This window comes from Papilio machaon, chromosome 10 (genome assembly GCF_912999745.1).
Source record: "Papilio machaon chromosome 10, ilPapMach1.1, whole genome shotgun sequence".
NCBI classification, from domain to species: Eukaryota; Metazoa; Arthropoda; class Insecta; order Lepidoptera; family Papilionidae; genus Papilio; species Papilio machaon.
The window spans coordinates 2368905-2429852 of record NC_059995.1 but is presented as its reverse complement, the minus strand read 5'-3'; the positions used below and the strand labels follow the sequence as shown (position 1 = coordinate 2429852).

The 60948-nt window shown below is 32.4% G+C and overlaps 5 protein-coding genes across 5 annotated transcripts; 2 read left to right on the top strand and 3 right to left on the bottom strand.

Moving 5' to 3' along the window:
* Nucleotides 1-3738: 3738 nt before the first annotated feature.
* LOC106717542 (small subunit processome component 20 homolog) lies at nt 3739-16391 on the bottom strand. The gene is made up of 14 exons (XM_045679600.1): nt 16245-16391; nt 15874-16160; nt 15077-15410; nt 13675-14904; nt 10180-13601; nt 9620-9784; nt 8390-9437; nt 7948-8174; nt 7297-7462; nt 6813-6995; nt 5654-6199; nt 5229-5414; nt 4527-4787; nt 3739-3932 (listed from the first exon to the last, which is right to left on the bottom strand). Exons 1-14 carry the CDS (start codon nt 16287-16289, stop codon nt 3750-3752), a joined length of 8283 nt encoding a protein of 2760 aa, XP_045535556.1. The 5' UTR covers nt 16290-16391; the 3' UTR covers nt 3739-3749.
* A 305-nt stretch (nt 16392-16696) lies between these two features.
* Nucleotides 16697-18572, top strand: LOC106717503 (hydroxyacylglutathione hydrolase, mitochondrial). Its single transcript, XM_014511375.2, has 5 exons — nt 16697-16870; nt 17089-17317; nt 17407-17633; nt 17891-18123; nt 18331-18572. Exons 1-5 carry the CDS (start codon nt 16801-16803, stop codon nt 18472-18474), a joined length of 903 nt encoding a protein of 300 aa, XP_014366861.2. The 5' UTR covers nt 16697-16800; the 3' UTR covers nt 18475-18572.
* A 117-nt stretch (nt 18573-18689) lies between these two features.
* On the bottom strand, nt 18690-19856 carry LOC106717514 (non-histone protein 10). Its single transcript, XM_014511386.2, has 4 exons — nt 19645-19856; nt 19333-19576; nt 19034-19213; nt 18690-18836 (listed from the first exon to the last, which is right to left on the bottom strand). The coding sequence occupies exons 1-4, from the start codon at nt 19794-19796 to the stop codon at nt 18759-18761; spliced, it is 654 nt and encodes a 217-aa protein (XP_014366872.1). The 5' UTR covers nt 19797-19856; the 3' UTR covers nt 18690-18758.
* Nucleotides 19857-20366: 510 nt separating this feature from the next.
* LOC106717481 (heparan sulfate glucosamine 3-O-sulfotransferase 3B1) lies at nt 20367-23231 on the top strand. The gene is made up of 6 exons (XM_014511350.2): nt 20367-20381; nt 20709-20926; nt 21134-21214; nt 21783-21956; nt 22262-22487; nt 22979-23231. Exons 1-6 carry the CDS (start codon nt 20367-20369, stop codon nt 23213-23215), a joined length of 951 nt encoding a protein of 316 aa, XP_014366836.2. The 3' UTR covers nt 23216-23231.
* Nucleotides 23232-25407: 2176 nt separating this feature from the next.
* On the bottom strand, nt 25408-29780 carry LOC106717482. Its single transcript, XM_045679691.1, has 6 exons — nt 29559-29780; nt 29321-29485; nt 28839-28986; nt 28225-28579; nt 25763-27449; nt 25408-25600 (listed from the first exon to the last, which is right to left on the bottom strand). The coding sequence occupies exons 1-6, from the start codon at nt 29579-29581 to the stop codon at nt 25438-25440; spliced, it is 2541 nt and encodes an 846-aa protein (XP_045535647.1). The 5' UTR covers nt 29582-29780; the 3' UTR covers nt 25408-25437.
* Nucleotides 29781-60948: the final 31168 nt, after the last annotated feature.

The following is a 60948-nucleotide window of genomic DNA, read 5'->3' as shown; positions in this document are numbered from 1 at the left end:
TGTTCATAAAACATGCGTCCATAGCAAAATCATTTTGATATCGAAAATGGCAATTTGGAAGGTAAATGTCGATATTAAAAACTATCAACATTTAATAAGCTTCAGCAAATCGAGATGATGTATTCCATCTTTCACTTCTTGATACATTTCTGGTAACAAGATGTAAGGAAACAATATGAAATAGTAGTTAGTTTACACATTTTCTTTACCGTAGGTTTCTATTGCCAAAAACTATCATTCCTTTAAAAAAATAAGTGTGATAATAATAATTTTTATGTTGGTTTTTACACAGTGATAACGAATTTTTGCTTAGATAACGATTAAGTACTATAATAATCTTTCTATCTGGATAGTGTTTATGTGATCTGACCTGGTTATTTCTCTTTTCAATAAAACGTTAATGTTTCCAATAAAACGTGTATGCAATTTACTCGCACGTTAAAGTTTATTACTTGCGATGTGCTAAAGAAATGTAGACCAACAGTCCAGGTGAAGGCTAAGTTTGCAATTTACGTTAATCAGGAAACATATCTATAATGGACTTTAGTACTCTTTAAGTACTTCAATATAACTCCCATAAACAGATGTAAAGAAAAATATTGTTAAAAAAAGAAAATGTTTGCTTTTATTTTTCTATACAAAGTTACTGGAGATAATGTGTATTACTGACTGTAAATCTTTAAAATTAATATTGGAGTGTCTGTATGTGTATATCGCAAACATAATGTGTTTGCGTTGCTTCCTACGGAATTTTATTCTAGTATTTAAAATTTTTGTTTATTTGTCGGTTCTGAGTTTGTTCCGGGTAATCTCTGAAACTGATGGACCGATTTTGACGGGACTTTTACTGGAGAATAACTTAAGTGTGTGGGAGTAACTTAAGCTATTTTAAAGTCTGCGCTTACAGCAGCAACAGCTAGTATAATTTTTTAAGTCTGCGCCATTGATTTTAGAGTCTAAACTAAATAGGAAACACTTAATGACAGAGTTTAAGCAAAATGAAATAATTACAAAAGCTGAAAATATTTCATTTATTCTCAATTTTACATTGAAATTTGTTTCGATGTTGGTGTCTTTTGTCGTAGTTATTTTACTTCATTAAATTTCAATTGAACATTCTATATAAGTGTGATTATTTCATAACATTCAAAGTATTTCCTTGCGAATTAACATAGCGGACATCGCGTTGAATTATGATTAGAGAGAGCACGCATAATAAATTCCCAGTTCACACGCGAAGAGCTTTTTTATTACACCACATAATACATTAGCTGTTGTTTTTTTATTCAATTAGTTGTAATTATTTAATTAAAAATTATGTATGAAACTAAAAAGTAGTTTTTAATGTTTTGAAAATATGTCTTCGGTATGTTACGGATTAAGGAATATTGTTTGGAAACAGTTATATTTGAAAGAACATTTGTAAGCATTTTATTTTTAATTAGAAATCGTCCGCGATTTGCCTCGGTTCAAAATTAAAAAAAGTAACCTTCTGCGTGCATCAGCTTCGTTTCCGTTTCCGCCAAAGTCCCTTCAAAATTGGTACAGCCGTAGCCGTTCCCGAGATTACCCGAAACAAACGCGGCCTTGCGAACAGACTGACAGACAGCAATGTAAATACATCATGAGTACAATATTAATATATTTTTTTCGATATTACATACATAATTGAAATTGTAATTGTCACACTCCAACTTTATTAAATGTATTGATTTTTTTTTTGATTGCTTACAGCTTGACATAATTTAAATGTTATTAAAAAAGTACAACATTTCAATAGTAACCAGATTAAAGGTAGACCTCGTTAGTTAAAATTATTCCACGACTGAAGCAAACCGACCTTGACCTAAAAGTACAACGATACACGTTTCTTTGAATAGATATCATCGACAAAAGGCTTGCTATACACCTGACACTTCCCACACTGTGAAAGGCTATCCAATTAATTTACAACGACATAACAAGTATAAAAAAAATAGACGCGCACTCAAATAATTAATGAGACATTCAATTCACCACAAAAGCATTAAAAGTATTGAATTAATTAAAAACAATTTTGAATTAAAAGTTGTTTGAGTTGTTGACGAGACCGAACTGTAATCTATCTGTCTGTCAAAATCGATTACCGCCATTTACGAAATGTGTTTTTTGAATTTCGAATTTCGTGTGTACATTTATCCGACCGTTCTTACGATGTTGCAACGTACACATATCTGCGAAGAAATTCAAAGATATGTATGAAGGCAACCAATCAGCAATAGGCTAGCGTAGTTGACTATATTCACCCCTAAATTAGGTAGGCTTTGAGCCCCTTCGAAGGCAAGTATAATCTACTGACGATGAATTATTAATATCTACTTAAAACTTTGTTATGTAGTGAAACATGGTGAAATAGAAACAAGACAATGCTCACCGACGCGTTGTTCTTTTATTTTATTTATAAAATGTGAGACTTCATTGACGAAACACCAATAGTTAGTTAATTGACCCTGTTTTCTTTTTATAAATGAAAAATAGGAATTCTTATTTTTAAGAATAGTAGTTTATTTTTCTTATTTGTTGACGAGTAGGTATCCAGTTAAAATCCGTTGCAACTAAAATCTTGAAAGATTATTTATTTACGATATTAACGAGTAAGAAATGGTTGGTATTCAAAAGTTTTGCTTTTATCGTAACGATGTCGTACGAAGAAAAGAAAATATTATTATTTGCATAGTAATTTCCATACAGCAATATTTTACGCTATTCACCTTGACATATTTTACTTTGCACGCAAGTTTCGCTTAAGCAAAATATAATGTAGTCACTTAATCAACGTTGAATTGCCTAATGATATTTATAAATAACCAACCTGAATATGCTACAAGAACCTTTACTTTGTTTCACTTTTTGAAATATATATTTTACCGTCATTATACACTTTTAATTTTTAGTACACTAAAAATAAATGAGAGGAACGACTCATATATACCGAGAAAAAAATCAACTGCCAACTTTTTCAGTTTTGATTCCATCTATTTTTCTATTATTACAAATTCAGAATAAAGCAAATTATTAATAAAACAAGCTTAAAATATAACAATTTTATTATAAAATAAAATAGAACTTCGCGAATCGATCGAAGTATATAAAAAGTAAAATAGATGGAAAGAAGTCGACCTAGTTGTCGATCCTAAGTGCTTTTACGTGTCGTACTAATTCGAATTACTCGTTCAGTTTTATTCATTTTATATTATAGAAATAAAGTGATTTCATATCAGGTTATAATAACAATAGCCTTTAGCTAGACTAAAATGAGGCTAGAAGGTATTGCTATGTATAAGTTTCTATGGGTTTCGACTGTGAAATAACGTTTACAAAAACATTACTTTTGAAGAAATAGCCAATAATTATGTCGTATACTTTTTTGGCAGTGAAAAGTTATGGTTATATTTTGTTAATATTATAAATACGAATGTTTAGATGTATGTTTGTTAGAAGGCATCTCTAGAACGGCTGCATGGATATCGCTGAAATTTGGCATAGATACAGAACAAAGTCTGAAAGAACTCTTGGCTACTAATTTAGTTTTTTTTTAATACCGTGCGGACAGAGTCGCTGGCGACAGTAAGTGTAGGCGCAGGAAGTTAAAGGAAACCAAATTTCTTAAGTATTTAATAATAAATTTAATTAATATGTTTTACAGAATGTAACTTAAATATAATATTTACATGTAATATATAAAAAAATAATAGGGTCTTGTAAAAATTCTAATCATCTTGTAATAATTTTTCTTCTATGTCTATGTCTTCCATCTTTCTCTTTCTCGCTTTTGGTCTCTTTCCATGTAACGTGTCCAGTTTAATTTTCTTAGCCTGTTTTTTCTTTTCCTTCAACTGCAACTTTCTCTTTGCCGCCTTTTCTGGATTGTGTACTTTTTCTTGTAGAATAACCTAATAAAAATATGTTTTTAATAGTGTCCTTATGATTATTTTTTAATCTGTATTATATTTATTTATTTCTCGCTGTTAAATTAAATATTCAAACTTTTTCATTACTTTTATTTTATACTGGCAACTTATAATCTAATTTATCATTGACAAATAAAAAATATAATTCCAAATTATTATGAAATAAAAAATAAAGTGTACATTTTTATTATTCACTGACAAAAGAGAGCTTTCTATCAATAAAAAATTGAACGAACAATCAAAAAATTTTTATCTATATATATAAAAATGAATCCCTATATCCCTTGGTCACGCCATCACGTGAACGGCTGGACCGATTTCACTATTTTTTTGTCGTGTGTGTTATTGTCAGGAGAAGATTAGAACAGAAAAAAAAATAGATGGATGGATGGATAATGATATTTGTTTGAAGGTATCTCCAGAAAGCCTGAATGGATCTTAATTAAATTTGGTATAAATATAAAACATAATCTGGAAGAAAATATAGGCTACATATTAAGATTTTTTTTTCAATTCCAAGCAGACGAAGTCGCGGACGACACCTAGTCTATAATAAATATTAGTATCAAAGTTTACCTTTTTCCTTTCAGCTCTTCTTATGTTGAGTCTAGTTTGTGCCTCAGCCACCAATTTACTGTATTCAATATCGCCGATCTTCCTCCTCAACTTTTTGCCCAATCTACCCGCCAGTTGCTTAGCAACGGTCGCGGGTGTGGACGCGTCGCCCGTAGATAGTTCTCGAACTATCGGCGGTAGTATTACATCAATAATACTGTTGATGTCATCAGTCTCTAAGAAACTTATCACGTGTAACCACATCGTAAATATTGCTGATCTCTGGAAATAAAATGTATTTATTTCATTTCGTGCATCATTTCAATTTATAAGTGAACAGAGAAACGTCAAATTTCATTCATGGCGGCCATTACGCTTTTTAATTTTGTGTGTTATTTTTTGAAAATCATAAATTGAAGTAAAGTAATATTTAAAAATAAGCATAGCTAATGTTATATAATTATGTGAAAAAAGAAACAATTTTACCAGAAATATTTCGGAATTTATGAGTTTTAAAGAAAAATATACAATTTTTTTAAGGTGCAAATATGTAACGTTTTTTTTTTAGGACGTAATACAGAAATATTTTTCTACATTAAAAAAATACAGCAAATAATTGTTAATAACGTTTGTAACCGTAAATAAACTCTAGGCTTGATACAAGATGTTTCCTTATTCATTATAGGCATTAACCTATTGGCACTTCTATACTGTAATACTTACAATATTCATAGAAGTGGCCGCTCTAGCTACTTCTGCGTTAATAGCTCTTCGTAACTTAAATAATATCCATCGAATGTTAACTTTGGCGTTGTCCGATTCCGTCTCCGTTGAGTCGACTTTCTTTGATAGTTTAAACGACGACATTGTATGAACAAGTTTTAAGATTAAAAACATTACATCTGTTACCTGAAAGAAAATATCTAATAAAACATTTCGACTTTAAGAAAAAAACATTTCTTTATGTTTAAAACTTGTTTTTTATTTCGTAAATTAATATTTGTAAGGGTAAGGTAAGGTTATAATATTTGATGTAATGATTTTTTTTTTAAATTTTTACATAGAATCGAGAACAAAATGTTAATCATATGACATAAAAAGGTGGGTTTTTGATTATATATTATATATGAAAAATTGTTTTCACTTACCGCATCCGCCATATCTTTACTAACATTAGGCGTGTATTGAGCGCACAAATCTAACACCAAACTCCTCAAACAAGCCTCTGTTTCGTAATATATAAAACCTCTATCACTATCCAACTTCTTTTTCACTATCAAATCCAATTCCTCAACATCAACTGACAAAAGTATCTTGCCCAGTATTCTAACAGATCTCAAACGAACCCACGCGTGAGGATACGCCAGTAATACTTTACATTGCTCCGCAATCTCATCAAATTCACTATAAAACTTTTCATTTTTCAAACTAGACAAGCAATGGATAGTGATTTTTTCTATAAAGTTCAACATTTGTATTAAACTGTGATCTCTTTCTTTTTGCTTTTCTTCATCGGATTTATCGCCTTGCTCGAGTTTGATCTTGACGAATTGTCCTTCGGTATTTTCGTTACTTAAAAGCATTATTTTGCCGCTAACCAGCGAAAGGATTGAACTCAAACGGTTTTTAAATTCATCTTCTTCGACGTTCACAAATCTTGTTGCTAATTGAGCCGCCAATTCAAAATGTACTGGCTGCAAAACAAGTATGAATATTAAATGTACCTATGAATTTGGAGTAAAATATAAAGTAAAACTGTTTTTTTATATATTACAAGGTGACAAACGAGCAAGCGGACACTTGAATTCGACTAAATGGCGAAGCGACCGCTGCCCATAGACATTCGCAATTGCAGATGCGTTGCCTACCCCTAATCGACGAAAGAGGAGACGCACAAAAAGAAAATATTTAACCTTCCTATGCATCTCCTCCTCTATCAAATCCAATTCCCCTTCGCATCCTTTCCTTATAAGAAAATGGTGGGAAGGGAAAGAGGACTAAAATTAGGCCTCCAGCACCACACTCATCAGACTGTACGCGGAATTACTTCCACTTGACGTCTGTCTTCTGTGTGGTCGTGGTATTTCACCAAGCGAGGCCAATTCGTGCAACTGATGTTGTTGATGACGTCTACCACTATTAAATAACATCAAATGTATTATTAAAATAGTGAAAATTAGAACTACTAGTTTCTCAATTTTATAAAATAATAGATTATTGAAGTCAGAATTCATAATTTTTACAATTACAAAAGATTAAAAGCTAATAATTTCAAACTCTAGATGCGAGATCCTAACGTGTCTGTACCTGGTTATCCTGTAAGAAAGCTAGCACCAGATCAAACAGTTTATTTCTCTGTATCGACGGGACTTTCTTCACCATAGCTTCAATACAAGCCGCGGCCGCCGCGCGACATTCCGGCGCTGGATCATTCACCATACAGGCACCCAATGCTAGGAATATATACTCACTGAACTTTGTTAGTTGTTCCTGAAACAAGTTATCTATATATATAAAAGAAAGTCGTGTTAGTTACACTATTTATAACTCAAGATCGGTCGAACTGATTTAGCTGAAAATTGATGGCGAGGTAGCTTAGAACTAGGAGACGGACATAGGAACTTTTTTATTTTGTGTGCATTTTTTTTTATTCCGCGCGTACGGAGTCGCGGGTAAAAGCTAGTTTTTAATAACTGTCGCCTTTTTATATATCGTTAACACGTCCAACGACTCGCCTGAGAGTTCACTGTAACAAAGTATCTTAGTGACGTAGAATATAAATGAATCTCACCGGGTTAAGTTTATTTACTATCATATCAATAAACTTGAGCGAGGACTCCCGGCCGTGTTGCAATTCGTAGTTCAACTGTGTCACAAAGAATTCTATGTACTTGTCCATGCGCTTGCCCGGCGTGTAGTTAGTTAAGTAATTTACGAATAGACCACGAGCTTCGTCTCTGTAAAAAAATAATACTACGTAAGTTTTATTAAATACAAGAAGATGGAAAAAATTGATAATGTTAAAGATAAGTACAACTGTTTTTTTTTTTAAAAAAAACAACGTAAGATATGATTGTTCATATTATGCTTTGGATACTACGAGTACATTTATGCTACGGTAATAAGGTTTAATTTTCCGTGACTGGATTTTTAATTCAATTTAGAAAACTTTATACAATTGTAGTGAATTCAATGTCTTAAATATTTAAGGTATTAGGTATTAGGCTGTCGTCTACGATTCCATTCGTGCGAAATTTAAAAAAAAACTTATGTAGCCTATGTGTTCTTCCAGACTATGTTCTAAATCTGTGCCAAATTTCAACCAGCTCTGTTACGCTGTTCCATAGATACTTTCTAACAAGCATCCATCCATCCATCCAAACTTTCGCATTCATGATATTAGTAAGATTTACATTTAGATTTTATTACATTTTATACGAACCTTGCTCTCGCAGATTCACTTAAAATGCAAATCTTGGATACTTTCTCCATAACTTCATGCAACTCTGGTGATACAAGTCTTCCTTCTAAAATGGCTTTTAATAAAGCGAAAGAATTCGCCTGTTTTTCGTCATTATGACAATCTTCTTCCGCGTAAAGTAATAAAGTCTTTAATTGATCAGCTTCTAATTTGTAATACTTTACATTACGTATTAACACTGTAACCGCCTGCAAGAAATTCATTATTTTAAGAAAAATGCTTACGTTAAGAAATTAATTTCCTAATTATAAAGAAATAAACATGATTTCTAATATAATTAACACGTTAACTGCCACTGTGAATTATTCGTATGATGATGCGATAAAGGCAACAGACGCGGCATTTAAAGTGTTAATGTATTAACTTCCTAAATTTAATATATTAAAATTTAATTAATTCTTACCTTAAAAGCATTTTTAACTAAATGATAATTATCATTCTGTTTGCTTATTTCAAACGTTGCATATTTATGTAATATCAAAAATATCGTCTTCACAATATCTTTTATCATCTCTTCCAATGTTGTTGTGCTTACCCTAATTGTCCATAAAGTCGTTATACATTTCATAGCGACCGTACATACTTTTATATGATCACTTTTTAATGAATCAACTAATAAAGGTATTAACGCATCTACAAATGCACGACATTCCATTCTAGGTACTTTTTCTCTTTTGAGAATAACATAAAGTATATTCAGACTGAATTCAACTAAAACATGAGCGTTTGTTTTACTCGATGTTTTAACAAGTCTCGCTTGTGATTCTTTATTTCTTTTCGGTATTTCGGGTATAATAAAACAATCGGGTTTTGCTTGTAGCATCTTTTCTTTTTGACTCTCAGTTATTCTCCTTTTAGGAGCACCTAAAACGAATTCTGGAATACTTTCTGAAGCTATTCCGTGTAAAAATATAAATAATGATTCAATATCTATAAATTTATTTGTTACCAAACCACTAGAAACGTGCATTAATGCATCTTGTACTTTCATAACGATTTTTTTAGAATGATGCTTTTGTAAAACCTCTTTAAATGGTAAAAGTAAGTTAATCAAACATTTCTGTGTAATATTTTGTGCAACAATCATTAATGTTACATAACTTTTTTTACTCGGTTTCGCTTCTGGTGTTTTGTAATGTAATTTTTCTACTTCTTTTTCTTCAGATAATGCACCGAATAAATCGTTAGTGCATACGTTTAGTATGTAATCCAAATTATCATCTAAATCACCGGGTTTGAATTCAGTTTTTAATGCGTCTAATACTGAATGTATAGTTGCAACTAATACGTGAACTTGGAAACCTCTGGTGAGTAATAAAGTGAGGTGTTCAAGGAATACACCAATGTATGCAGTACCAACAGTCACCATAATCTTTTTAACAATATCTCTGGCTACTATTCTAACTTGCTTTAGTGGAGACTTTAAGAATGAGCATAGTTTTGTGATAATTCTGAAAACAAAAGTAAAGATTATAAATACAGGTAAACCTGGATAAGCGAGAACTGTATACGCGTGAAACCTCTATAAAATCTTACAGAGAAACCACGCGAATGGCATGTAAATGGAATATACGTAAATAGTTTTTTTACATAACAATTAAAAAACAGCATGAGGTTCGTAAATGAAGTTTACCCTGGCAACTGATGCTTTAATACATCTCCCGGCAGCCGTTGCAGCAGTTTGACCAGAGCCAAAGCTATCGGCACCCTCACCATGTCTTCTTCTTGACGAGAGAATCCCATCCGGCGACGGTTTAACTTATGAGACTCTTCGTGTTCTGTCATCTTACCTATTGCACTGAAAAAATAAAAAAAATGTAACAAATAAATAAATAAAAAATTTGGCTCAATGAAAGACGCTGCTATTGCGCTTAATTCTATCAGAAAATCTACACGAGCATAGAAAATAACAAAAAAGAAAAAATAAAATGACAGCAACAGTACAAAGATCTTGTCCCATTTTTTTAAGTTGACAGGGGTGCGTTAGTAAGCTGTAATAATTTAGTTTGAATTATACCCACTGGTTGAGATAGCCTTGTCGATCTATTAAGTAAAACAAGATCCTCGTGACTCTTTTTTGATATTGACAGCTAGAGAGCTGTCATAATTTAGTTACTTATGCTCAACAAGTCAAATATCCTTGTTAGTTAGCACTGTTTGGGGTGTTAATAAATTATTATTTTTTTAACTTACCGATTTAATTGTGGTAATAATCCTGCAGTTAATGACTTAATAATTCTATTGCCAACTGAAGGTGACACAACCGTTATTCTTTCATAGGCTGGAACATTTGATACTTCTTTGTTTATTTCTTCTTCTGGTTCCTCATTTTTGTCTGCCAATTGTAAATCTGTTTCAATATCATTTGTCTCGTCATTTATTTCTTCATTATTATCGTCAGCATTATCATTAGCTGCATCAAGTACTTCAACTTTTTCTGCATTGTCTTTTTCTACTTTTTTAGTCATATTTGTAATCCATGTCTTAGGTAATTCAATATTTCTGACTTTAGAAAAGTCGAAATGAAAAGCATCGATTATTCCAACCAAAATACGAGTCAACTGTTTCTGATGTTCAGTCGAATGTCTCATTTTATTCAGATATAACTTGAGAATAACTTCGTAATGATACCATGGTAATAATCTGCAGCAAGTAGCAATTACTTCGATGCATGCATCGATTAAAGAATTTTTGTCTGTATATTTATCATCACATATGTATACTGAAGCTAGAGGTAAAATAAAGTTTGTTAATGTTCTTGGTGTAGGACATTTAATCATTTTTCTAGCTATTTTGCTGAATCTAAGAAGTGCTCTGACACGTCTGTGTAATTGCAGATGACAGATGTTTTCGAAAAAGTCTACTTCCAAGTCTTCTTTATTTATCAAATGACTTAAATCGGACAACACTACATCAGCCTCTGGACATTCTCTTGCTAATTCTCCTAGCAAAGAAATTGATTCAGTCCGTAAGTTTTCATTTTTATTATCTCTTATTCCAGTAGAAATAAGGGACAAAACAGTGTCTCGCACTAAAAATTGACCATCGGCCGCTGATCGATATTTAAGCAGCAATTTAGGAAGTATTTTCTTTAAACACAAGCCTGCACTATCACGAAGTCCAATATCTTTCTCTGTGCGTATAAAATAAAAACAATTGTTTATGATAAGTATTGCAAGGTCCACATTTATTTCATTGTTGTCTGCCATTTTGTATATTTCCTTGTAAGCATCTAATCTTCTATCAAAGTCCGGCTGTTCTATCCATCTTTTGTTAAATGCATTCATTTCTGTTATTACGTTAGCCATTTTAAGAAATAGATCTTTATTATCAGTTACATTTTCTGCTATAGAAAAGAGCAACTTTAGCAAAAGTTTCCTAACTTCAACAGGGCTAACTTTATTAAACAACACAGCTATATTTTTTATATATCGTTGGGGATTGGCACTATGCCCTAAAAGATTTATAATTATGCTCACAGCATATTCCATATTTTCTTCAGCCATATTCATACAAACTTTTTTAACCAAAATTGGTAGTAAGAGACTTAATAAATCATCACACATTTCTGGTGTGGTAACCATTTCAGTAACTCTTGAAAGGATTAACAGATCTCTTTTATTCACTGTATTCGATTTGGCACTATTCGCAACACGCCTTTTCATGACTTCTAAAATACTAGCCAGATGTGGCACCAAAATTTTACTTCCAAAATTCACTTCACTCGCAAAGTTATTACTAACATCTAATGACTTAAATGTTTCAATAGGCGGTATTTCATTTTCTTCGTCCTCTTCTGTTAGTGTTAGTAATTTTTCTATCATATCCAAAATTAAATTAACCACAACTGGATTAGTTTTAGGTGCTAAGAGTAGTTTAAATATGGCCGGCAAAACACTTAAATTTGTGTCATTTTCAGAACAAGTAACAAGAAGAATGTAATATCTTGGATTCTGACACCATGTATTAAATAATTTTAGCAAAGATGTAGGGCTATGAATGCCTTCTATATGAAGCTTTGGCGTCAATGGCCAAATAAGAGTTTCGTATAATACATATAGCTCTTCTTTACTCCAAGGATATTTATCGAATTGATCAAACAATTTCCCGAGTATACCAACAGCAATAGCTCTGAGGTTCTTCATAACTTTTATATAACCTACATGTACTTTGTCAACATGATTCAAGACACCGGCAATTTGAGAACAAACCGCAAAGTATACTTTAAACAGTTGACCAAGTAATGCATCATCCATTGATCCTCCAAAGTATTCACGCACTATGTCAAACAAATTAAGCACACTGTGAAGTTTACCAGGGTATGTAACTGATTTTAAATCTAAATTCTTCAAAACAGTTTTATAAATATCTTTAGGACTCATAGGAAAATATTCTTTAAAATATGAAAATGCCATTTCTATAAATATTTGCAATTCATTATCTTTGCATCCACTCAAATACCTCATAACTAAGGACCTCTTTGTTTGACCTCCACCTTTTTTGTCCGCGCCTAATTTCGAAGTCATTTTACCATACAATATTCTTAGTACAATTGGTATTACATGTTCTCTATCTTCAGGTTGAATATGTTTAGAATCTTCTGTTATTTTAAAAAGCGTTAGTTCATCTTTAAACTTTTTATCATCAACAAGATTGTATAAATTTTGTTTATATGGTAGAACATTCTTATTTTTATAATTTAAAACACAATCTAATGCAAACTTTTGAAGACCAGGATTTTTATGTTTTAAGAATTCCATATATAATTCCCAAAACACTGATTCTTTGTACAAGGCTCGAGGATTTTTAAACTGAGCTAAAACTTGCATTATATTAATTAACGTTTTGAATATAACTTTGCCTGATTCTGAATTTTTCGTTCTATCATCATTCAATTTTTCTAGACTAATTTCTAAATCTTCTGTTTCTTCGGTTTCGTCAACTTCCATAGCAGATTTATCATGAATTTCTATATCAACTTTAAGTGCATTAGTATTGTTAGTCTTCTTATAATCATCTTCAATGAATCTTAAGAAAAGTCCAACTACATCCCTATTTCTAGCTTCACAAGCTTGTATACAAAATGTCATTGTTTTTAAAATCAAGTTCCTATAATTATGTAGATCAGGATTTTCATGAATGTTGTTATAAGAAGTGTATAAATCTTTTAACGGTTCAAATGTCGTATCTATTTCATCTTCGAATTGAAAAATTGATAAATTACTTTTGGCGTTTGCGAAAGAAAATTCAAGAGATTCATAAAAAATAGGCCAAAATTCTTCTACTGTTAACGCATTCCCAAAACTGGCGATGAATTCAATAACCGGCTCCCAAAGTAATTTGAAATTATTAAACAAAACTCCGAGCATATATTTTAATGCAAAATAATGGAATTCAGTATCTTTTGCTAGGACATATTGTGTTGTGTTAAATGTCATTTTCTGCAATATATTTATTTGAGTCCTATATTCTTGTATAGACGGTGATATTGATTCAACTTCAAAACATTTACTAAAAATAGAGAATGTTTCTACTTTATCACCTACTTGTATAGACTTCTTGAATTCTTCAATGTTTTCAAACAACTTGTAAATATGTGTGGTTAATAAGCGAACCTGCAAAAAAGTAATACTAATTATTATGCAATAATAATTTATTTAATCATTTAATTACAAGAAATTTACTTACAATATGAAATGGAGAGGAAACATTGGGCCTAAGATAAGAATCGATTAAAGATAAAAATGCATATGTCAGTCCATTTTCTTGTTCATATGCTGTCAGATATAAATCAAGAATTTGCAAAGCTGCTAAATAATTAGGATCAGCTGCAAAAGGAACTATCACAGGCAAAAACCTATCAATGTCACAAATGTTCTTCAACATTTTACAACTAGATATGTGTATAACACTTTCAAATGCATTTGCTAATATAAACAACACTTTTCTAGACTGTTTTGCGGTAGTATTATTATCACACTGTATTTTATTCTTTTCTTTGTTTGCTTCCAGATTTTTATTATCCAGTATATCTAATAGACAGCAAATAACTTGACTTATTTTCTTAATGCACATTTCAACATTCAATTTTTCTATATGAGGTAAACAAAATAAAACACTCATTAATTTATCAGGATTTTCAATATGACTTTCGATGTTGTTTTCTAGAACTTTTTGTGCATGTTCCATAAATAATGGTAGTGCTTTCCCAAAATTTATAGGATATTTAACCCATTCAAATAATTTCAAACCATTCTTGGATAATGGTGATTTAGCTAAGCATATTTTTGATAAAGTACACATTGCTTCATTATTAAAATTTGATTGTACAACAAAGTTTAAGAAAGGTGGAAGTATGTGTAAATCAAATTGTGAGTAATCGACAACATTTTCGACGAAATTAATGAGAACTTTTGGAAAGGGCAAAGGCACAAGTGACTTGATAATTATTCCTGCATGTTCTTGTGATAAGAGAATATTAGAAGACAGTAGTAATAATGCACCAATTTGAGCACAGACTTCTAAAACTCTTTCAGTTGTTTGTTCACAAATAACTTTAACAAGCACTATTGCAAATTGCTGAGGATTGAGAAGGAATTTTCCTTTTTGATGTTCAATTACTTGTCCTGCTAATTTTAATACAAACTCCAAACATCTGTTAATATTATTATCTACTTTGTAATTGTTTTCAATGAATTTCATTACAGGAGTCCAGAATATTGAAAATTCTTTAAAAGAAATTCCCTGTAGAGCATCTTCTATTGTTTGAGTGAGAACTTTAAACAGTGTCTCTTGGTGTTCAATGTTATCTTTTAAATACTGTAGTAGTAATGGGAAAAAGGCTTCAGCACAGCTGTGAAATTTATTTGCAACACCTTTGCAAATTTCAAAAATCAAATGTCCTGTTCCAGTAATGGCCTGGAAAAGAGAAATATATTGAAGTGTCAAAATCATTTTTTGAATTATTCCTTTGCATATACCGTTACACGAAAAATAAAATTTTTATAGTTAGCTATTTCAACAAATTCAGGTCTTATGCATAGAACCAATTGATTTATTAAATAATTATGATTAAAAAAATATTACATACATCGTCATTTGTAAGCAGGTAATTTAAAGTATGCTGAAGAAATTTATTCTTGTCTCTTATATCCCTTGCAACAAATGCAAAACTTTCTGCGGCAAAATTATTGATGTACTGAGGATGATTTTCACTCAATAAAGGTACAATCCTTTTAAGGACAGTTTCTAGATCTTTCTTTAAATATGGTTTCAATATTTTAAACAAAAATGCCAAACATATTAATGTCCATTCCAGCCTTTCGGGATCTTTTGTATTTAACAATTTTATAAGAATATCAAGGAACTTTGGAAAATGTGGGTAGAAGTCATGTCGTAAATCTTTTGCTAAAGAAACTAAAATTCTGAAAATAAAATATTTTGTTAATAATACAAATCCTTTCAATAAAATAAAATGTTGTTTTCTTAAGCTATATTAAACTTGGCAATAAAATTAAAAATTATTAATACAAATCTTGTCATGGGAATAGTAAGCAAACAGTAAACAAAAATACTACAATCTTACTAATATTATAAATGTGAAAATTTAGATTTTAGATGGATCGATGGATGTTTGTTAGAAGTTATCTTCAGAACAGCTCAACGAATCTTGATGAATTTTGGCACAGATGTAGAATATAGTCTGGAAGAACTCATAAGCTACTTATTAAGTTTTTTTTTAATTCCGCGCGGATGGAGTCTTAGGTGACAGCTAGTAGTAAATAGTTTATAAGAATTAAGTTTTTCAATTATTGACCCAAAGATTTTTCAGTACAGTTTGATGTCAACTAACTGCCTAATTTATTTCATAAAATGAACAATACTTACTCTAGTAATGGCTGTAAGCACAACTGGTCTTCTAAATTCAAGTATTTCTCAACAGCATTTAATACTTCTTCTTTCTTATGTATTAACTGTTCTATGGTAACAATGCCATGGATTTCTTTTTTAAACTTCTTAAAGTTTTCCGTTAAGTTAAGAACGTTCCATTTTTGTAGAGCCAAGTAGAAGTGAGTTTCATTTTCCTCTGGATGGCCAGTATAAGCATGTTCAATATGATACAACGCAGCATGGCGGATATCTATTGAATTTATTCGTTCGGCAAATGGAATAAACTGAAAATTTTAATTAAATTTTAAAAGATATACATCTGGCTTTATTAAAATTCGAAAGAAATTCGTAACCTAAAAATTACATACCCGAAATGTGTTAGTTGTTTTGTGTTTTACGGGTTTCGACTTCATGGTTACGTTATTTTGTAGTACAGCAACTAACGCATAGTTATAGTAATGATATAAAATTGATTGAGAAGAAAGAACTTAATTCCACAAATTAAATACAACAAACATTCACAGTTCACCGTACGTACACGTGCGTTTGACAAGTAAGAACTGACATTGACATCTGGAAAAACAAAACATTGAGACGTAAAGGCAAATCAGTGGCAGAAAATTTATCAAAAAATAATACATTTTCAATTACTATACAGCTTTATCTGCCGCTTATTTAAATTCTTATATTTAGCTTAAAACTTTTGCTACGTTCTCAAAGCATTTAGCTTTTACATTTAAAAAGTTTTTTTTTATATTTGCATATTCTACAGCTGCGGATTTTAATGTCAATTTTCAACGTCAAAACTCTAAATCAAAATTAAACTAAGTTGAAAAGAAAAAAAAAAATTGGATTGTGTTGAAATTAATTTTTCAATAATATTGAACGGAATTCTTTAGTCTTCCTTTTCTTTGCTTTTAATCAATGCTTGCTAGGGCTGTTAACTCATTGCCATTTGGGCTTTCACAAGGAATTACTAAACTTTACTTTTTAGGTAAGTGTTAGTTGTAAAATAGAATATTCCCATCTTCTTTCATTGTTTTAGACAAGTAACACTTCTGTTCGCGAATGTTGGAATTTTTGTATACATAAGTCTTATAAGAAATAATATTTGTCCAATTACAAAAGCACTAGTCATTGTGAATGATAACACATATGATAAGGAATTACACAAGACATCTGCAATAATTGATTTCTTGGTGAATCCCACAGCATTAACTTGGAAACAACAAGGATTACATAGTCTTCAAGAGCATCACACATACAATAAAATGGATGTGAAGATTCTACCAGCCTTGCAAGATAATTATATGTACTTGATAGTAGATAAGGCTACCAAAGAGGCAGCAATAGTTGATCCCGTAGAACCAAATTCCGTGTTAAAAGCTGTAGAAGAACAGGGAGTGAAATTAACAAAAGTTCTTACCACACATCATCACTGGTAAAGTATAAATACAAAGCAATATTTATAGCATCCAAGTATCCCTTCAAATAAATTACTTATATTAACAACACATAAAAAAATTACAGGGATCATGCTGGTGGCAATGAAAATTTGGTAAAAATGCACCCTGGTTTGGAAGTATATGGTGGTGATGACCGAATTGGCGCTTTAACAAGGAAAGTAATACATAATTCTAGATTTAATATTGGTAATTTGAATGTGCATTGCCTATTTACACCATGCCATACCTCTGGACATATCTGTTATTTTGTTACACCATCTGAAGAGGGAGAAGATGGTGTTGTTTTCACAGGTAAGTAAATTACAGTGGCTCGTAGCTCCTATAAACTCACAGCTAGACATATTTATACATATCTTTGCTGAAGGCTACTAGGAAGATGCTGTATGTGCAGAAGAAAGCACACAGCTGTTTTTCTCTGCATCCCATTATGTCCTATATACCTAAAAAAAATTATGTGCTAAGAGCATTGTACACTTTTGAGAAATCTTTTGAGTACATGTTGTTTATTTGAAAACATATTCTGTAAAATTCTCATTTCTTACTTACAGGTGATACATTATTCCTTGGAGGTTGTGGTAGATTCTTTGAAGGTACTGCTGAACAAATGCACCATGCCCTAATTGAAGTATTAAGTAACCTTCCAAATCAAACAAAGGTGTTCTGTGGCCATGAGTATTCTCTGCAAAACTTAAACTTTGCCTTGCATGTTGAACCCGAAAATGAAAAAATTAAGGAGAAGATTAGTTGGTCTAAACAACGAAGAGATGAAGGAAAACCAACTGTAAGTAAATGAGAACCTTTCTATTCTTAAATAAATCTGAGCATCTTCTGATAATATAAATCCTAGACTAAGGAGAAGAAAAATATTAGCCCAATGACTCTCTGACAAAATATTAATTTAATGGTCAATCAGACAGACAAAATCATGTGAGCCTTTAATCTACAAACAGCATGAATGGAACACTTCATTTGATATTGTAATTTCCAGGTTCCATCAACAATTGCTGAAGAAAAGTTGTACAATCCATTCATGAGAGTGATGGTTCCTTCTGTTATGGAACATGCAAATAAACAAAATCCTATAGAAACTATGAGAGCAATTCGTCTTGAAAAGGATAATTTCAAGGGTTGATAAATTGATATAATGTAAAGTTTATATTTTTATGTTTCCTTCTTATTTCGTTAAATTTCTTGTAGTTGTTTCAATAAATAAATATTATTAAAAAATGTTGGGTAAAAGAGTTTTTCTTTTCATATAATAAATACATAGAAAAGTTATAAAAAGCAAAAATTATGATATCTCGTGATAAAAATTACAGTCTAAATAAAAAAATCAAGTAGTATGTATTAATTAGTTTAATATAACTTAAAGCTGACTATCACAAGAGAGTTTTCTGAGTAATGTTGGTACCAATGTCATTGTTCCTTCTTTATGTAGGCTGACATTTCTTCTACATACTTCTCTTTTGATCTCTCAAACATCGCTACATATACCTGAAAAAAACAAATTAGCACCAAAAAAGGGAAAACAAGTGGAAATCTATAATATCTTTCCTTTTACAGTATGGGTTAACTTGTACTCTAAATGATTTGTTAGACCCTTGTTCCACTAAGCAACATTTGACTTCCCTTACCATTTGCACTATGGAATAAAAACAAGTGATATGATGAATAAACTATAATATACATACTCTCTTTTCTTCATTAGTCAGGTTTCTCCATCTTGAAGCCAATTGCCTTGTTATTTCTTGTTTTGAGGGCTCCAAGCCCATTTCTGTAGCAGTTTCAGCTACAACTAAAGGTCTCTGTTCTTGACAAAATTGGAAGAAAGCGTTGCAGGGTTTTTTCGGAGCATTTGGATCTCTTTCAGGCTATAATGTAAATTTAAAATTAATTTAAAATTATTTCATATAATGATTGTGGTAAGATATTGTTGAGATAATATGAGAAATCTATAATACAGAATCAACACTTTCTTATGTAGAATTACCTTGTCCGCTTTACTTTTTCTCTTTGTTCCTGTTTTCTTGCCTCCTGTAGTGTTTTGCTTTTCAGTATTTCTCTGTATCGGTTGAGCTTTGGTTACAGGACGAGCGACCCGCGATGTCACCTCTGGCTTAACATCCACCTCCACTGCCGTTGTTCTGAATGGATCGCCATGTTTATCCAATCTTTCGACCAGAAGTTTTATATCTTTCTTATACCGTTTTGTGATCCTTTTCACTTCATGTATCCTGCAAGGAATGCAATCCTATCACACTTCAATAACACACAAATAATAACATCGCGCTAAAACACGAACCTATTTACAATTCTTTCGTTATCCTGTTGCAATACCTCACATCGCTCTAACAATAACTGATATTTTCGTCTGCAAATATCTTCCTCGGAAGGTAAACTAACCATATCATCTGAGTCGTCAGAAATATTCGAGTTAATCTGCTGGACTGTCATTTTAAATTATTTCAAAGCTACAAAGTTCAACACAACAAAATTTCTTTTTATTTAGTTGTCGCTCGCCTGTCATTTGCTAAATTTGGTTACGTTGGCAGCACTGCGGGTTTTGATACTCAGATTAAACATTTTTTTCCACAAAATTCTTTTAAAAATACATACGACTGTATTAGGATTTTTAATACTTACACACTTGTTCAATATAATTTTATGTGTTATTTAACTAAATTGAAAACAGATTCTTCCGAACTTCAAAAAATTTAGCTTTAAATTTATCTTTTTTTAACAATTCATCGTAAAACGGTCAAGTAAGTCTATTATTGGAAAAAAATGCATTGCGTTACTTTTCAAATAAAATTCTTACTTTACCTCACCCAGAGTACAATAATATATGTACGACCTCACCTTTAACCTTTGTAATGTCGCAGTATTCCGTTTTCACTTTTTACTAATCGCATTTGTATAATTGGAGTTTGCGCAGTATAGCCGGTGCAGATCCGGCAAATGATAAGTCTGATTTTCACAAAAACATTGATCGACTTATTATTCGCAAAATATGTTATTTTACTCATGTTTTTGCCTGCGGTTAACTTTTATTTTAATTCGTTAATTTTTATTACATGATAGTTATTGTAAAAAAATATTTACATAAATATACCTATAACATTGCACAAATGTTTATCAAGAAAAGCAATGAAATGTGTTCCGGCTTTTTCGAAAAGAAGTGCATTTATATATTTTATATTTCTCTTTTTATTATATTTAATATATCTATTAAATACTTGCTTAGTTGACGAAAAAAAGGTGAGTTAATTTTAATTTCTTCTAATAATTTACAGGTTTTATGTTTAGATATGAAATAAGGGGAAAATGCTTGATATTTACTCAATCTAAACACTTTTCCGCTTTTAGTTCAATTTAAAAACATTTTTTAATGCACACCACATATCAACTTACAAAAGTGCGACGTTGCGATTTGTTTCCCTTCTTGGGTACAAAACAGATGATAGCCTTGAAAGTAAATACAGGATACTGAAAAAACAAAATTTGGTGCCCACTAAGAGACTGCCAGGTGCCTTGATTATCGGTGTTAAGAAGTGTGGAACACGTGCACTACTTGAATTTTTAAGGTAACCTAAAGCTTTCCTTTCATAGATTATTTAAGTGGTAAGTAGCTTTACTATCAAATTTTGACCGCGCAGCGTCCACGCTGTGATAGCGCTTTGCCCACTTATTGACTACACTCTGGACACCGCATGACGAGGTAGAGCGGGTTGGGTTTACCGCGCCTCGCCTACTCGCGCCTTCAATTTCTATAACTTTTGTTTTATTTTTAGGTTACATCCTGACGTGCGAGCTGCTGGATCGGAGGTCCACTTTTTTGATAAGTTCTATCATAAGGGTTTCGAATGGTATCGGTACGAACTTTTTCATATAATATTCGCCATCAGTCTAATATTAGCGCTAGTTATTTCGCCAGTAATGGCGTTTCACAATCTAATCTCTCTACTCACCTATATACATCTCTCATAATAGATATTTAACGTAACAGTTTTATGAGTATGGATACATCAACTAGTCACGCCTTGAGGGGTAGGCACACCATGAACCTCATCTGGCGCGGTCCTGACACGCTTCTTCTACATTCATACATCTACTAAATTATAGTAGTATAAATAATACTCAATAAAAAAGGGACGAAGTTAATGCTTTTTTTTTCACATTTGAATAAAATTGGCGAAGTTGCTACGGCCCACATAAACTTAATGACCGAGGCTGTGATTTATCATAGGATGGAATATAGTAGGCAAAGATACTTACGTATACTTGCGAATATGTATATCGTTATGTCAGAAAAAAATTCGCAATAAAATTGACATAATAAGGATGCTTAATCTATTCCAAATATAAGATATTATAATTCTGTTATATTATAAATCTGTAGATTATTTAGAAGTTTAAAATAGAAATTCCGGTCTTTTGTAGGGAGAAAATGCCAGCAACGATAGAAGGTCAGATAACGATGGAGAAGACACCGTCGTACTGGGTGACACGGTCGGCGCCCCGGCGGGTGTATGCAATGAACCCCGCTGTCAGACTGTTAGCGGTCGTACGAGACCCAGTCACCAGAGCCATCAGTGATTATACTCAATCTGCTAGGTAAGAATTTTATAGTCCTTATCGAATATCCTTTCCCTCATCTGCCATCTCATACCAAAAAAGTTAAGGTCTAGAGGTAATCTCTGCCAACTTACTCGTTAGACGAAACGCAAAATACTCGTAATTTGCTTTACCCCTTTTGTTTTTGAGTATTCTGAAATTTCATCGATTTATTCTGCTTTCTTCTTTCTCTATCTGTAATCTTTATCCATGAAGAGATTATATGTTATTCTAATTGAGCCTCTATTGATTGATATCACGTGTATTCCGGTATATTAATACCGACTGTTTAATTTGTATTTCAGTAAAAGACCCAGTCTGCCGAGGTTTGAGGATTTAGCGCTAGTGAACAGTACAGTGGGTTGGGGTGGGACGTGGTCCGTTGTGGACGCGTCGTGGCCGCCGGTGCGACTGGGCGTATACGCGAGGCCGTTGCGTCGCTGGCTGCGACGGTTCCCCCGCTCCAGATTGCTGCTTATTAGCGGGGAGAGATTGGTCGCTGATCCCGCTGCAGAGATGGCTAGAGTACAGGTGTGAATTTTTTAGGACAATAAGACATGCGGCTTCTATAACCAGCCGACGTAAGTCAAATGGAGTTTTTGGTATGACACGATATGCACTAGAGCGTCGGTGACTCAGGGACTTGTATTATGTCCTGGATTCGTTCGTCGTTCTTACAATGAAGTAAAAATCGTGATGCAACCTTCATATATGTATCTGAGAAGAAATTCAAATATATGTGTGAAGTCAACCCGCACTGGGCCTGCGTGGTTGACTATGGCCTAGTCACCCTCAACCTAAGGCTCCGAGCCCCTTATTGGGGACGTATAGTGAGCTGATGATGATGGCGGTATGCATAGATGAAGCGTAAGTAGATCAGAACGAGAACAGATAAAATACGATCCATGATCTATTTTTCTTAGGTTCTAGAACCAGATACAACCATACTTAATAGTTATGTAAGTTCGTACAAAGTTCTTCTTTCATTTATATATAATGCGAAAAATATTTATCTGTTACAGGATTTCCTTGGGTTGAAGCGGCTAATAACAGACAAACATTTCTATTTTAACTCTACAAAAGGGTTTCCCTGCCTTCTCAAGTCAGAAGGAAAGTCGACACCACATTGTTTGGGTAAGACGAAAGGTCGCAACCATCCGTACATAGATCCTGTAACAATCGAGCGGCTGAGGGAATATTATAGACCCTTTAATGAGAGGTTTTACGAATTATCTGGTATTAATTTTGGATGGCCTTAATAACGTCTAGAAATGCATTCATAATATATTCAAATGTCTAGTTTCTTTACCGCGATTTAGTACCTATGTGTTATCCATTTTAAGTGTTTATCGAATCTTAAGTTTTTGAATAATAGAGGATACATGAAATCAACAAGAAATAATAATTGATTAAGAACAAGTTAAAGTCTTCTAACTATAAGGGGGAGTCCTAATAATCCCTTAAAACAGTAAAATTTTACGCTTATAAAAAATGTTAACTAATTTTACTTTTTAATCATCGCAAAATAGTACAAAATATAATATGATGCATTTTACGTATACAATAGACAAGGTATCAGATTATTTCTTTTTGATGCCGGTATCATTTCTTATTAGCGTAACAACAACGAATGAATATGACAGGAGAAAATATTTTGTGACACTTATTATAATCTATCCTATTTCTTGTTTATTACTTTTCTAACTTATTCTATATTTATAAATATTTATTAAGCACTCGTACTAAAACATTTGTTAAAGGTGAAAATTTTGGGTTAACGATTTTTGCCCCCTTTAATATGTAATCAAAAGCATAATTTTTGAACTAAAATTTACATTTTAACTGTATCCTAACTGTTGCTTTTTAATCTAAAGCTAGGTACTGATCGACGTTACGAGGTGTAATGTAACATGTTACACGGCGACCATCAAATGTTATGTCGGTACGTCAAAGATTATATACGTAGTGTTACATGGAACACAATGCACTGAATGCTATGAATTATCTTCGTGTAACATATTACATTATACCTCGTAACGTCGGTTAGTACCCAGTTTAACTAAACATTATTTGAATTAACTCGTTAAACGACTTTTATTATTCGAATAGAACGACTCAAATGGCATCTAGGTGTATGAAAAAAATTGTTAATACAAGTGTGTTAATTCTACTACTACAATATCATACTATTGCTTCCTAAAATTACTCTAGAAATCGATGCAAACATACAAAATTGTTGTGTTTTGTGCTTTAAATATAGAGTTGCGTTAGGACATATCAAGTTAAACTAAGCTGAACATATAATGATAATTTGTGATTAAGTACTATAATATTAGAATTTATAAAGTTGTAATAAATCTATATTTGTTATAATATTATGTATTAAGCAATCCTATTTTAACTTTTATCTTCAGACATTGCCACTTGCTTAATTTTCTTTTGTAGTTTTGTCTTTCATTATATTTGGGGTAAAATATTGAAAATACCGAGCAACATTGTACGCATTTTATAGTTAGTAGGTTTATAGGAAGTTCCTATCATATCATTGATTAGTTCCTTCTATTGTATAATTTACACGTGTAATTAGATAATAAACTGCGGTTGTGGTAATTGGTACGAGTATATTCTTGAATATGTAGTTATTATAACTATAGGTGTATTATTCGTAGATTAAAAACTTGAAAGTGGGTAGACATTAAAAATTTTAATCAAAAAAATATTTGTTTACAGTTCAGTTTTTAATTAGTAGAATATTCTAGATTTCTGAATGACCTCAATAGAAAACATCGAATGTTTTTACTGGATTATTTTTAAAGTCTACCCTCTTTATGAATGGATAAAGTTAAATCAAAATAATTTATAGACAATGGTTGTGTATTTAAACGAAATAGTATGTAGATGTTGATACAGACTGTTAAGTGTAATTTTGATCTTTATTCCATTTTACTTGTAAATAGCAGCGTTAGGGTAGGGCGAGGTGGGGCGACCGACCAGGGCGTAGGCATAAAGGTGGGTATAGACTAGATCATTTACATGTAACAAAACAACAAGCTGCTCTATGATATGTTCTAGTGTATCACACTTTCACGAACCAGACGTACTTTGGAAACTATGCTTTTACCCATATTATACCATTCGTAAGAACGTTACATTACATAGAAATGCTTGAGAAAATGCTCTAGTGTATATTCACCTTAATACTGCGCCAGATTCAAATGCAAAGGTATTGCTCCAAAGATATCTTTGGAAGACTTCCCCTAGCACCAAAAAAGGTTGCAAAAACCTCTCCCAGGTCACCGGAAACCGGGCTTGTTACTTGTTAAACCTAGTTAGTAGTAATGCACAGAGCCATCCTTTTCACACGTGCCATAATTAGTTTTTAAAATATAGCTTTAAATGTCAAACGTAAAATAATAGTTGTAATAAAACTAATTATTTATTGATAGTTGTTTTATTTTATTATATTAGTAAGTGATATAATTCAGGTCACATTACTGGAAATGTGTGTAGGTAAACTGATTGGATTTATTTGTACAAAGTTAATTGTGCCGGTGCCTACAATAGCAAAAACTATTCGTACGTCATCTTTATATTTTGCGTGAAGACTTGCGATTTCTTCGCCGCTGGGAAATTTCTCTGATTCGCTGAAAAAAAATACACATTGAGAACGATAGGAATTAAAAAAACGTTCTATTCAATTCTATCTTTAAATGTTACCATGGAAAAAAAAATTAGATATTATAATAAAATTATAATCCAAAGTTTCCGATTCGAATTATGTAGATTTTCAATAATTATATACTTACTCTAAGCATGATATTCTGAAATGTGGTGCAGGAGGATTGGTCTTTCTAAAATGTTGTACATCTCTGTTGTACACATTAAAATCTATTTTAAGACTTGTTTCACCAGTCGTATCATGAGATTTAATAATGCTTAATTTTTTCAACACAGAAACTATATCAACACAATCTTCAGGTGATACTAAAGATCTATTCTGTACGCTTTCTATATCAGTCTTTTTTCTAAAAAAATCTGCAGTCTCTTCCAGACTACTCAAGAAAGATACTTTAAGGTCAAGCCAATTTTCATAATTTTCTAGATGAAATTTTATAAATTCGTAAAATAAATTTGCTGTATTTGGTTCGTCAACAGCACCACAAATTTCAGGTCTTCCAAAATCGTTATCTTCTGGTATCCATTCTTTACTTAGGTTCTTTTGTATTACGTCACGATAATCATCTACGTCAGACTTTTCGTTAAGTGTGTCACTGCTTGTGCCTGGTGCATCTAATGATTTGTTACGTTTTTCCGAGAGACGTTTTAAAATATTAAATGGATTCCGTACTTTTTTACCACTAGAGTTATCGTTTTCATCTATCAAGCAATCAGAATCGGAAGAACTTTCTAGAGTTATAAAACTTCTATCTAGAACTTTAAAATTATTTGTGACATAAATGTCCGCATTGAAAGATTTATTGAATGTTTTAATTAGATTGGAAAAAGCTCTTCTGTGTCGTGCAGATGATTTATTATCATTTTCAAGATTCTTTAATCTTTCTGCCAGTTGTATTATATTATTAAAATTAATAGTATATGTATCAGGGTTTGAATCTAAACGAGGTTTTTTCTTAATCTGTTCACCATCGTCGTCTAGTTCTATTGTATCTAAAATATTTTCGTCTTCAATAATTTCGTAATCATCCGACAGTTTAATTTTCGAACCATAACGGGTATTATATGTCTGTATTAGATTGTTTAATGCAGCTAATGGTTCGGAATGCGCGAGTCCAGATGTCGCCAGATTTTTTAATCTTGCCGCTAATTTCATTAGAGATTCTAAATGAAAATGCTTGGTACTATCTTGCGATCTTTTTCTTTGTCGTCTGTTATATGGTCGACCAAAATTGTATCGCGGTCTATTAAAGTTTTGAAATCTAGGAAAATATTGAAACCTGGGTGTGAAGACGAAATTTCCCAAGAGAGGTCTTTGAAAGGACATATTGTAATGGTAGTAATTAGCTCTTACATATGAATGCCAACAGTTAAATGGCCGGTACGTAATATTGTTCCTTGGATCGTTCATAGGGGAATACATTATGTATGGAGGAATTTGAAATCTGTTGTAATTACCACGGATTCTCATAAAGTGACCTCTATTCACTTCACCTGTAGAACTAGATGTTTGAGATTCTTGTGGGGATTGGGCACGCAATTGTTTTGTTCGAACAGAGTTCAAATTAAGTATATATGTAGTTTTACTAAAATATATACTGTTTGGAATATATTGCTTATCTGGTACTTTTATAGTTACTACTTCATTGTTTACAACATTTGGTATGTTATCAAAATATTTGTGCAGTTTTTTGGCATTAGAAGGTTTAAATTGTCTGTTTTTGTGTTTTTCTATTTTATATAAATAGATACTTGTTTGGTCTTTAATTTTAGGCTTTTTGCAATTCGAGGTTTCCCCCATTTTATTAGTTTGCGAATCTGAAAACATAAATCTTACTTCTTACTATCTTACTAATATTATAAATGCGAATGTTTAGATGGATGGATGTTTGTATGAAGGTATCTCCGGAACGGCTCAACGTATTATGTTGACGAAATTTGGCACAGATGTAGAACATAGTCTGGAAGAACAATAGGCTACTTATAAATTTCTTTTAATTCCGAATTCCGATTTCCGAAGTAGCAGGCGACAACTAGTAATGATAAAAATTCGAATGTTTAGATGTATGGATAGAGGTTTGTTAGAAGGTATCTCCAGAAAAGCTGCATAGATCTTGATGAATTTTGTTATAAATGTAGAACACAGGCTGAAAGAACACATATGCTCCCTATGATCTCAAAAATGTGTACGGTTCCCGTATTAATCAATAACTTTGCAACAATTCAACATATCTTACTAAAATTTGGCACAGATATAGAACATGTCTTGACTAATAAATGAGATACATTTCACCCTTTTTTAAATTCTGTGCAGATGATTACGGGAACAAAACCCAGTAATAATAAAAATAGCATTAAAAGAAAAATTGTTGAAACTTTCGTGAGACATAATATTAAATTAACAACGGCTTAACTCACGTATGATCTTCCGGTAACGGCACCTGAAGATCAGGTGAGCTAATCCGTATTTAAAGCAAAAAAGCTTTGTTTTGTAATTCATTTAAATTTGACAATAATCTCTTCGAAATTATATCCCTCAATTAAAAATCAATTAAATAAGTTTCAACAGTAAATAATACAACAAAATTCTTACCATCTGAATCATCATCAACCAGTGAAGATTTTCTTTTTAAATTACATCTCTCTTCATCATCGTTACTTTCTGATATTCCATTATTCTGTTCACTTTCCATGACTTTTAATTTGTCATCAATATGTTCTGTTAATGAACTTTGTGAACCATCTGACTTAATATTTGTTTCATTCATTTCATCTGAATTACATATATCCGAAACATTTGTATCCGTATGTCTAAACACTTTATAACCCCATCTGCTTAGTGTTGCATAAACTTTGTATTCAAGAAATGAATTTTTATCTCGTAATAATAAAGAATAAGCTTGTTGTAGAGAAACTTTCACATCATTATGTTTAAGAAGTAGACTATTCTGAAAATAATTCAAACCTTCAGATTAAATCACTAATAGCCTATTTATTAAGGGTACAGACTTATAATCTTGTGGTAGTGGATTCAATTTCCCTAATTCAAATATTTTTTGAACCATATCAGCAAAAGCTTTAAGCTTATTGTTATAGTTACTAGAAATATTAGTAAATTTATTAAGTCTTTTACAATAACAATATTTGATCAAATAAAAAACAGTTCATAGAGAAAACATAAACAAACAATTAAAAAAATAAACTTACAATTTCAATCAAGAAAAGGGTTTCCTCTGGATATAAATATAATTTTTTTCCAATATTGTGCCCCACGAACTGCCAATGACCACCTGATTTCTGGATTACTTCTGCTAACATCAAGTTTTCTCTCCATTCCGCATGACTCAGAACACCACTAAAACAAATGCATTCCCATCAATTGTCATCGTAATGTGATCTTGGAATCTATTTATTTTGAACTCTTAACATATTTCATGTCACAATGTTTCTTTTTTTATGGATGCAAGTGAATTTTCCAAGCAAGTTGGTAAGTATAATGAAGTAACCTAATATGGAGATCTAGGATACACTACAAGAAAATTTAATAGTACAAGTTTTAATTAATGCAATGTTCAGTACAGTTATTTCTGGACAACATGCATGTAAACACAGTTGCTTGTGAATAAAACTGTTAACCCAAAGTATGTAATAATCAAAAATACTTTATAGAAGAATTATTTTACATTTACCTCTTCTCAATTCGTTCGGCAGCAATAAGATGTTTTCGAGCTTCAATAGCAGATTGGATCTGTTTGGCTTCGAGCCATGATCCATTAGGGAATATATCTTTCAAGCCTAATTCAGGTAAAGTTGCCTGATTTTTAGTTATTCCTTTAGCCACAAGGTCGTAACCACTGTAACAATTGATTTATATTCAACAAAAAGGTGATGATCACGATGCTGTGTCTGATTAAAATGTATACTAACGATAAAATTACGGGTTTATTCATTGTGCCGCTCTTCTATGCCACACAAAAATATATTTTATGAGAGAATTTGTTGAAAACACTCAAAACGTTTCTATAATTCATTTAAGCACTGAGCATTCCGGATATTTAAAGAGCACATAATTAAATATTTGTAACATAACAAAGTTAAATTATAAATTGACTTAACATTAGAAAAACTCCAAGAAACTATAACAAATCAATGAGAGTTACAACTCGCGAAAATCTGACATTTTGACGTTTGACATCGAAACATGACACACTGACACCTTGACGTAACTCGCGGAAAAGTGTTGCAAACAAAAAAAAAACTTGGATTTCTGTGTAATGTAAACCAGCAACAAAATTTAACTATTTTTAACATGAAGTTGTAATTTTAACTTTGTAAACAAACAAAACTAGTCGCATTATATAGAAAATAGCAAAAGTGTCCAATTTTTTTATAGGAAAAGGTTCAACACAGAATCCTTGGCAGAAAATACGATAGTTTTTTATCGAGTGATTTAAAATCCTATAATCTGAAGTTTCTTAGCTAGGTCGCAAGAGGGCCACGGCTGTTTTTTAAATTTCTTCAAATATCACGAAAAGTCATCTATAGATCTTATTTATTTTACAATAATAAATTTGTACCGATGAACTACAAGTTTTTGTAAAGTCCAAGTCTTGCTAAAAATGAAAAGGATGCTCTTAAGCTCGGTAGCTAAATTAACCACTCAAATTTATGGAACTGTTTTTAAAATCAACACTCATTATTTTGTAAGAAAAAGTGTCTTGTAAATTTTTTTGTAAGAAAAATCTTAAAATTTTGAGTAGAATAGGAAATACCAAAATTAGGTAAAAATGTAGACTCTAGCGACTTTAATTGAGCGATGAAATATTAAAAAAATAACAGGACTCAAAAGTTCTGAAAATTCAAATAAAGTAATTTAATTTTTTTTATTATATTTAAGCCCAATTCTTTTAGAGATAAATTGAAAAAAACATGCTCATACACTCATTTATAATTTTTAATTGATTAAGTTCCGTGGGATTTTGCGCGACAAACGAACTTTACGTGCGGTGTCAAGTTCGTCGACTATTAAATACGGCCGGAGCTGTAGCGTAGGCTACGGTTGTAGACTCGTAGCATCTATTCACGGTACCGTAGCATGCCTGACGGGTATCGATTAGTCCGTCGGAATTAGCCGAAGACAGCCGAAATCGCACGAACAACCCCGACTCAACCCCGTCGCGTCCATACATAGCGGAAGTAATGAAATGTACAGAAAGATATGAACCGGATAAATTGTCGCTTTTCGTCTTCGTCGTTTTCTTCAATGTAAAAACCTTTTCCAGCTTAATGGGACTTTGTCGAATGATAAGTTTACAGTCTTCTTATTACTAAGTATTGACAACTTTAATAATTTTTAATTAGGAAACAAATATTTTTATAGTACTTACGTACAACAAAATATCCAACATTTAAACGTTTCAAAATGTAACTACTTTGTTCCAGAAAGATAATAACAGTAGTATCTAAAGTCTCCGCGCTCTGAAATGGAAAAGCGTCATTAAGCTCAAGTTAATTGGCCGTGTGTACGTTAAGAGTGTACTCTAGGATGTCGCAGTAGAGTACACGCTCATTGCGACTGCAGTCGACGAGGGCTAGAGGCGATTTAACGTATTGTAATACGAGTTTATACGACGCGCCGCCCCCTCGCCAGCGAAACCGCCTTGCCAAGTCCATAGCTTAGCTACGACACGCCGATAGTCGTTCGTCCACGCACGCTAAAGCCGGCCGGCATCGATTTAAACGTTCAAACTCTTGAAATTTCAATTTCTGATGCGGAAAACGAACATATATGTGAATTCAAGTTATGTGCAGATGTAACTTAAGGGTGGTGCGCCTCCCAAGCATACGGTGTTATTTACGGTATATTATGACGTGAGCTTTTGCAGCCAACTTCAAGTCGTGAAAATAACGGAGGTGATGGATAATGTTATCGGTCGTTTTTCACCGTAAAACTTATTTTGAACGCCTGTGAAGTGGAAATCCCAATAACATCTTTTCAAGAAATACGTTGGTGGTGCTTTTTATATTTAAGTTTGCTTTTAACGTTTTTTACCATTTTAAACGAAACTTTCTGTGCCTTTTAAAAAAGAAATTTATATCTAGATTAAAAGTATATTGTTTTCAATTTTCCCTTCAGTGCAGTGTTGCTTTGGCTTCTATATTATAACCTAAAAACTTGGAAATACATCCTTAACTACTGGTCATTTAAGGTAAGTGTATATTCAGAACGATTATTTTTTGTAGAATAAGTAATTCTTTTTAAAAGTCGTAGTTTAAAAGTAAATTTGTAAAAGTTTGTTTAAAGGTTTATGTCTAACTTAATAAACACGTAAAATTATTTAAGTTCGAGTTCAGAGCTTTTAATAAATTTATTTCTAAATATAAATGAGAAAACGATAGGGAATCTTGATTAAATCGATTATGTTTCTTTTAAGACATCTAAATAAATTGTATCCACATTCTTATTATTTTCGATGATTTGTAAACAAGAATATTCAATTTATTTTATAACGCCATCTTTGATCGAAGTACTGAACTATTCGTAAGTTACGCTTCGGCCTCTTTAATGGCAGCGCCAAAGTGACACGAACATGCTGTGCTGCAGTCACGCGGCGTTGACGCGCGTCGCAACATGTTTGCGTGGGTGTAGATCGCTTTGTGATAAACAATTCTGTGTTTTCATCTTTATGAACTTTGAATTAAGTGCGAACAACTTAATTATAACTACTTATTATTTGGTTATATTACATTAATTTATATTATAAATGAGTTATTTGTGAAGTATATGAAAGTTTGTGTTTGTGTATGTGTTAGTTACATAGTACTGGGATAAGGATTTTGGCGGTGCAGTGAAGGTCTAGGGCTGGCATGAGAAAAATAAATGGTAAGAATGTTATAAGAAATTTGTAAGATAATATGTGTGGACTTGCAATTTATAGAGTAACATGAAAGAGTTGTTCGAGCGTTTCGATAAGCTTCGGGAAGATAATAATTACATTGAATACCTAAGTGTAATTATACTTCAAAAGTAATGTTGGTTATATTTAAAATCTATCAAACAAATCTTTCGTAGTTCGTAGAGTATGCTGTTGCGAGTAAATATATGTTCATTCTAAAATGTAGAGAGGGGAATGTTACGTTGGTAATAATAAAAACAACGGGGACAAAATGCTGACTGCGAGTCATGCACAATGCACTTATTGCAAGGGGACGAGTAATATAATATTACGATGAAAACTGTATTCGTGTCGTTATGTTTCGTAATACTCATAAAACTGTGTAAACTTAATGTTTTAAATTGTGAAAATATATTAGAAATAAAGTTATGTAGAAATGGGTGTTCCGATTTTTATAACATATTGTGACTTTAAAATGTTATTGACGTGTTTTCTTGATAGATAATCTTGCAGACAGGTTAAAGGTTATATTCTTGCAGTCGAATGATGTCTTGAACGACAAAATTACATTTGCAAAAAACTTTGAGATAACAGGTTCAAAATGTACAATTTGTGCTACTTCAAAACCGGACACATATTTCTACATTTATTTAGTTGGGATTTACATAATAATATTTGGATTTTAAAACGTTTATGATTGCGTTTTATATTGTACACGTTTTGATGTTTATAAAAAATAAAATGTAGAGCGCGTGTTATGTGTTGTAATCTTTATTAACGATATTGGAGTGAATTTATTTTTAACTGATCGTATACTCATAGTGGGTAGTTTATGATCTGTGGTGTAGGCGCGTGCTCGAGAGTTCGCTGGCCGAGGCTTATGGTATTTTTACACGAGGGCAGAACAATAAAGCAAAACAGTAGAAGTGTGGTGCTGTTATTTCTTAAAGCAAAATTACTGCCAAAACTTTAACGGATATAGAGTCAGCAGAAGTATTACCCGCTAAAGGAATGGTCTGCTCGACGGATGTAATACTAAGCAAGTGGAAGTAATTCCGCATTTTTCCTGATGAATGTGTGCCAGAGGCCAAATTATAATCCTGTACCTCTTCCCACCGTTTTCCTATAAGGAAAGGATGAGAACCCCTTCCCAGTTAATTTGGCGGGAAAGAGAAATATCCGTTCTATGTATGTCGTCTGTCTATTAAAGGTAGGCAATGCATCTGCTTTAACTACTTGCAGATAATAATAGCGGTCATTTCGCTACAGTAGCGAAATCTTTAAAAAATTTACCTGTTTTGTTTCGGAATTTTGCATTTAAATACGTCTTCTGTTCTGCCCTCGTGTGAAACTAGCTTTAGTTACAAACAGAAAATCAAATATCAAATAAACAGTCGCTTTCATATCGAATCTGATGCACTTGTAGCCTTGTGCTTTGCCGTGTGTTGTGTTCGTATAGACAAGGTTGTCAGCTAGGCGATTGTGTATAAAACTTGATTTGCAAGATATTTGAATTGATTGTTTAGGACCTTGTTATTTATTACTTGTTAGCATGTTTAAGTACATGAATAGAACATTGAAATATTTTTTTTTTGTTAAATGAAAGTGGCGTTCGGTATCAAAAAATTCAACCCTTATTATAAAAATGTAATTTTTTTAATGTTGATGTAACTTAAAATGTGTATGTTCTTTCATGTTACGATGAAAACATGGCTAAGTGATAGGTGAGGTGAAACAGTTATGAAATTAATCTTCTTTTAGTTTAATAAAATAACTAAACGTAAAAAACAATCTGTTATTAAGATTTCAATTTTAAAAACACTTTTTAACATAAATACGTATAAAAATACTTGAGTCATAAGTCTAACAATAATAATAGAGTAGTACTCACTTTAAATAACATCTATCAATCATTGTTAATTGATTAAAGTGTAAGAAAATGAATATATTTTAATCAAATACCATATATCTTTGGCAAAATAGAGATAGCAATATTTTTTAAACGGAGATTTTGTTCTCAAAAACCCATAGTCTCAAACAGTACTTAAGACTTCAGAAGGTAACATAGTACATTCTATAGAGTCATTTATCTGCTACTGTCTACTACATTTTACATTCTAAAGATTAATAGGTTAGTACGAATGACATCTTACTCGGTCTATTAGACGAAGACAATCTTAGAATTAACTTAAACTAATATTTACAGACCACTTTTGTCTCGGAACAAATAAGGAAAAAAGTTTTGAAGTTCAACCTCTTTGGGCGTTTGTTTTGGCTGGTCTATTTGCTATTCATTAGGCGACCGAGCAATTTGAAGCGATCATAGATCCCGTGTGACTGCGATAATGTCGCTGTCACTATCAAATCGTGAAAGTCGCCAGTGAGCGACTTGTCTAGACAAATTGCATATCCAACGAATTCTTTCATTTGATGAAGTTTTCTGTGCACCAATAAATTTCGTTTATGACTATTCAATTGTGCGTCCAAATCAACCAGGTCTTTACAATTGGCTTTGTTAAATTTCAAACGGGCGTTCACGATTTGCCGGTAACATCTCTATTGATTCTAGCGGTTTTCGGCTATTGACGATGAGCGGTAGTTTAGACGTAGCTACGTGATCAGGATAATGATGGCCGCGGTACGATTCCCAGTTCGTTGCTCCAATTTTTTTACTTCATCTTGTGAATGAGATTGAAGGGACCTTGGCATGCGGGGCCGCGATAGTAAAAAACCTTCGTATCCTTTGTGTAGCCGAGCTAATGAATTATTTATTACACATTTTAAAAAAAAACATTCCTAAACCTGGCGAGACAGCAAAAGAAACAAGATTTTAAAACTTTCATTTTTTTATCAATAAAATATGACATGTATCTCAAAACTGACTATTAAATGTCTAGGAACTACTGTCATCATTAATCCTGCTACGGATTCGATTCGGATACGAACATGGAGTACAACGTTTCGCAAAACAGTCCTCTGATATGTGTTAAATTTCCAATACAGTATGCTAAACTTTAAAGTGCGTATTATTCCATATGCCGGTGTGAAATCGATGTAACTGGGTGTTCTCTCGCATCGGGTATGCTACGCATGCAGATGTCTGCGGCATTAACAGTGACTGTCGAGCGTGGTAGTCATTTTGATTGCGAGTTGCGACAAATTGTCGCTTGGTCGCTCTATATCGTATGTGATCGGAATATCTCCCCTTTCGATATGTCGTAGTTAGATCTTTATAACGCAGTTAAATGGGAGCACGTAAAATAAACAGAGTACTATTATGTTTTTTTTTATTGGGATAATGGCAATGAAAACATAGTTAAGAACTTGTTTTATTAAAAGTCATTTTCATCAATGCAACCGGTGGTTAGAAATTAAAGCCGCTTGTTAAGCGACGGATTTTTTATAGTTTAACACTTTGAAAAAGCTATTGGTACTTGGTATTCCAAATTCAATGTGATTCTTTTTAGGCTGTCCGCAATAACTATTTTATTATGTTATAAAATAATTTACTCTCTACCAGACTTCTAGCAGTCTCATTATTATCACTCTGGGAATCATATTTCAGATATAATGAAATATACAAAGCTCTGACTTCCTACATAATATGAATAATATATAGCCTGTTAATGAAGTCAGTTCTCAATGTAAGGAACAGGTAAACTTTCGCTCTCTTGCTTCCAGGAGGGTAGCGGGGCCCATTTAAACATTCCCAGGGGTAATAAGGAGTAGGGATGTACGCCGGTTAATCAAGTAACGTGATCCGTTTGTATAGAGCACTCTTGATATTGTCTAGTGAACGTCGAAGTGAGGAATATCGTAAGCTCATTATTCGCTGAGATTAGGAGCTCAATAGTGAGTAAGTGGTTTTAATATGTAATGTAATAACGTGACTTAGTGTTATTGTTGTTTGACTATATCAAGAGATGTGTTAAATGTGCTCAATGTATTGATTTTCTTTGACCGAATTATCGGTAATATTACCAAGAGATATTACAAGTTTTAGGCTTCTTGTTAAAGATCAATCCATGAGTTAAATTATGAGCACAAAATTATGAATAGACAGACAGAATATCCCAGAAGAGGTCCCCTATTGTGTATAGTTCTGTTTGAGGACTCCATTATAAAATCAAGGCCCTGACTACTAAGAGAAACATTATGCTTTAACAATATCTATCATACAGTCATATTGATGTTATAAATGCGAATGTTTAGATGGATGTATGTATGTTTGAAGGTACCTGCGGAACGGCTCAACGGATCTAGATGTAATTTGGTAGATGTAGAACATAGTCTGGAAGAGCAAATATTATACGTTTGTTAATTCCGCGTGGACAGAGTCGCGGGCGACACCTAGCAATAAATTAAAATGTAGTATAACAGATGAGTAATAAAAAATGCCAGTGCTATTTGTATCAAATTGCAATCCGTTTTATAACTTTCGTAAATCCAAATAGTACTCGTAAATCATATTATCAAGTTGTAAGAAATAAATCATGATTTATTAACACTTAAAGTTACTTGTTTAAGGATTTCCGTTGATATCTAATAATGTGGCGTTTATGGGATTAGAAATAATCATTTCCGCTATAATTTCTCAAGTTATTTATGTTAAAAGCGTTAAGTTTTTATTCAATATCCCTTCAGTAATAACTTATTTCCGTAATTAAGTTATAGTTCCACTTTTCACATGTCGCGCGCCGTTACGCTTAGGGTTGCCAGGTGGTCGGTGTAGCGTGTAATTGCTTAATCATTACAGTGTTGCCTATTTAAATCGTTTTAGAAAACATAGTAATTTTGATCTTGATAAAATTACTAGTGGTTAAATGTTGATGTTTGGTTTACTATTGTGACAAAGATGAACTGAACAGTACAATATTTGAGATCTTGTTTGAAATATAGAATTTATTTTGATGAAGGGAATGTGTCATATAAATTGTCCATAGTTATTTGATTTGCTATAGAAACAATTAATTAAATATTTTTGCCATCCCTATTGCTACCGTCCGTAAAACGAGCAGTTCATAAACAATTAATATTTGTAGACTGGAACAGTTCGCGGTATCGCGGCCGCGATGGAATTAGATCGATCGCAATGCAGTGAAATTGGAAGCCTCTGCCGGTGTACTACACTATACCTATACGGCATACTGCACTGGATTATATGGCCGACTCCCTTACTGGTGCTATGGTATCAGATTTCATTGGATTTTTACCCAACAGACTCAGGAGATGTTTTTGCAAGTTTTTACCCGACTCATAATGTATGTGGGTTTGTTTGTTGCTAAGATCCATTGCGATCTCGACTGAACTGATTTTGGCGAGTAAGGTATCTGACATATAGTTGGGTTTTTTGGTTTATTTTTGTTTTATCATCCAGTATCAAACTATTTAAGAGCAAATTATAACAAAAATGAAGTTGGTAAAAAAATATCCCTCCAAGGAGAGATAATACTGCCAAGAAGTTATAATCTTTGACCTATGATATACGGCATTTTCCCTGAAACGAAGTATTGTATACAAATAGATAAGCGATGTCGTATCGTTAATTAGAATTCAAAATTATCTTTGACGAAAGACTACGTTTGAATGCGAGTATACATTAAGATTTTGTGCTAAATTGATTATCGGTCCGTTGGCATAATTTATGTATTGCTCCGAATATTTTAATGGATGCAATTTAAATCTGGGTTGTTTTTTGATGAATTAGTTTTGAATATGACAGTCACCTGATAAATCAATCAGTATTTTGACGGAGTTGTAATTAAAATTATTTACTGCTTATATATCAATTTCGTTACGATATTCTATATAAAAATATCCATGTATTTTACAAATATAAATACAATAAAGATGTAATTTTTTTCATTTTAATATAATTAATTTTCAATGCAAAAAGAAGGAGCTAAAAGATAATCTGTCTGATCTTCGTAACTTGTTCTCTCTGACTTTATTATACTCTGTACACTAATTTATTAACATGATATATTAAAGAACAAAAAGTGCTGAAGATTTACATTGAATGTATTGTTGGGAAGTACAAGAGGGATTTATGTGTGGCGAAGACAAAACGTTCCGAAATTGTATGCAAACTGCAGCTTGTTGGCCAACGAATGGTGATCTTATCTACCGCGTCGTGTGCGATGAAAACCATTTTGATGTACAATTTATTATATGTAAAAATATATACTGAACCCTTGCGTCTTTAATCTCCGCATGGTTTTGGCATTCCATCCAAGATTGTTAGGTTAAGTTAAAATTATTTGTCGATTAGCTGTCGCTCGCGACTTCATCCGCGCGGAATTAAAAAGAAAAAAACGGAATAAGTAGTCTATGTGTTCTTCCAGGCTATGTTCTACATAGTTGCCAAATTACATCAAGACCCGTTGTGCTATTCCGGTGATACCTTCTAACAAACATCCATCCATTTAAACATTCGCATTTATAATATTAGTAAGATTACTCGCATTGGCGCATCGTCATTCGTTAATTGAATACTAAGGGTGACACTCAGTATATATTTATCATTTTAATTCAACTAAAGAAACAATTACAAAAGTTTAGAATTACTTTATTTTAAGAATATGAATCAATCAACGTTCATTGTAGAATCAAATCCAGTGCTTATGCTACTTGTTATCGCGATTAGCTTACGTTCACTCGGATGTGACGTCATCCCACACGCCCTGTACCTACTCGTCTCTTGACCTTCACCTAAAAGCCTCCGTCCGGTTAACTCGGAACTAATGGCCTTAGAATAGACCAGTTTTTGTATTGAGGAAATATTAGTTTTTTATTGATGGGTAATATTTAAATTAGTATAAAAACATAACTCTTATAATATGAAGATAAGATGTTGAAAGGTTAAGGTTTATTATATTTTATTAAATCAAAATATTTAGCTATTGTACGCATGTTAATTTAAAAACAGCGATACACAAATATCTCTTAAACAACGCGACGTACAATTATCACGCGTATTTATACTTTCGGTTCTATACTATAGCAAGATACTTACTACCCTTTCTAATATTTATTCTTTTCCCTGTCTTTCTCTAGCCATTTCAATATTAAGAAAATGGTAACCAGGTAATCTTGGCACTATATTTTTTTATTTATGGTCTGGAAAGTTTCTAGAATAACGGTTGTTAATTTACAAATTGTGACCATAGACAGCGATGTTGGACAAGCAGTGCGGGCATGCGTTACATCCCGAGCTGATTAAATACGGGTCGTGAGTCACGAGGTTGTCGAAAGCCATCTCGCTACCGTACTCGATACAATGAGACGACCGCCTGTACCGTTTTATGTGTGATTTTTTAATTAACATTTTTTACTAAATTGATTGAAATTTCAGTCGAATTGTAATGACATCTGTTTATCTGTGACAAATAGAGACAACACTATGTGTCAATTGTCAAACAGCGGAATACCAAAATTATAAAATATGCTTTAACGTAACTTATGACATAGGCAAAACCCTAATAAGTAAGAGTTAACTTTATTATATACATCTTGGTTACCAGAGAACTCGGACTTACATTTCTAAGACGTGACGGAAATGACATAATTGTTCTCTATGGAACCGGTTGTAGACCTAGTTTTTTCAGTATCTAGGACGAGCTCGTGGGAAAGGGGTGTAACTTATAAAAATGTATAACATATCTAGACCATCTATAAGTTAAACTGACTTCAATTTTACAATCTCTATATCTAACCACGTAGGTATGTCATATGAGAAACTTTGAGGTAATTTATTTGATGCAAGGTAGTTTTTTTATTTATCTATTTGGAATAGGATTAAAATACTTTGGATGCAACGACGAGTTTATTTTCAACTTGACACAACTTTAAATTATAACATAATGAGCACAACTTTAGACGTTAAACTCCGAGTTCGGCATACCAACAAGAGTCCAAGAGAGAGATGGTTCACAGAGTGTGTCCAAATCAACACGTCAAAGAGTAATAAAAGAGTGTAGTGAAAATTGTTTAATTCTTATATATTCTAATTATATATTATAATTATTGAGTATATCTATGCTATGTGTCCTTTTATGTATCTATTGTAAATTGTAAACAATAATATTGTTAATATTATAGTGTTTTGAAGTAAGTAGGCGTTTTCAAACATTGTGTAGTTCAAGTCGCCTTATTTGTTATTCCCAATAACAATAACTGAAGGGCAAAGTACATAAAGTAAGTATCAAAAGACAGTCTAAGTTGTTACAACTCAGTTTGGGAATGGTTATGTGGCAATTCAACTATAATGATTATCCTCATCTTGTTAAAAGCCTACAGCGAATATAAAGTTAAAAGTAAACAGAAAACTTTGAAGTAGTTTGCTATAACGTTTGCAAACTCATTTTAAGAATCGTAACTTCTTTGCAGTATTTTTTTGTTATATGCCAGTGACAGTTTTAAAAACCAGTGAAACAAGTTATATTAGTATGCTTTTTTACGTTATCGCAACGATAATTGTTTTTAGATATCCGCTTAGTTGCGAATTTGAATTGTAAATTTGAGTTGTTAAAAAACGTCTATTTCTCAAACGGAAACTCTTAGGAGTACCTGCCATGATTAGTGTTTAAATAAAATAAAATATTAGATACTATCTGTCGCCCGCGACTCAGTGCGCGCAGAATGTTTTTTTCCAGGCTATGTTCTACATCTATAAAAAACTCGTAGAGATACGTTGAACCGTTCTTCAGATACCTTCTAACAAACATCCATCTATCCATTCATACATCAAAACATTCGCATTTATAATATTAGTAATATGATATTTTGACACCACAATTTTTAGTTTTACTACATTAAATAACTACTCCAAAACACATGTTTCGTTTCGAGTTTTTTTTTCTAGATTCGCATTATCTATAACGAAGAAACGCTATGAATAATTAATACAGAATCATATTATCCTCAAGGGAATTTGTATCGTTTCCATTACTTACGGCTCTGTTCACACAAGGTACCCGGCCACACCCGGGCAGTAAGGCAGACAATGCGCTTAGAGGTCCAAGATCACGACCGGCAAGATGTTATGAGAAGCAGGACAACGGAATTAATATTCAATATCGAATAGGGTTGGGAACTAAACATATATACAAGTTATCTGTAACATTACTAAGTCTATAATATACAGTATGTATTATATTTATAAGCTTTTTACAAATAATAGATAAAATAATAATAATAAGAACGAAATTGACACCCATCATCAAGAGAGATGTAACATTCAATTTGTAGTGATCCTCGCACACCTCTCTAATGTCTTCCACATTCATACATCTAAGTGTGCATGTTCACCAGCATAAAACATAGTTTTTTTTTTAAGTAGTGGTAAAGAAATATAACATGAGTTTTGGCCTATTTTGTATACAAATTAAAAAAAATTGTTGCCAAATTGAAAAGTTCTTTATGCTTTGGTCTTTAAAATTATTTGTACAAGTCCCAAAAGGATGAAAAATTCAATTGTGAAAAGGGGAAATGAGTTAATAAGGAACCGTGTTTACGGGAAAAATATTTTGCCCCGTAACATTCAATTGTCAACATTGAACAAATGGGCAGAGGCGGAAAACATTTTTTCTTATAACATTTTATAAAACACAAATAATGTTGTTTAGGGGTCATGGAAGATGCCTACCAAAAAAAATACGTTATGACTTTACAAAGGATTTAAATACTTACAATTTATGTCAAAATTTTATAATATAGTGATTTGTCTATATCTATGGATACCCTGTCACAATGTCTGTTACTAATTATTGTTTTTTAGCCCACTTCAAAAAGAAGGAGGTTATCAATTCGACTGTATTTTTTATGTGTTACCGCGTTGCTCCGCCCTTGGTGCTCTGATTTTGATAAAAAAAAATATTTTGATCGAAAGGTAGTGCTTGCAGATGGGTCCCATTATTAATTAATTTTTAAATTAACTAGTAGGTTTTTTAAAAGCAAAATTGACATATTTTCTAAAATCGATGATCGAGTGTAAGCTGAGTCTAGGCTGAGGCTTTCTCGTTTCCTTTTAAACAGGATGTGAGTTACATTTTTATTTGCAAACATCCTTGAAAGTTGGCAAGTTTTGCGAGTCGTGACTCACGAACCACGCAGTCGCTACCGACGAGCTCGTTTTGTGTCGTAAATTGCAAATAACTACTACCATTCTCTTATGGTAATTGCAATAAAGTTCAATATTGCATTGATTTTAATGTACGTCATAAAAACTGTTAAACATCGTATACTGTAGGCGTTTCTTTGAATGTTTACAGGTTACATATTTTTATTACCTATTTGTTTAACATATATTCTAATGCAAGTTAACTTAACTCTACCATAATTTTAATCGGCGACTTCATATTCCTAGTGACCAAACATAAGTCAATATTATTATTAGAATGTACTTACTAATATTATAAATGTGAATGTTTGGATGGATGTTTGTGACAAGGTATCTCCAGAACTGTTCAACGGATGTAGTTGAAATGTGACAAAGATGTTAAACATATTCTTAGAAGAAGAACACTTAGGCTAGTAATTAAGTTTTTTTTTATTCCGGGCAGACGGAGTCGCTGATAAAAGCTAGTACTTTAATAAATGTTTAAATTCGTTCAAGTATTTGCAATGATAAGAACGTGATCTCGAACAAATTTGTAGATTTAATAAAAAGCAATTTAAGATAAATTTTTGGCGAAATGATGTTCTTCTTCTCTTAAAACGCGAACTTATCAAACTTTTCTAATCAGTACCTTCTTTACGAGGTCTGCAAAATAAGAGCTTCTCGTAAATAATTTCCATTAGAATTCTATCTTTGACTGCGGAATCATTTATTATGATTTGGAATTTGTGCTCTGATAGAAGGAGATAAAGTCCCTTATAGGATGATGATGCATTCAAAATATCTAAAGGTACTTAATGTTTTCAATTCTGTATAATCGGTTTAGTATTTCCAGAGTCCCGCGTCTGTAATTGGATTGGAGGAAGTTGGCCGTCGGTTCCGGGGCGAGATTTTCGATGGAGCCAACCGCATAAGTTGTCTATCGTTAGCTTCGTTTTGGATGATTAATGTTTTCTTTACTAATTTCCTGATCCCCTTTCTAACAGTATTTATAAATATATAGAGTACTAGCTTTTACCCGAGACTCCGTCCGCGCGGAATAAAAAAAAATGCACACAAGTTAAAAAAAGTTCCTATGTCCGTCTCCTAGCTCTAAGCTCCCTCCCCATCAATTTTCAGCTAAATCAGTTCGACCGATCTTGAGTTATAAATAGTGTAACTAACACGACTTTCTTTTATATATATAGATTTCATTCACTTTTGTATATGTTTTATGAAATGCGTCTTTGCTTTCCCCTGGTCACCCTTTTGTTATGAGCCGGGCATAGGATTCTCTTGATAGACATTGTTAATTAAAAAATTCGATATAAACAGCTTGGTTGAACAATTTGTTCTATTTAAAGTGCCATATTTCAAGTATCTAAGGAACTTGAACTTCGTAGATATTTTAATAATAAAAGAAGGGAGCAGGTGTTGCAAACCTTTTATCGTCGTTCACCTCTTCGAGACTCACATATCAAGGGGAAAATCTAATGTGCGTCGGAGGGGCACGCTAGTTAAATGTTCAGATCCCAACGTAAACTGTTTAAGGTATATGATTTTTTTATCAACTCAATTAAGGGTGAATTTCACTAGTAGCGGACGTTATTTTTTATTCGGAGACATTGGGATAGTAGAAAATATTTTTGTATTAATCCTTCGGCAGAGAAAATAGATGGTAACATTTTGGCTTCTCTAAAAAGAGACCTCGCTGATTTGCAACATGCTAACTTTAGACAAATGTTAATTCCAAGAAGAATGAAGTTATGTCAAAATAGAAAAATGGTTACGAGGAAATTTTATTTAATTAGCTTTAAATGCGCTTACATATTATGTCCTTTTTCCGTCGAGTTTTGCGGTGAAGGAACCTTTGTTCTGTCCCTTGAATTATGTCACTGATAGTTGAATTTGAATTGTGAATTTATGTAAATGACTCACTCGTATCCTTCCTTTGGTCCTTTGTTAGGTTATCTTTTTGTAATAATATTTAATTGTTTTTTTACACTAGACTTTCTTTTCAGGTCTCTTCAGGGCTGAATTTAATAAATTCATTTGAGTTGATTTTAGTCGATTCTTTTTTCATAAAAAAATATCTGTTCTACTAATTCTAGTGAATTTTAGTTTGCTTTATGTAATTATTACTAAATACTGTAATAACAAAAAAGAAGAAATAATTATTTTGTATCAGATTTCAATATTAATCAAAATCAGGTTGACGGCAGATTTATTCAAGCTCTCACTTTTTCTTTAAATTGTCTTCGATTAGGTTCAAGATGTGGAAAAATTGCAAGAAAAGTTTTGAAAAGCGTTACCCGATTGGTGTTCGGTCATTCACCCCGCGTGGGGCGGAAACAAGTGCGACTCGAAATGAAACCCTTAAGTGACGTACTTCCTTACACTAGACTGTCGAATAGGGTTGCTTAGAACCAGATTACCGTTCAGTGGAAATAGGCACTTAATTCCAAAAAAGAAGTAAAAAGTCAGTTAAATGTCACGACCAATAAATACAACCTAACTAAAAGAAATAGGGGTTGAGTATATGTTAAAAGTCTATGTTGTAAGTGCTTCCTTTTTTATTCAGATTAAACGAAGGGCGCCATGCTGTCTAGTGTTGTTTGTTATCGACTTTGCTTGACCTACAATTTATCTATGACCTTGAGATACTGATTACAATTAATCCATTTTCCTTTTAGGTATGTGATAAATTTGCTAATGATAGAGATAAGTTAAGTAACAATTTCTACGTAATGAGATCTTTGCACGTTTTTTTTATTTTCAAATTTTTAGCATTACTAATGGCAGTGAACTTATTTTGATTTGCTATAATTATAACATTATATAATTGAAAGGTTTTAAGCTTTTGTGCGAAGGTTTGCTACTTAAAAAATCCCAAACAATACTATGTACTGTACTGTCATATATCTACTTACTATGTACAGAATAATATAATTGATTATTAGTTATGTAGTGATATCAGTTCGTTCGATCGAGTTTGTAGATTGTTTAGTGCTCTGGAGCAACTCAATTTAAAGTTGACTGATAGCGGTTAACAACAGTAAGTTAGCCGACTGAGACGCTGACAGAATGGCGAACGATGTTCAAAATATTTGTTATCAAACATGATATATAAATATGATCGAATCTCAAAGTAAATAATTTGTTAAATACACAATATTATATATTAGTTTTTTAATATCGATGGCATATAAAAACATTTTATCACATAAGTTTTTTTTTAATATTGAGAGCGGTTATAATCCGTTTTGCACAAGTTGGCGTGAAAACTAAGGCTAGGCTAGGCGATATAAACGGTGAATTTGTTTTAAATGTTATATCAAATAAAAAACAAATCAAAAATAACTTGTATGTAGACAATGTTTTATTATTGCTGTCCTCTATTTGTACAAGGGCTATGTATTATGTACATAATACATATTATTACATATTTTCCTCGCAGCCTAAGGCAGTCGACACTTGGAAACAAGCCGCCCATCCGATACACTTTCCACTTAACACTTATTAGCAAACGGGTCGAGGTAAACATTTACAAAGCTCGTCGCCAAACATTGTTACTTTGACGATTTGTCGCGCCGCTACGCAGCCCGCCGGCCGCAGCGTCGCACACATTTTTACTTGTTAGTGACAGGTGCTGAATGCTTGTGCTTTAATCCTTATAAGGGAGTTTTCTGAATTTTGTATATATAACAACAATATCTATTCTCTTAAAAAAACAAAAGTTTCCATGCATGTGTCACCTACTGAAAATTCACAGACAATTTCAGATTTAACTTAATTTTCTTTATGATAAATTATTAAAAACTTTGCTTATTTGTCATTATTATCTTCCTGTTATTTACTAAAAAAAACTCTATGTTTAACATATCTCTTTGTGTAGTTAGGTATAGTTAGAAATACCATTGGGAACATCATATTAAAAAATTGTAAACACTGGCAGTCAATAAATACGAAAAATAAAAAAATTGTATCGTGTGTCGATTTATAAAAAAGATATAGGGAAGAAAAAATACACGCACATGGTTAAACAATATCGGCATTCGGTGTTTGTTAAAGGATTAACATATTTGAGTTTCTCATGTGGTTCAGTATGGAATATTGTTTTGCTAACGAACATAGTTAATTTGTATCGTAGGTGAAATATATTCAACTAAGAAACTAGGATTTCAACTACGAAATAAAAATGATGAATATGATTGTGTTTTTTTGATTTGCTGTTTCTTTTTTTTTCAGGTTTTCAAAAATGTTTTCCATGTTCTAATAGCTATCGAAATGAGTCGCTTAGACAAAGTTTTTCATTCAAAATCATCAATTTTAAAATACACTTAGATACTTTAGGTTTCTGAGACCATAATCTCTGGATATCGCCATCTCTGTACCTTTGACAAAACAGAGATAACAATATGTTTTAAACTGGGATTTTGATCTCAGAAACCAACAGTAAGAGCTTTTATTATTCCAAGATTATATGACCCGTATGTAGTAATGAATATCCAAAAGAAACTTTCTGGGTTCTGAGCGAACCAACCCTCCTTGCAAAACTTATCGGTTTTCCGGTCCGTTTGGCAAAAGAGAGAAAGTAATAATAAGCGCTGAGATTGTGTATTTTACAAATATTTCCAACATTATATTTTTGTCGGAGAAAATCCGAAACATTTCGTTTTTTTTTTTAAATAAATACATGCAAAGATAATTTACTCTGAAATTATGTTTTCATCTGAATGTATGCATTTAAAAATTCCTCTGAAAATATCTTTCAACACAATATTTATGCTTAAAATTATATCTTCAAGTTTTTTAATCTATTAAAACATATTTAAATTTGCCGCCCTATGTTTAAGTTGTTCGATAAGTATAGGGTGTTTAAAAATGATGAAGATAAGGAATGTTTTCCCGTTTATCCACCGACATCCGACAAAGTATGTGTTCTGCGAAAAATCTCGCGATGGGCACACAGTCGATGGGATGCCACGACCACTTCCCAAAAAGGCGAAACTGCATCAAGTCACAGTAGGGCTGGCGATAAAAAGTTATAACGCTATTTTAAACGAGCTTATAACGGTTAACTGCTATTTAAGGATAAATAACTGATTATTCTATGAATGTATTGGATTGTTCAATATGTTCTGTTTTCGATGAAAAATTCAAATATTTGAGCCCACAAATACATCAAGTCTAAGTCTGAAATTATTAAATATATTATTGTGTATAAAAATTTTCTGACAAATAAAATTTAATTTATTACTCGAATACTTATCGAGTTATTTGTTTACTAGTGCAAGTTAACTAAGAAGTTATCGTTTTATAAAAGTAGTTATTGCTAAACGTTATTTTAAATAACTTTTATTTTTGCGAACTGGTTTAAAGTGCATGTTAGGCCTTACGATGTCCGCTAGCGGTCACGAGGCAGTGCCAATGCGTTCGTTCCGTGTCACCAGAGATGTATAGTGGAATATCTGGTTTATGTACTCTTAGTTCAACTATAATATAAACTAAACTCTATCTAAGTTTTACGATATATAATATGTAGTAGAGATTTTTTCCTATAGATTATTCTACGTGTGTGTTTTTGGTGAGGAAAGTTTGGTAACGAGCTAATCAAGTAAGTTTTTATTAAATTTAAATTATAATAATTGTAACTAATATTAATTTTTCAAAAACCTTTATTAGAAGGTTACTTCAGTTAGAAAATATTTTTGTTAATAAAGCTATTAATAAAAAGTGAAGGGAGAGTAACAAGAAAAAAGAGTAAAACAGCAGATTTTAAATAATAATCTACATTCCATATGAATAACATCTGCATCAGGTAATGTGAAGTTATAAGAAAAAAAGTAATTTTAAATTTGTCATTTACAAACTTATAACTTCTCATAGGTCTATTGTATTTTTCTCTTACGCATGTATTTGGTACTACTATCTGTAATGAGTTACAATCGTTAAAAATTTTAAATTGTTTTTTTTTTTTATTACATATTTAACTTGCAAATAAAAAGTTTGTAACGTAATACTTAATTCTAGATACGAAAGCTTTTTGTAATATATGCAAGAACGATGGGGTGATCTTTTTTAGTTAAAGACGCTTGGTTTTTATTTATCTATTGTGTACGTACGTTGTACTTTTACCTTTTTATAATGAGCGGCTCGTGTCTTGTGATTGTACGACCATATAATGCTTTTGTATATTTTATTTGTTCCGTGTCGGCGACCTTTGTTAAAGTTTTCAAGGCTAAAGAAGTAACAGATATTTATGTTAAATTTTATTACAGCTTTTGGAATAGAATATTAGATTTCTTTTAATGTCATAAAGTAAAGGCAAAAAACTTACATTTATTGCAACATTGAATTTTAATTAATTCTAGTAAATTTATCAAGAGATTTTATTTCGCTAATAAGAATGAACAATATTCTACTCTTGAAACACTGAAACAGAATGATATAGTGATCTCTATCATTCAACTTGAAATTATTGAGATAAGAATATGTTTTTGTAAGAATATTTTGTCAGTGTAAAACGACGGTTAGTGGTTATAAATCAATAGATAACTACCATATAATAGTGCTGCTCATTACAATGTTACCGGCAAATTGCTTAGAGATAATGATAGGTGTCTTATGTTTGTTTAAGTTAACGTGGGAAGGAGCTTTAATTAATATTTTAAAGTATGGGCGTTTACATCTTTACTAGCGAAGTTAAAAAATGATGTAAAATTAATGTCTTATTTTATCTAATCATTTCTATTGGCATTTGAGTCATGGATTTTTTTTGTAATTTATATCATTATATTATAATGCTGTAGGGTCAACGAATAATTAAGTTTTAAATTAGAAAGCAACAAGGAAGAATGTTATTTTATTTTATTACTAGTTGTCTATGAGTTCTTCCAGACTATGTTCTACATTTGTGTCAAATGTTTCTGAGATACCTTCTAACAAACTTCCATCCATCCATCGATCTAAACTTTCGCATTTATAATATTAGTAAGATTATGTTTTCTGCCTTATTGAGAAAGGCCCTATGTCATATTTTTAATATTGGAGTCTGGTAATAAGCTTCAAGTATGTATAAAAACTAAATTTGAAAATCTTTAAAATAGTAGCTACAGTAACTTTTAATAAAGAGCTTCCAAACCTTTGTTCACGTTATATAAAAAGTAAAACCCGAGAGCATAAGATACGAAATCCCTTTATCTCTTTAATCCTCTAGGTTTTAATGTCGCGACTAATCTTTCTATTATACCATCTGCTCGAGATTTTCTCCCACAAGGGAATTGATATACTGAGTGTGGTTTTGTGGATTTATTAAACTAGCAGCTGTTTGTTATTTGGGAATATACTTAATGAATATGTTCTGTTATCAAATACTTTACCGCTACAATCTTACTTCTTACTTATGTTACTAATGTTATAAATGTGAATGTATGTATGCATGGATGTTTGTTAGAAGGTATCACCAGAACGGCAGCATGGATCTTGCTGATATTAGCATAAATGTGGAACATAGTCTGGAAGAACATATATTCTTCTTAATAAGTTTTTTTTTTTAATCCAGCGCGGACGGAGTCGCGGGCGAAAGCTAGTATAAAGTATAAATATAAGCAAAAAAATGTACTAAATTGAAAACATGATAGGTTTGTGTTCTTAAAATTTGTAAACCGAATATTAAATGTGGAAGTACTCGAATACCGTTTGCTTTCTAATGAAAATTTGAAGTAAATTATTTGTTTAAGAAGTATTTTTCGACATCTTTTATACTTTTGTGTGACGTCACAATTATAGTAGCTGAAAAAATAAAATGTAAACTCAACATATCGCTTATGTTAAGGCATGATGTACGCGTAACAAATAATTCAAAACGTGCGTGCGTTGTACGAAACGCTCATCTCAACCACGCCTGTCACGGAGTGTTTCCCGCCAAAATGACGGCGCGACGTGTTTCTGTGTTGCCAGCATGTCGCCGTTTTCACAGCTAAAACATCTACACATTAATTTGTTGTCTCATTTTTTTCATTGAGAGTAAAAGAGATGATAATATGTTATTGTGTGTATGTTTCTTCAGTGGAAACACACGGTTAAGCGATGACGTGCCCGTATAAAAAGTTACGATCGGTTGCGTTCTATCTCTCGCATGTTAATATTCCGTACCCGAGATATTTCGCTGCTTTATCGTGCGAAGCTAACGTGTTCTTAGTATAATCCGTTTTCTTTAAAAATGTATCATTTTCCTCCACGTTGAGAAATCATGTTTTGGAAATCTGTGTCTTTTAGATATGTTTTAAAGCGATTTTCATCTAGAAATTAAAAACTTAAAGGATATGGAATTTTTTAAGGATAATTATTTACGCTGACTTTGAGTCCCATTATTAGGTATTTATTTAAAAGGAAAGTGATGAAGTCTTAACACTTAATGCGAAACCGCTTATTTCCAACGCCATTAACCAGTTTCGTCTACAACATTTTAATTAAATTTAACAACTAAATATACCGTATAGTAAATTATATTAATTAACATGTTTCGCTTATGATTTTACAAAATTGTGGTTAAACTTATTCACGAAATTGCGTTCACAAACTCAGAAGGAAAACATGCTTTCAATTTATTCGTCTTATAAATTACAGCTTAATATTAGAGACTTGAATACGAACTTACATATCTTACTAAAATTACAAATGAAAAAGTTTAGCGGGATGAACTTTAGAGGCTGAACGGATCTTGATGAAATTTGGCACAGATGTAGAACATAGTCTGGAAGAACACATAGGCTGCTATTAGGTTTTTTCAATTTCGCGTAGTCGCAGTCACGAGCGACAGCTAGTTTTACAATAAAATTACTATATTAATAAAAACTAACTACTTATATTTTAATACTCGGAATCTTATTTTGGAATACCTTTCATTCTTAAATCTTCCTAAGATTTGTATTCAGTTATTTCATGGTCATTTGGAGTCCCTTAATATAAATTTGTAATGCTAAATAAATCCTAAGGAACACCTTATGAAACCTTTAAATGAATCTGAGTATGACAAGTGTACAATTTAATTGATCGGAAGATTGAAGCAACAAATTACTTTGAGATTTTTAAAGCCTATATATATGAAGGCAGACAGATTGATTAGGAAGATGGAAACCTGGTGCACCGACCCTACGTAGGTGGGACAAGGTCAAGGAGATGATGATTTTTTAAGCCTATATCTAGGATTACGATTCTTTTAAAGCTGTATAGACATGTATTACTACGTAAAATATTTTTAAATTGCCTTTTTATTAGTTGAAAAGATTTTTTTTGATATTATTTTATTACGTAATTTCAATAAAGATTGATAAATTAAGTATGTTTAACACATTTATATGTGCACAAAGAGGTTTCGACATACGGCAATGAATTGATAGACGGAATGATTCGTTCGAATGAATCGGGATGATTAGTTTGATTTGAAAGCGTTCGCTACACGCTCGTTACATGATAGCCCGTCAAACATAATGCAATGGATTAAGGTGCAACTAACTGCGTAGAATGTACGCGTTTAGTTTTACGCATTTTTTGAGATTCTTTATATCTACTTTTATTTGGTTCTACCTCTAAGAGAGTAACTTATATCATGTTGGTTGTTTTATTTTGGTTGGTTTGTTTTATAATACTAGCTGTCGCCCGAGACTTCGTCCGCGCGCTGTTGAAAAAATAATCTTAATAAGTAGAATATGTATTTTTCCAGGCTATGCTCCACAGTTATGCCAAATTTTAGCGAGATCCGTGCAACCGCAACCGTTTTGGAGATATCATTTAACATCCATCCTTCCATCCTTACATACATACATTCGCATTTATAATATTAGTAAGATTTTTTCCGCAAATTTTCCACTATATTACTGGGACTTGATTTTTTTAATTTTACCTATGAGATGAAAGTGTTGGCTTTTATAGATTTTTTTCTTGTCGATTTTTAATCATTATTGTTGAAAAAACATACGTTATGGAAATAATGTTAATGTCGTTATGAAATCGTCCGTCAATTGTTTTTTTTTATTATGATTACATAATAAGATTTTAAGTCTGTGTTAAGAATATTAAGAGCATAAGATTGTTTGTATTCTCGTCCTATCTTTGATGATGACGATTTAGTATTCTGTGCGCTAGGTGGCGTTTGGAGCGGCTTTGGTGATGTTGAATTAAACATCTTGTAGGTCGTATTGACCCACACCGTGTGGGAAGCTATTTAAACAATATTACAGTACCGTTTAATTAAATTGTAAAACGTGAAACTTTAACATAAGGATTGCTTCAGTATTACTATAGTTAGAAAGGTAACTTGTAGCCACAGGTAGAGTTGTTAATGGGTTATTAATCTATCCTTAAAGAAGTCTTTAAGGATAGATTAATAATAGATTTATACGCTAAACCAATATAAGTAACCATTTGTTCTCCATTCATGAGCAAATGTTTTCAGCAATTAAATATTTAACTTAATATGAAGTGTTTTTTATAGTATTAGGTGGTAAACAAGGAAGCGGCCATCTGAATTTGCCAAAAGTAGCAAAGTGTCCACTGCACATAGCATTTGCAGATTCATTGTCTATCTTTAATCGACATATGCAAGGACATACAGAAAGAGGAAGTTTCCCCTTCTCTTCCAGATCCACCACTCTTTCCCATCCCTTCCTTACAAGAAAAGGGTGGAAAGAGGAAGACCTAAAATTAGGTCTCCGAAAGGCATACTGACCAGACTAAACGCGAAATTACTTTTACCTCACTCCTGTCTTCCGTGTAGTCGTGGTATTTCGTTCTGAAAGAAAATTAGTAACTTTATTTTGTATTTAACATTTCATGTTCACCTCGTTGTTAATGTCATAATTTTATTTTTACACAGTATATAGGGTACGTGATTTTTGTATGATTCTTCTTCCTTAGTCATTACACATTTATCGGTTACTGGAACGTTTATCTATGCTTATTTCTTAGTACATCAGATGTGTTCAATGTAAGTAGTTCTTTGTAAGCAATTTAAATGCGTATTACGTAACATATGCACTTGATCGAATCGTTAAACGCCACGCCACTCCGTTCGCGCGGAATTAAACATAAAAATATAATAGAATAAGTAGTCTGTGTTCTTCCAGACTATGAGATACCTTCAACCAAACATCCATCCATATATAATATTAGTAGGATAGTAAGATAGGTAGTCATGACACATTTTCTAGGCCCGCATCCAACAATTAACGTCCAATAAACAACCGATACATCGCAACGCTAATAAAACTTGGCGATAAAACTCGAATAGGGGCAACCTACTTTGAGAATCGATTTAAAAGATCATCTTGGAATGGTCTCGATGTCTCAATCGATTTATTATAGGGAAGTGTTGCTTGGGTTATTTCAAGCTTGTCTTATTTGCCACGAGCTGAAATAGACCCATGTGAGGAAAAGAGTTACTGTTCGGTACAGTTGCACTGTAGTTGCGATGTGCTTACGTCGTGTTAATGCCGTTTTGAATTTCGCGGTTGACCAATACGGGTTTTATGTTGGTAGGTCGACTCATTTTTATTCTCCCGCACAAGCGGGTAGGTAGAAATCCCTCTCCGCTACGGACGGGCGCGGGGCCTGCGGGGGGGCTTGTGCGGGGAAAGAGTGAGTCGACAGAGCGCATCGAGTCAGCATAAAAAGTGGTCGGCAGTTGGATAGCACATCGGACGTGTCTATTAATTAGCGTACAGGGTCGCTAAGTTTACGGTTCCGCGTTCGGTTCGGTAAAGGACGCGTCTATAGGCTGCTTACGGGAAGCGGTGCATCGGGTGCATTAGGAGTGCAGCATTGCTGGCGCCTTTAGACTGTATGACTGTGACCTTTTTGACTCGACTGACACCGACAGAGTGACCAGGCACCTGCAGGCGGTGAACGGGGCATCGAGTGGGTGAGTGCCAGTTCATATATTTTCAATATTTACGCCAGGCCTTGTGATACGTAGTTTAAGGCAGGTTGTGCCGCGGGACCCGAACCCGTCGTGTACGGCACAGTTACATATCTGAAGATTCGTTCCATCTGATAGGTCGAAATGGTTTGTGTAGGTCCGTTTGATGAAGTATTATGTTTGTGGAGGAATGTTTAAGAAAACACGATGAAGATGATGATTATGGCTATAGGAATATATGTAACTGTAAGCAGATTATTTTTAAAATTAATTAAGCTGCTAACCCAGTAATATATTAGTATGCCTTACCTTGAAAAGTTACTGCGGCACTCAGAGTCCAATAATGGTCTTCCTAAGTGTAGATTTAAATCAATTTACGACTTTGAATACAGTTTAAAACATTTATAACAATATATTTATTAGATGGAAACTGAAAAAATCTCGTGAAACATTTCCGTTGAGTTGTGAACGAAATTATTCGTGCACTACAAAAAAGTCACTCGCCGCGAATTCAATTTACCTACTCCAAAAACTGTCCAACTACAAAATAGTTTTTGTGTCGGAATTGTGAAACTCTATGTATTACGGCAATCACGTCGGCGGATTGTCGCGTAAAAAACGCACCTGTGTGCGTAAACAATGTTACTGCATGTTGACTGTTCTGTGCAATTTGTTTAACAATTTTATATATACATTTTTTTAAGGTAACCTGTGCGTAATTTTTATTGTTCAGTAATAGAGTTTCATTCACTTTTTAACCAACTAATGCCAGTGTAATTGTTAAATCTATATTGTAAGGGGTATTGTCACATTTGTTAGTAACTCTGTCTTGGTACTAAATTAAAATAAGTCAACGCGATGGAAACAGGCGAGTCGTAATGCATAAAAACTAGTGTTAGTTCACATCAATAAAATAGTGTGCATTATAATTGATTATTATAAATATATGCATAAACATTTTGCTAAATACATTTTCATCAATCAGTCATGTCAAAATTGTTATGAGATTTTTGGTGTACTTGACTCCCGATAGGGCGATGCACAAATTTTAACACAGAGTGATGACGATAAAATGTCGATTGTCACAAGTATTCCTACTAAGCCAATTGTACATTGTATACTACTGAGGAAGATTTCATATGTGCTCATACATACGTTTAGTTTCGCACATTAATATTCACGGCGCAAATTAATGACACATTCATAATTTTTATTGTTTCGTTGATATGTTGGCGAGACGAAAGAAAATTTCCATTTGTTTAATAAATATTTATGCGTACATTTATAACTAACTAGCTTTTACCCGCGACTCCGTCCGCGCGTAATAAAAAATAGAAAACGGGGTAAAACTATCCTATGTCCGTTTCCTGGTTCTAAGCTACCTGCCCACCAATTTTCAGTCAAATCGATTCAGCCGTTCTTGAGTTATAAATAGTGTAACTAACACGACTTTCTTTTATATATATTTATATAGATATGTGTAAAAAGATAATATATTCAACTTGAATTGAATTAAATCTTCTTTATAAATATATTGAGCGGGATAATATAAAGTTTTTTTTTACATTAAAATATATGGCGTTATTGACAAATTTCGGAATTTATTTTTAAAGAAAACATTGTAATTAGTGGAAAAGAACAATTAAAATACTTTCATGTATCGATTAGTGGACGCTCATTTGTCATGTTTCCATTTTTTCTTGCCTTCGAAGTAACTAATGTGCTAATTAATCTTTCTCTTTGTTTTCAGGTCAGTAAAAAAAAGAGGGTCGGCAGAATCGTCTCGGGTGCGGTAATTTTTGGATATCTCAGCCTATCTTATTGGGGCGTAACTCAGTCTTGTTTTTATCTCGATTGCGAACAAGCGATTAGGGAAAATATAGTGACAAAAAATTTAGAATCATTATTCAGTAGAAATGTTTTTGTGTGTTTTTGGCTTCTGTGGTTTCGGCAAACGTAAAAACAATTTTTGATGTGAAACATCTATAGGCTCACTTGTAAACCGAATTGTTGGCGTGGCGACGCTTGCCGTGGCGACGGGTCGCCACGCTATACTAAGGTATATATATATATATATATATTATATGTAGTAGAGTGTACGGTGTAGCTTCTCACTCAGTTCGACGTTGTTGTTTACTAAGGTACACATAACCTGCGTTTTATTTAATTTTGATGTGAAACATTTTTATTTTAATTTTTGACAATAAAATATGTGTGATATGTTTCACATCTGCCAGGCGTCCCATGACGGCTTATATTTTTTTTTTTGTTTGTTGCCTTAAAAGTATACTTTATTTAGTATAATTAATCTTACGTAATTAATTGCATTTGACAACATTCATAGTTTTGTTTATGATATTGGTTTTTTGTCTGGTATGAAAGAGATGTTAAATATTTGCATGAACATTAGGTGAGATAGATTTCTTAATAGGATTCTATAGGCTTTATACCAAGTTAAGTATAGTACCAAGCAATTATTTTGGCAATTCTGGTAAAAGAGTTCTCTTGTTACCGACGTGCCAAATCGAAATTCCGGATACAAAATGTCAATTCTTTACATTTTTACATTAATTCATGTTGTTGGGTTCATAATTTTATTTATTACTAAATAATAACTGTATTACTTCCAAAAATACATTGAGACCCTGTTTAGTTAAACACATGTTTTAACCCTTTGACCGCCGGTGATTGATATTTTGGTTAACGTTATAATAAAAGAGTTTGTTTTACCCTTAAATATGTATTATCAAAACTGCTTCCGGTATAAGTACTTTGTTTGTTTGTCAAGGTCGTATTATAATTCAACTATCATGATTTCTGGTCATGTTTAATTTCCGCGTGCAATATAAGGGTTTACATATGTTTAAGCTAAAATAAAAACTAAACACTGTCTAAGTTTTTTATATTGAAACCCTGATAGTCTGTGTCAGTTTATTCACTTGTTATAAATAAAAGGTATTTCCTGGTATTGAGTGACATCTCCGGTGGAGCGGGTGATAAATGCTTCAGTCCACCGGACGTCGAGGGTCAGATCTTATTGGTCTAATCGGACCCTCACTACTACAGCACTTATATTGTTTATCATAATTTAAAGGATGTTTAAACTATAACCAGTTTGAAGTGAACTCTGTAACCGTTATTTTTCATAGCTGAAATATCAGTAAAAAACAGAATGTTTGTCTAATACAATGAAAATGGGTTGTTTTTTGTGTGAAAGTGTTTCTCATGATAGCTCACAATAACTATAAAGTCGAACATAGATAAAAGAGAACGTTATATACCTGAAAAATGTTGTGGTCCCTTGGGCTCTTGCTTATCCAGGTTCGATTATATTTGCATATGTTATAAACGAATCTTCGTTTTTAAATGACAGTTCCATTTATCGTGTGTAATTAAAATTGTGTCAATGAAAGGATGGGCGGTATGAATCGACCAGAGATCGGTTATTACAAAACGAAGTATCCCCGTCCGTATGCAAATCGGACTTGTAAAATATTCTCTGCTCTCGAATCAATAAATTAAATTCATTCACTACCATTACATGTTTTTAGGCTTGCTTGTTATTACTTTTGTTTACGATCCTCTTAATATTTTTAAAGTTAAAAATTACGACGTTGTTAAGAAAATAAAGTTACTAAATTATAAGTGGTTATAATTTTTAATGATTAACAACCAAGGGCTTGGTTTATTTAAATAATTGGTGATAAGTTAATAAGGTTTGTAAGTTAACACTATTTAAATGGTTTTATATACCTTTATAGAATTTATTTAGTTATTAGTTTTTTTAGTCCTGGAGGCTTAATTTTAGTCCTCTTTCCCTTCTCACCCTTTTCTTATAAGGTAAGGATGGGAAGGGGAAATGGATTTAATGATAGACGGGACGCATAGGAATGGGAAATATTGTCTTTCTGTGCCTCTCCTCCTCCGTCGATTAAGGTAGGCAACGTATTTGCAATTGAGGATGTCTATGGACAGCAGTCACTTCGCCATTTCGGCGAATTCATTTGGCTGCTTGCTCGTTTGCTACATTAAAATAAAAAATATACATATTGATTACCATGTCATGACTCCTTTGGTTGATTGGTTTTACAAAACATCCTTTCGTCTATTTTTAAAAAAAGTGTTTGGAAAAAAATTATATAACAGAAAATTATTTTGACGGTGGTAACTTCCGATTATTGTTGATGCTAGTGACACCACACGGTATTATAAACAAAGACTCGAATTTATAAGACTACGTGAATATAAATAGCTATAAAAGGTCAGTGCAAGTGCTGCCATCTATCTGACATAGGATGATATAATAACGTCGGGTTCATTACAGCACGGATGTGTCGAATGGGGGAGAGAGATCGTTCACACGTCGGACGGACGATGCTCCGTACATTTCCTCATATATCGTGTTATAAAGCTTTTGATTAGCTTCTGGGATGTGTTTGTATGTGTTGTTATATGTATTGTACTTGATGTTTCTATTTATGTGTGTTAAGTTAGTTTTGTGTCCGTATTTTGGCAATAATTGAAGTCATAATATGAATGATTTTATCTTTGTCTGTCTTGATATAGAGATTCAATTGTTTGTTTGCTTTGAATAGGCTACGAAACTACTTAACCTGATATTTTTTTTATTCCGGACAACTGCTAATCATTAATATACTGGCTGTTTTTTTATTCTTTTATTTTGATATTTGTCACACTAACTGTCCAGCTCAGAGTCTTCTTTTAGGGAGTTATTTAATATGGCAAATCTATACTAAGTGTTTACTTAAGTAGCAATTGAACAACTTTTAGACATTAAAATCTTTTGAATAATAATTCCCTAATATTAATTTTGTGTTCGTTAAATTATCGTATGCATAACTTCAACGTGTTTTTTTCTTTTCAACATTATGTATAGTTGACGTGGCAATGAAATCAATTTCAAACGTCGCACTCCAGTTACACATACAATGTCATGCATACCTATTGAATTGACACAAATAGACCCGTATCAACAACCCACTGGCGAGTAATTGATCCCTTTACACGCCACGAATTGACTCGTTTGCAAAATACACGATCGTGTGAACTTATACGGGACGTTTAACTTTATTACAATATATAATACAGATTAGAGTCGTAATTATATTCGATATTTTTGTCAGTTTTTTGCAAATATAATGAGATTGAAGTTTGATTTCAAAAGTTGTATAACTGCGGTTTTGAAATATTTAACAATCACACTGTTTTTTTCTATTTTTTTTATAGAATCGGCTTGCTGACAAATGGCTTACGAAAGGAGAACTAAAGTATTTATCGTTTGTTTACTATCACTGACAAAGAAATAATTAGACGTAGCGAGTAATAACTAGATGTTTCAAGATCGTCAAATTCGGATTAAATACAGTCTGTATTTGTCTGTACATTCTAGAGCTAGAGTAACCTACTTTATCACTTTCGACATTATATCAGGATAAATAAAATTAAAAATGAGAATTATCACGTTTCAGCTAATTTAAAATACTAGTTATATAACATATGATCATCATATAATAATGACATTTAATGTACACCATTTAATTAAACGTTGACCATAATAAATCTGTCGATGTACTCGTACATCTTATTCAGATTCAAGTGTTAATGGGCTTTTATGATACTGTTTTGCTGTAAACGGTTGCAGTACTGCCATATTGGCTCGTATATGTACATATAAGGTTGAGTTCTTGTGACTATTAAATGTTTAACTTTTTGCGCTAGAGGTGTTCTTTTTCAAACGGAGATCTATCACTTTTTTTGTTAATGGCCAGTCAAGTCTATGACACGGTAATAATAATACCGTGAGTGAGAGAGATACAGTTATACACAATTCCTGTGACGTGACAAAGACAGGGATAACTATCTTCCGTCCCTTTCTGCGTACCAGGGTTTGGGATTTGTTTGGAACAAAGGTTGTCCCCTACAAACAACCTAGGTTGTCCCTAACAAAGTTTGACATTCGTGCTATTTTTCGAAAATTGTGAGTACTTAGTGGCTGTAATTGTGCAAAAATATTTTGATATTACAGTTTTAGTAAGGTAAAGTTTATAAAACATGGTATACTGCTGTATCGTCGGTTGTAAAAGCCGTAGTGAGCGAAAAGAGAAAAACATAACCTTTCACTCGTAAGTACTGAAACTACGCACTTATTCACATGTATTCATACAAATTAAGCAAGAAAATACAAACTAGTTGTTCTTTACAGTCTTTGTAATAACTAATATGTTAAAATACGGGTAAAATCAGCTAAAATAAAATAGTATTTTTCGAACATTATGCGCCCAAACGCAGATGTCATTTGTGTCAAATAATATACTGTAGATCTGGGAAACAAGCGGCCATATTTAACTTCTTTTCAAATTGGTTGGTTATTACCCGTAAAAATAA

What these genes read in the sequence shown, in the direction of transcription:
- LOC106717482 (XM_045679691.1), bottom strand. Translation starts at nt 29,581, where the DNA reads ATGAATAAACCCGTAATTTTATC. An exon ending in GCCGAACGAATTGAGAAGAG is followed by an intron (nt 28,987 to 29,320) that starts GTAAATGTAAAA and finishes CATTTGTTTTAG; the next exon opens with TGGTGTTCTGAGTCATGCGG. An exon ending in GGTTGATGATGATTCAGATG is followed by an intron (nt 27,450 to 28,224) that starts GTAAGAATTTTG and finishes TTATGTTTTCAG; the next exon opens with ATTCGCAAACTAATAAAATG.
- LOC106717514 (XM_014511386.2), bottom strand. Translation starts at nt 19,796, where the DNA reads ATGACAGTCCAGCAGATTAACTCGAATATTTCTGACGACTCAGATGAT. An exon ending in GAAAAAGTAAAGCGGACAAG is followed by an intron (nt 19,214 to 19,332) that starts GTAATTCTACAT and finishes TTTACATTATAG; the next exon opens with CCTGAAAGAGATCCAAATGC. An exon ending in TGACTAATGAAGAAAAGAGA is followed by an intron (nt 18,837 to 19,033) that starts GTATGTATATTA and finishes TGTTTTTTTCAG; the next exon opens with GTATATGTAGCGATGTTTGA.
- LOC106717481 (XM_014511350.2), top strand. An exon ending in GCACTACTTGAATTTTTAAG is followed by an intron (nt 20,927 to 21,133) that starts GTAACCTAAAGC and finishes TTTTATTTTTAG; the next exon opens with GTTACATCCTGACGTGCGAG. An exon ending in AAGGGTTTCGAATGGTATCG is followed by an intron (nt 21,215 to 21,782) that starts GTACGAACTTTT and finishes GGTCTTTTGTAG; the next exon opens with GGAGAAAATGCCAGCAACGA.
- LOC106717503 (XM_014511375.2), top strand. Translation starts at nt 16,801, where the DNA reads ATGCTTGCTAGGGCTGTTAACTCATTGCCATTTGGGCTTTCACAAGGA. An exon ending in CTTACCACACATCATCACTG is followed by an intron (nt 17,318 to 17,406) that starts GTAAAGTATAAA and finishes AAAAAATTACAG; the next exon opens with GGATCATGCTGGTGGCAATG. An exon ending in GAGATGAAGGAAAACCAACT is followed by an intron (nt 18,124 to 18,330) that starts GTAAGTAAATGA and finishes TGTAATTTCCAG; the next exon opens with GTTCCATCAACAATTGCTGA.
- LOC106717542 (XM_045679600.1), bottom strand. Translation starts at nt 16,289, where the DNA reads ATGAAGTCGAAACCCGTAAAACACAAAACAACTAACACATTTCGG. An exon ending in GTAAAGATATGGCGGATGCG is followed by an intron (nt 5,415 to 5,653) that starts GTAAGTGAAAAC and finishes ATTTTCTTTCAG; the next exon opens with GTAACAGATGTAATGTTTTT. An exon ending in CGGCCACTTCTATGAATATT is followed by an intron (nt 4,788 to 5,228) that starts GTAAGTATTACA and finishes TTTTATTTCCAG; the next exon opens with AGATCAGCAATATTTACGAT.